The 72089-nt window shown below is 43.9% G+C and overlaps 2 protein-coding genes and 2 long non-coding RNA genes across 5 annotated transcripts; all 4 read right to left on the bottom strand.

The window, feature by feature from the left end:
• Positions 1 to 22009: 22009 nt before the first annotated feature.
• LOC124677996 lies at positions 22010 to 22414 on the bottom strand. Of its 2 annotated transcripts, XR_006994297.1 has the most exons (3): positions 22378 to 22414; positions 22189 to 22246; positions 22010 to 22079 (listed from the first exon to the last, which is right to left on the bottom strand). It is a non-coding gene; the product is annotated as an uncharacterized LOC124677996 (long non-coding RNA). The 2 variants fall into 2 exon arrangements; XR_006994296.1 differs by lacking the exon at positions 22010 to 22079 and having other exon boundaries at positions 22176 to 22246; positions 22378 to 22388.
• Positions 22415 to 22991: 577 nt separating this feature from the next.
• On the bottom strand, positions 22992 to 27464 carry LOC124649169 (the record flags this gene model as incomplete). Its single annotated transcript, XM_047188838.1, has 4 exons — positions 22992 to 23243; positions 23345 to 23475; positions 23564 to 23636; positions 27054 to 27464. Coding segments are annotated over 4 exons (867 nt in total), but the record flags the coding sequence as incomplete, so codon positions are not given.
• On the bottom strand, positions 25454 to 26680 carry LOC124698489. Its single transcript, XR_007000993.1, has 3 exons — positions 26459 to 26680; positions 25890 to 26024; positions 25454 to 25708 (listed from the first exon to the last, which is right to left on the bottom strand). It is a non-coding gene; the product is annotated as an uncharacterized LOC124698489 (long non-coding RNA).
• A 3371-nt stretch (positions 27465 to 30835) lies between the features above and the next one.
• Positions 30836 to 36055, bottom strand: LOC124698391 (glycosyltransferase BC10-like). Its single transcript, XM_047230906.1, has 11 exons — positions 35639 to 36055; positions 34597 to 35071; positions 33827 to 33925; positions 33344 to 33444; positions 33183 to 33254; positions 32906 to 32996; positions 32619 to 32699; positions 32016 to 32072; positions 31805 to 31927; positions 31663 to 31701; positions 30836 to 31383 (listed from the first exon to the last, which is right to left on the bottom strand). The coding sequence occupies exons 2-11, from the start codon at positions 34942 to 34944 to the stop codon at positions 31255 to 31257; spliced, it is 1140 nt and encodes a 379-aa protein (XP_047086862.1). The 5' UTR covers positions 34945 to 35071; positions 35639 to 36055; the 3' UTR covers positions 30836 to 31254.
• Between the last annotated feature and the right edge of the window lie 36034 nt (positions 36056 to 72089).

Here is a 72089-nt window from a genome sequence, read left to right as displayed (position 1 = left end):
GTGAAAAAAAACCAAGAAAATGAACTTTTATAGTACATAGAGGATGACATGCGGGTCCCATGAGCCTGCAGGGTTCCTCAACGTTTCAAACGTGGCATGAGATCGAAAGAAAAAGGTAAGTGACCAAATATGAGGTGCCAAAAATAATTCAAGAAAAGAAAGTTTTATAGTACATAGAGGATGACATGCGGGTCCCATTTAGCAGCAGCGGTATCAGGTGGCAGGGGATCGAAAGAAAAAGGCAAGTGACCAAATTTGAGGTGCCAAAAAAAACTCCAAGAAAAGAAAGTTTTATAGTACATAGAGGATGACATGCGGGTCCCATTTAGCAGCAGCGGTATCACCGTTTGAGAGGCGGCAGGGATCGAAAGAAAAAGGTAAGTGACCAAATATGAGGTGCCAAAAATAATTCAAGAAAAGAAAGTTTTATAGTACATAGAGGATGACATGCGGGTCCCATTTAGCAGACAGCGGTATCACCGTTTGAGAGGCGGCAGGGGATCGAAAGAAAAAGGAAAGTGACCAAATTTGAGGTGCCAAAAAAACTCCAAGAAAAGAAAGTTGATTGCACATAGAGGATGACATGCGGGTCCCATTTAGCGAGCAGCGGTCTCAACGTTTCCAAGGCGGCAAGGGATCAAAAGAAAAAGGAAGTAGCCGGAAATCGGGGGTCAAAAAAATCCAAGAATAGAAAGAATTTTGGTTCATAGAGGATGACATGCGGGACCCATGATCCCGCATCGTAAACGGCTCGATCGGAGAACGTTGAACGAGATGGCGCGATCGAGAAAAAAAACAATGCTAGAGAGGCTGCCATCCGGGCCCTACATCCCTGGGCGGTGCGGATTTGCGTTGACTCGGCCGGCGAACCCGAGATTTCGAGATGCACCACGTCCCGGGCCACCATACGCGACGTTTTGGCCGCTTTCGTCGGGCTAGGTGGCCTCAAAAACGAGAAAAAAAAAGTTTTGACATGCACCACGGAGGGACCAAAAATCGTCGGCCATGGTACACCAGCAACCACGGCGCGACTTCAACTTCGTCGGCCATGGCAACTTTTCTTGTAGTGTTAGGGTTAGGGTTAGGGTTTAGGGTTTAGGATTTAGTGTTTAGGGTTTAGGGTTTAGGGTCTAAGGTTTAGGGTTTATTGTTTAGGGTGTTTAGGGTGTACGTTTAGGGTATAATTAGGGATTAGGGATTAGGGTTTTAGGGTTTAAGGTTTAGGGATCATCGATCGAGTGCACACACACACATTATTAGAGGCACCAGCGCCAATTTGCACATAAAGTGCATGCGTATATATATATAAGTGTGTTTCTTGGCCACCAACGATATATAGATCTAGAGAGAGATTGAAATATATTTAGGGTTTAGGGTCGTTTAGGGTCTAGGGTTAGGGTTTAGTGTTTAGGGTTTAGGGTTTAGGGGGTTTAGGGTTTAATTAGTGTTTAGGGTGTTTAGGGTGTCCGTTTAGGGTATAATCAGGGATCAGGGATTAGGGTTTTAGGGTTTAAGGTTTAGGGATATCATCGATCGAGCTAGTGCACACACACATTATTAGAGGCACCCGCGCCTTTGCGCATAAAGTACATGCGTATATATAAGTGTGTTTCTTGGCCACCAACGATATATAGATCTAGAGAGAGATTGAAATATATTTAGGGTTTAGGGTTTAGGGTTTAGGGTCTAGGGTTTAGGGTTTAGTGTTTAGGGTTTAGGGTTTAGGGTTTAGGGTCTAGGGTTTAGGGTTTAGTGTTTAGGGTGTTTAGGGTGTACGTTTAGGGTATAATTAGGGATCAGGGATTAGGGTTTTAGGGTTTAAGGTTTAGGGATCATCGATCGAGCTAGTGCACACACACATTATTAGAGGCACCCGCGCCTTTGCGCATAAAGTGCATGCGTATATATATAATAAGTGTGTTTCTTGGCCACCAACGATATATATAGATCGAGAGAGAGATTGAAATATATATATATATATATATATCCCCAAGAATATGTTCAGATATATATTGAAATATATATATGCACGAATGATATGTGCATGGTATGCCATGCGTGCATGCACACTAATTGTACATATATTATGAGGCAACTTAATCAAATGTGTTTTCATTCGAGAGAACTTGTCAAGATTTAAGTTAATTAATTTATCAGCGCTAATTAGTTGGTCGCCTGCTTGATGCGCAATTAAGTGTCGTTGGCCTATATATATATGTAGTGTTTAATTAGGGTTTAGGGTTAGCTAGCTAGGGTTTTAGGGTTAGGGTTAGGGTTAATTAGGGTTTAGGGTCTAGGGTTTAGGGTTTAGGGTTTGGGGTTTAGTACGTGTTTAGGGTTTAGGGTCTAGGGTTTAGGGTTTAGTGTTTAGGGTTTAGGGTTTAGGGTCTAGGGTTTAGGGTTTAGTGTTTAGGGTGTTTAGGGTGTACGTTTAGGGTATAATTAGGGATTAGGGTTTTAGGGTTTAAGGTTTAGGGATCATCGATCGAGTGCACACACACATTAATTATTAGAGGCACCCATGCCTTTGCGCATAAAGTGGATGTGTATATATATAAGTGTGTTTCTTGGCCACCAACGATATATAGATCTAGAGAGAGATTGAAATATATTTAGGGTTTATGGTTTAGGGTTTAGAGTTTAGGGTCAAGGGTTGGGGTTTAGGGTTTAGGGTCTAGTGTTTAGGGTTTAGGGTTTAGGGAGTAGTGTTTAGGGTTTAGGGTCTAGGTTTAGTGTTTAGGGTGTTTAGGGTGTATGTTTAGGGTATAATTAGGGATTAGGGATTAGGGTTTTAGGGTTTAAGGTTTAGGGATCATCGATCGAGTGCACACACACATTATTAGAGGCACCCGCGCCTTTGCGCATAAAGTGCATGCGTATATATAAGTGTGTTTCTTGGCCACCAACGATATATAGATCGAGAGAGAGAGAGATTTAAATATATATATATCCCCAAGAATATGTTCAAATATATATTGAAATATACGCACGAATGATATGCAAGGTATGCCATGCGCGCATGCACACTAATTATATATATATTATGAGACAACTTAATCAAATGTGTTTTCATTCGAGATTGAGAACTTGTCAAAATTCAAGTTAATTAATTTATCAGCGCTAATTAGTTGGTCGCCTGCTTGATGCGCAATTAAGTGTCATTGGCCTATATATGTAGGGTTTAATTAGGGTTAGGGTTAGTGTTAATTAGGGTATAGGGTCTAGGGTTTAGGGTTTAGTGTTTAGGGTTTAGGATTTAGTGTTTATGTTTTAGGTTTTAGGGTTTAGTGTTTAGGGTTTAGGGTTTAGTGTTTATGGGTTAGGGTTTAGTGTTTAGGGTGTTTAGGGATTAGGATTAGGGTTTTAGGGTTTTATGGTTTAAGGTTTAGGGATCATCGATCGAGTGCGCACACACATTATTAGAGGCACCCGCGCCTTTGCGCATAAAGTGCATGCGTATATATATAAGTGTGTTTCTTGGCCACCAACGATATATAGATCGAGAGATAGAGATTGAAATCCCCAAAAATATGTTCAAATATACGCACACACATGAATTATTAGAGGCACCCGCGCCTTTGCGCATAAAGTGCCATGCATATGTGTGTTGTTCTGGCCACCAACGATAGATCGAGAGAGAGAGAGATTGAAATCCCCAAGAATTAGAGGACCCCCTTGCACAAGTGTTGGCCATCTATATATAATATGAATCCCAATAATGTTCATACATGATAGGGCATATGTGTGAAGCAATTTTTTTCGAGAACTTGTAAAGATTCAAATTTATCAGTGCTAATGGAAACTAGTGCACATTAGAGGACCCCCTTGCACACGTGTTGGCCATCTATGTATAGTTTGAATCCCAATAATGTTCATACATGATAGGCTATATGTGAATCAATTTTTTCTTCCAAGAACTTGTCAAGATTCAAATTTATCGGTGCTAATGGAAACTAGTGCGCACTAGACGAGCCCCTTGCGCAAGTGCTAGCCATTACATATAGTTTAAAACTCAAGCATGTTCATACATGATAGGCCATATGTGCAAAGGAATTTTTTCTCGTGAACTTGTCAAAATTCAAGTTTATCGGTGCAAATGGAAACTAGTCCAAAAAATTACATAGAGGTCCAAGAGAACTAGACAATAACTAATAGGACCTGCAACTTTACAAAAAGGACCCCAAAACATATAGAAGAAAATCAATCGAGTCCTTCTGGACCGCACATCAGATCTCTGCTCCGCATCCTTTCCAGCAACTCCGTCGCCGGGGACGCACCACTTGGGACGGTGTCGCCGGTAGTCGCCAGGACGAAGGAGAAGAAGGGCCTCAGCAACGGCATATTGGCTCTGAGAAGGGCCGCTGAAAGGCCAAGATGTTCACGGGCAAGACGGATGACGCCGTCGTATGCCCCGAGCTTGTGAACGTTAGCAGCTTGACTTCCCCATTGGCCAGATCTGAAGCACTGACCAAAGCAAGCCTCACCGTTAGCGCCATCACCTTGATGGCACCGGATCGGGGTTTGGCCGGCAAGATACGCCGGATCTGATCCGCCGGATTCACCATAGGCCGGATCCGAAGCCGATGACGAGATCCCCGACTCCATTGCGCCATTCTGCTCATGGGAAACACTGGATCTAAGCTTACAACAACATGAACTCCCTCGGATCCAAATTAACTGACTCAACTTTGCTTATCTAAATATGCATGTATCCACACATGTTTTTACTCGAGATACATACACGTCTAAGGAAAGTTGAATCAATTAATTTAGTTCGGAGGGTGTACGATATACAGAGAGAAGTCGGCCTCGTCTCCGGCCGGCGAGGCTGCCGGAGAGAAGGGGAGAGGAGCCAGGGGAGTAGGAGAGACTCGAGAGAGAAAGAGAAGATGAAGAAATGAGAGCTCCCTGGGGAAAAACATTATTTTTGTCGTTCTGCTCGTAGCTTGAAACTGAAAATTTCGGCCGCACGCCAAATCATCCCGCCGCATCCATTCGAAAATCGCATGACCAGTTTTACCCTTTTAACCCTGGTCCGGAAGCTACAACCCACCGACCATGGAGGGCTCATTCGGTAACAATGAAATATCTTGCCTAGATCCCGAACCCTCCCCACAGGCCCACACCCACCCACCAACCATTCGCCCCATTAGCTCAAAAATACTCTCACACGCCAAAGCTCTGACTCTCTACAGTACTAGATCTGCTTCGCCGCCGGCATACTCCTTGATACGTCTCCGACGTATCGATAATTTCTTATGTTCTATGCCATATTATTGATGATACCTACATGTTTTATGCACACTTTATGTCATATTCGTGCATTTTCTGGAACTAACCTATTAACAAGATGCCGAAGTGCCGGTTCTCGTTTTCTGCTGTTTTTGGTTTCAGAAATCCTAGTAACGAAATATTCTCGGAATTGGACGAAACGAAGACCCGGGTTCCTATTTTCACCGGAAGCCTCCGAACACCCGAGAGCCGCCGGAGGGGGCCCTGTGGGCCCCGGATGATAGGGTGGCGCGGCCCGGGCCCCGGCCGCGCCGGCCTATGGTGTGGCCACCCCTTCGACCCTCCTGCGCCGCCTCTTCGCCTATATAAAGCCTCCGTCGCGAAAACCCCGAGGCGAAAAACCACGATACGGAAAACCTTCCGGAGCCGCCGCCGTCGCGAAGCCAAGATCCGGGGGACAGGAGTCTCCGTTCCGGCACCCTGCCGGAGCGGGGAAGTGCCCCGGAAGGCTTCTCCATCGACACCGCTGCCATCTCCACCGCCATCTTCATCACCGCTACTCGCTCCCATGAGGAGGGAGTAGTTCTCCATCGAGGCTCGGGGCTGTACCGGTAGCTATGTGGTTCATCTCTCTCCTATGTACTTCAATACAATAATCTCATGAGCTGCCTTACATGATTGAGATTCATATGATGATGCTTGTAATCTAGATGTCATTATGCTAGTCAAGTGAGTTTTACTTATGTGATCTCCGGAGACTCCTTGTCCCACGTGTGTAAAGGTGACGAGTGTGTGCACCGTGTGGGTCTCTTAGGCTATATTTCACGAATACTTATTCACCGATAAATGGCATAGTGAGGTGCTTATTTATATCTCTTTATGATTGCAATGTGTTTGTATCACAATTTATCTATGTGCTACTCTAGCAAAGTTATTAAAGTAGTTCTATTCCTCCCGCACGTGTGTAAAGGTGACAGGTGTGTGCACCGTGTTAGTACTTGGTTTATGCTATGATTATGATCTCTTGTAGATTATGAAGTTAACTATTGCTATGATAATATTGATGTGATCTATTCCTCCTACATATGCATGAAGGTGACAAGTGTGCATGCTATGCTAGTACTTGGTTTAGTCTTTTGATCTATCTTACACTAAAGGTTACTAAAATATGAGCATTATTGTGGAGCTTGTTAACTCCGGCATTGAGGGTTCGTGTAATCCTACGCAATGTGTTCATCATCCAACAAGAGTGTAGAGTATGCATTTATCTATTCTGTTATGTGATCAATGTTGAGAGTGTCCACTAGTGAAAGTCTAATCCCTAGGCCTTGTTCCTAAATATCGCTATCGCTGCTTGTTTACTCGTTTCTATCGCGTTACTACTACTGCGTTACTACTGCTTGTTTACTCGTCCCGGGCAAAGCACTTTTCCGGTGCCGTTGCTACTACTTATTCATACCACCTGTATTTCACTATCTCTTCGCCGAACTAGTGCACCTATTGGGTGTGTTGGGGACACAAGAGACTTCTTGCTTTGTGGTTGCGGGGTTGCATGAGAGGGATATCTTTGACCTCTTCCTCCCCGAGTTCGATAAACCTTGGGTAATCCACTTAAGGGAAACTTGCTCGCTGTTCTACAAACCTCTGCTCTTGGAGGCCCAACACTGTCTACAAGAATAGAAGCTCCCGTAGACATCAAGCACTTTTCTGGCGCCGTTGCCGGGGAGGGAAGGTAAACGGCACTCACACATTGGCAAGCCCGGCAACTAAGCACTTTTCCTCCCTCGTCAACTACGCGTCAAGCACTTTTCTGGCGCCGTTGCCGGGGAGGAAAGGTAAAAAGGCACTCATACTCCGGTTCTAGGTAACAGTACTTTTCTGGCGCCATTGTGTTTGTGCTCGAAGCTATTTCCTTTAGATCCTGCAATTGCATCTTTTTGTTTCTTGTTTACACTAGTTTGGCATAATGGACAACAATGAGCTTCTTATTCTATTTCCTGATTTAAAATATGGATTGTTTGATGCGAAAATTAAAAAACCTATGAAATCTTATTTGCATGCTCGGTAGTAATATTAGTATGAACGCTTTGAACACCATTGTTGATAATAATATAGAAAGTTCTAAGCTTGGGGAAGCTGGTTTTCATGATCTTTTTAGTCCCCCAAGCATTGAGGAGAAAATTTTCTTTGATGATACTTTGCCTCCTAATTATGATAGTGGTCCTTTGATACAACTTACTGTGGAGAGTAAATTTTGTTGTGATTATACTATGCCTCCTACACTTGATGAGAATAATAATGATAGCTACTTTGTTGAATTTGCTCCCACTATTACTAATAAAATTGACTATGCCTATGTGGAGAGTAATAATTTTATGCATGAGACTCATGATAAGAATGCTTTATGTGATAGTTATATTGTTGAGTTTGCTCATGTTGCTACTGAAAGTTATTATGAGAGAGGAAAATATGGTTGTAGAAATTTTCATGTTACTAAAATGCCTCTCTATGTGCTGAAATTTTTGAAGCTACACTTGTTTTATCTTCCTATGCTTGTCACTTTGTTCTTCATGAATTCATTTGTGTACAAGATGCCTCTTCATAGGAAGCATGTTAGACTTAAATTTGTTTTGAATTTGCCTCTTGATGCTCTCTTTTGCTTCAAATACTATTTCTTGCGAGTGCATCATTAAAACTCGCTGAGCCCATCTTAATGGCTATAAAGAAAGAACTTCTTGGGAGATAACCCATGTGTTTATTTTGCTACAGTACTTTGTTTTATATTTGTGTCTTGGAAGTTGTTTACTACTGTAGCAACCTCTCCTTATCTTAGTTTTATGTTTTGTTGTGCCAAGTAAAGTCTTTGATAGTAAAGTAAATACTAGATTTGGATTAACTGCGCAGTTCCAGATTTCTTTGCTGTCACGAATCTGGGTCTAATTCTCTGTAGGTAACTCAGAAAATTATGCCAATTTACGTGAGTGATCCTCAGATATGTACGCAACTTTCATTCAATTTGGGCATTTTCATTTGAGAAAGTCTGGTGCCCTTTTAAAATTCGTCTTTACGGACTGTTCTGTTTTGACAGATTCTGCCTTTTATTTCGCATTGCTTCTTTCGCTGTGTTGGGTGGATTTCTTTGTTCCATTACCTTCCAGTAGCTTTGAGGAATGTCCAGAAGTGTTAAGAATGATTGTGTCACCTCTGAACATGTGAGTTTTTGATTATGCACTAACCCTCTAATGAGTTTGTTTCGAGTTTGGTGTGGAGGAAGTTTTCAAGGGTCAAGAGAGAAGGATGATATACTATGATCAAGAAGAGTGAAAACTCTAAGCTTGGGGATGCCCCGGTGGTTCACCCTGCATATTTCAAGAAGACTCAAGCGTCTAAGCTTGGGGATGCCCAAGGCATCCCCTTCTTCATCGACAAATTATCAGGTTCCTTCTCTTGAAACTATATTTTTATTCGGCCACATCTTATGTACTTTACTTGGAGCGTCTGTGTGCTTTTGTTTTTGTTTTTGTTTGAATAAATGCTTGTGTGGGAGAGAGACACGCTCCGCTGGTTCATATGAACACATGTGTTCTTAGCTTTTTAATTTTCATGGCGAAGTTTCTTCTTCGTTAATTTGTTATATGGTTGGAATTGGAAAATGATACATGTAGTAAATTGCTATAAGGTCTTGGATAATGTGATACTTGGCAATTGTTGTGCTCATGTTTAAGCTCTTGCATCATATACTTTGCACCCATTAATGAAGAAATACTTAGAGCTTGCTAATTTGGTTTGCATATTTGGTTTCTCTAGAGTCTAGATAACATCTAGTATTGAGTTTTCAACAACAAGGAAGACGGTATGGAGTCTTATAATGTTTACAATATGTCTTTTATGTGAGTTTTGCTGCACCGGTTCATCCTTGTGTTTGTTTCAAATAACCTTGCTAGCGTAAACCTTGTATCGAGAGGGAATACTTCTCATGCATCCAAAATACTTGAGCCAACCACTATGCCATTTGTGTCCACCATACCTACCTACTACATGGTATTTATCCGCCATTCCAAAGTAAATTGCTTGAGTGCTACCTTTAAATTTCCATCATTCACCTTTGCAATATATAGCTCATGGGACAAATAGCTTAAAAACTATTGTAGTATTGAATATGTACTTATGCACTTTATCTCTTATTAAGTTGCTTGTTGTGCGATAACCATGTTTCGGGGACGCCATCAACTATTCTTTGTTGGATATCATGTGAGTTGCTATGCATGTCCGTCTTGTCTGAAGCAAGAGAGATCTACCACCTTCATGGTTGGAGCATGCATATTGTTAGAGAAGAACTTTGGGCCGCTAACTAAAGCCAAGATTCATGGTGGAAGTTTCAGTTTGGACATATATCCTCAATCTCATATGAGAATAATAATTGTTGCCACATGCTTATGCATTAAAGAGGAGTCCATTATCTGTTGTCCATGTTGTCCCGGTATGGATGTCTAAGTTGAGAATAATCAAAAGCGAGAAATCCAAAATGCGAGCTTTCTCCTTAGACCTTTGTACGGGCGGCATGGAGGTACCCCATTGTGACACTTGGTCAAAACATGTGCATTGCAAAGATCCGGTAGTCCAAGTTAATTAGGACAAGGTGCGGGCACTATTAGTATACTATGCATGAGACTTGCAACTTGTAAGATATAATTTACATAACTCATATGCTTTATTACTACCGTTGACAAAATTGTTTCATGTTTTCAAAATAAAAGCTCTAGCACAAATATAGCAATCGATGCTTTCCTCTTTGAAGGACCATTCTTTTTACTTTTATGTTGAGTAAGTTCACCTATCTCTCTCCACCTCAAGAAGCAAACACTTGTGTGAACTGTGCATTGATTCCTACATACTTGCATATTGCACTTATTATATTGCTCTATGTTGACAATTATCCATGAGATATACATGTTGCAAGTTGAAAGCAACAGCTGAAACTTTATCTTCCATTGTGTTGCTTCAATATCTTTACTTTAAATTATTGCTTTATGAGTTAACTCTTATGCAAGACTTATTGATGCCTGTCTTGAAAGTGCTATTCATGAAAAGTCATTGCTTTATGATTCAGTTGTTTACTCATGTCATTACCATTGTTTTGATCGCTGCATTCATTACATATGTTTACAAATAGTATGATCAAGGTTATGATGGCATATCACTTCCGAAATTATCTTTGTTATCGTTTTACTCGCTCGGGACGAGCGAGAACTAAGCTTGGGGATGCTTGATACGTCTCCGACGTATCGATAATTTCTTATGTTCTATGCCATATTATTGATGATACCTGCATGTTTTATGCACACTTTATGTCATATTCGTGCATTTTCCGGAACTAACCTATTAACAAGATGCCGAAGTGCCGGTTCTCGTTTTCTGCTGTTTTTGGTTTCGAAATCCTAGTAACGAAATATTCTCGGAATTGGACGAAACGAAGACCCGGGTTCCTATTTTCACCGGAAGCCTCCGGAACACCCGAGAGCCGCCGGAGGGGGCCCTGTGGGCCCCGGATGATAGGGTGGCGCGGCTCGGGCCCTGGCCGCGCCAGCCTATGGTGTGGCCACCCCTTCGACCCTCCTGCGCCGCCTCTTCGCCTATATAAAGCCTCCGTCGCAAAAACCCTGAGGCGAAAAACCACGATACGGAAAACCTTCCAGAGCCGCCGCCGTCGCGAAGCCAAGATCTGGGGGACAGGAGTCTCTGTTCCGGCACCCTGCCGGAGCGGGGAAGTGCCCCCGGAAGGCTTCTCCATCGACACCGCTGCCATCTCCACCGCCATCTTCATCACCGCTGCTGCTCCCATGAGGAGGGAGTAGTTCTCCATCGAGGCTCGGGGCTGTACCGGTAGCTATGTGGTTCATCTCTCTCCTATGTACTTCAATACAATAATCTCATGAGCTGCCTTACATGATTGAGATTCATATGATGATGCTTGTAATCTAGATGTCATTATGCTAGTCAAGTGAGTTTTACTTATGTGATCTCCGGAGACTCCTTGTCCCACGTGTGTAAAGGTGACGAGTGTGTGCACCGTGTGGGTCTCTTAGGCTATATTTCACAGAATACTTATTCACCGATGAATGGCATAGTGAGGTGCTTATTTATATCTCTTTATGATTGCAATGTGTTTGTATCACAATTTATCTATGTGCTACTCTAGCAAAGTTATTAAAGTAGTTCTATTCATCCCGCACGTGTGTAAAGGTGACGAGTGTGTGCACCGTGTTAGTACTTGGTTTATGCTATGATTATGATCTCTTGTAGATTATGAAGTTAACTATTGCTATGATAATATTGATGTGATCTATTCCTCCTACATATGCATGAAGGTGACGAGTGTGCATGCTATGCTAGTACTTGGTTTAGTCTTTTGATCTATCTTACACTAAAGGTTACTAAAATATGAGCATTATTGTGGAGCTTGTTAACTCCGGCATTGAGGGTTCGTGTAATCCTACGCAATGTGTTCATCATCCAACAAGAGTGTAGAGTATGCATTTATCTATTGTGTTATGTGATCAATGTTGAGAGTGTCCACTAGTGAAAGTCTAATCCCTAGGCCTTGTTCCTAAATATCGCTATCGCTGCTTGTTTACTCGTTTCTACTGCGTTACTACTACTGCGTTACTACTGCTTGTTTACTCGTCCCGGGCAAAGCACTTTTCTGGTGCCGTTGCTACTACTTATTCATACCACCTGTATTTCACTATCTCTTCGCCGAACTAGTGCACCTATTGGGTGTGTTGGGGACACAAGAGACTTCTTGCTTTGTGGTTGTAGGGTTGCATGAGAGGGATATCTTTGACCTCTTCCTCCCTGAGTTCGATAAACCTTGGGTAATCCACTTAAGGGAAACTTGCTGTTGTTCTACAAACCTCTGCTCTTGGAGACCCAACACTGTCTACAAGAATAGAAGCTCCCGTAGACATCACTCCTCCACAGGCCCACACCCACAGGCCCACAGGCCTAGATCCCGAACCCTCCCCACAGGCCCACACCCACCCACCAACCATTCGCCCCATTAGCTCAAAAATACTCTCACACGCCAAAGCTCTGACTCTCTACAGTACTAGATCTGCTTCGCCGCCGGCATACTCCTCCACAGCCTAGCCTTGATCGTGTTGGCTGTCCACCCACCTGATCCGCCCCCCGCCGCCCTCGCCACCGACGGATCTGCTTCACCGCCGACCTCGCCACCGACGGATCTGCTTCACCGCCGACCTCGCCACCGACGGATCTGCTTCACCGCCGACCTCATCCACAGCGTAGCAATCAACGCCTTTCCTGTCGACGCACCGGATCCTCTCCAACGGAACCGTGTCTACTTCACCGCGGCCCCCCTCCACAGAAGCCGATCTATTCCACCGACTACCTCGGCGCAGCGGCTGTATCAACTTCACCGAATCCCTTGCCAGCCAACCAGATCTGCTTCACTAACGCCCGCTTCTACTGAAACAGGGTCGACTCATCGTCTCCCGCGTTCGCCGCCGCTGGAATGCAAGTTGCCGCCCCCGTCCACCCCGCCGCAGCTTGGTTAGTACGCTGGCCCGTTAGATCGCGGTGTTTCTTTAGCCATGTTTTGTGTAGTTATTTGCAGATCTCATATGCCATTAAATTTCTTGATGTGTTACTTCGCATAAAGTTCGTTTAAATATTGTACAGTACCAAAGCATTATCCGGTCGCTACCATCATGTTCATTCTACTGACACCTGTGTGCATCCACATATTTATAGCCTTATACCCATTCATTTGCTGCCAACTGTTTTTGTACTGCATGCTATTCCTTTTATAGTCATGCTATGGGCATTTCCAATCTGGTTGTTCTTATACCACGTCATTAGCTCACCGCTAGCCGCTAGCTGTTTTTTCGTGTCTGCTATTCTCACACTGCTTTTATATTCATGCTATGTGCATTTCCAATCTGCTTGCTCTTATACCTCGTCTTTAGCTTATAGCTATTTTTTCCATGAATGCTCCTGTCGCACAGCTTGTATAGTTATTGCTGCGTGCATGTCTGGTCTTTGTATTATCGTAGACTAACTTGTCAATGTTATTTTTCCTAGGGATTGATCATGCGAACCACTTATTAGAATATCCAACATTAACAGCGGGGACGCTAGGGAAGGTTGGAATCTGAGTTCTTGGTTGGTAACTTTGGCAGTTTACTTCCGTTATTATCTATAACCTATATGCATTGTTCCTTATGCAAGAGATTAACACTTGGAACCCTGCCATAGCAATTCCATCCATGCTTTACTATGTTTCTGCCTATTTGATATGCTTGTCTTGGAGCAACTGCGAAGGTGATTTGAACTCGACATTTGGTCATTCTTAATGCCAGTTTACTTTATGTGGAAAACCTTGGCATTACCCTACTCTAAATCTGAATGTCCGAAATTCGTATCTCATGCAAAGCAACATCTAGTTGGTTTTAATCGATATCTGGTAAATATTGGCTTATTCATTTGGCAGCTCAAGTTTTTTGTTATTTGAAACCAGCTGACTTGGTCTTAAATGTGATATCTAAACACAGATTAAGGACAATGGAGCAGGAGGATTAGCATTTCACTTGATGGCTGAACCTAAAATGACAGGCATGTCGACCACGTCTAGTGCACGCAAGAGAAGGACCTGCAGCGAGCCAGTATGTTGTGCTACATGCTGTTATCTGATCTCTACATTGCGTAATACATGTTTGAATAGTTATTAGTTGTAACTATTTTTAAAATATTACCAGAATGCATTTTTAGTGAAGCAGTCATCATTAGAAGATAGTCGCCAAAGCGACCCTGTGCAACATTATGATGTAAGTATGCTTAGTACAAGTTCCATACATTGTCTTATTTATGCAACTTGTTATTATCTTATATCTACATTGCATAATAAATGTTTGAATAGTTCACTGTTGTAACTATGTTTGCAATGTTACTAGAATGCAATTGTAATGAAGAAGTCCTTAGTAGAAGATAGAGCGCAAAAAAGGTTCCGGGGTGAGCCTATGCAACGATATAATGTAAGTTTACGCTTAGTACTTGTGACTATCTCATATCGACAATGCTTAATACATGTTTGCATAGTTCATCGTTTAACTCTTTTTGCATTATTATCAGAATGCAGTTCTGATGAAGCAATCTTCATTAGAAGAGAGGCCCACAAAAAGTTCTGATCTTTCTTCTGATGCATCCTCTCATAGCCATCAACCTAGACCATTCCTTTCATCAAACAATAAACATCTCAAGGCTGTACTTTATAAAAGACATGGTATTGCTGCTTTAAGGTCTGTAGGCGATATGTTGACCAAGAGTACACAAGATTCAATCAAGGCGATTGCCAAATGTCAACGTGTTATTGATGATGCTAATAGAAGTCCTCAATGATTCTATGTAATTTTTTTATTTGGGCACATTAATTGCCTTGTAATTTTCCTAGTTATTTTATTTGTGTATGTAATTGTGTGTATCATTGATATCGGATTTTAGGCTCATGAAATTTAATGCAAGTTGACTAGTCAAACAACCAGGGCCCTATAACAGATTGGGCCGGCCCATTAACAGTAGTGTGGGACCCACTTTCATTTTGGGCCGGCTCACTTACTTATTGGGCCGGCCCGTTAACACGACAGTGGGCCCACCTGCTTATTGGGCCGGCCCACTATCTTGTTGGGCCAGCCCACTTGCTATATGGTGGACCCCACATACTCAGCGGGCCTGTCCTTTAACAGGCAAATGGGACCCACCTGTGTTTTGGCCCGGCCCACTATCTTGTTGGGCCGGCCCACTTGCTATATGGTGGACCCCACATACTAAATGGGCCGGTCCTTTAACAGGAAAGTGGGACCCACCTGTGTTTTTGGCCCGGCCCACTTTCTTGTTGGGCCAGCCCACTTGCTATATGGTGGACCCCACATACTAAATGGGCCGGCCCTTTAACAGGAAAGTGGGACCCACCTGCGTTTTTGGCCCGGCCCAATATCTTGTTGGGCCGGCCCACTTGCTATATGGTGGACCCCACATACTAAATGGGCCGGCCCTTTAACAGGAATGTGGGACCCACTTGTGTTTTTGGCCCGGCCCACTGGGTTGTTGGGCCGGCCCATTTGATCTATTGTGGACCCCACGTACAAAATGGGCCGGCCCGATAGCAGGAAAGTGGGACCCACATGCTAATTGGGCCGGCCCAATAAATTTTTGGGCCGGCCCACTTGCTTTAAGGTGGACCCAACTTGGTAAATGGGCCGGCCCGATAACAGGAAAGTGGGTCCCGCATGTCTTGTGGGCCGGCCCTTTTCCCTGTTGACCGGTCAAACGAGTGCTTTCGGCCCGGCCCACATGCTTAGTGGGCCGGCCCATTTTAGTTTTGACCAGTCAACCTTAGAGGTTAGGCCCGGCCCACGTAACTAATGGACCAGCCCAGCTATATAGTTGACCGGTCAAACTAAGTCAGCTGGCCCGGCCCGCAAACTTAATGGGCCGGCCCGCTTAAGACGTGGCGGGCCTCGTGTGGGCCTACCATCTACCACGGGGTTTCAGCCGGTTAACGCCGTTAACTGCCAGTTAACGGCGTCTGCCACGTGTCAGTTTGCATGACGTCAGCAGTCAACGGGCTCCCGGAAACATTTCTGCAACGGTCCGATTTTCCGTGGCGGAAGGGCGCCCAAGCGCGACGGACCGAAAAAATCGTCGTAGGACTTTGCCTGACGCACTTTAGACAACATAACCCATATCGTCGGGTTAGGCCCATAGGCAACGAAAAATACCCCTTAGCGAACGATTTTGGGACGTTGTCTATCAGAACTTTTCTTGTAGTGTTGCGAGAGGAACATCATCATCATCAGAGCTACTTAAGAAGAGTAGATAATTAGCATACAAAACAACAGAGGATAAGTCACAAAGGGGTATAGATGCTCACAGGTCCAGGTCATCTTCGGCAGCGAAAAAGCCTGTCGAACCTTTCTTAGCAGGAGAAGGCGGAGCAGTTCCAACGGCATCATTATCTTGTCCGCTAGGACTTGATTCAGCCGTTGTAGTAAAATCTTCGTTTATCTGCTTACGTCGCCTGCTCCTGATGAAGGCATCATCCTCGGCAGCCTCATCCTCTTGGACATCGCTGTCCTCAAGGACATGTTGGACGTCCTCGATCTCCTTGGAGTCATCATCGTCATCCTCTGGTTCCACACCGCTTTCGGGCGTAGGAGGATAGCATTGAGCAACGACGGAGTCCTATCGAGAGAAGAAAGTTTGTAGAGCACAACGAAGAAAGAAACAACAACAGCAAGCAAGAAACAACAAGAATTACCTCAGTCGGAAGATGGTCTAGATCATAAGGGGGACGAGCCGATGTCAAGACAATATTGTCCTTCATACTGAGGCACGTCAAACGGCGGACTTCATCTCGGAGTTCATCAGCCGACAGGTCGGCAGAGCTGACCCTAGACTTGTCGTCCTTGCCAGTATAAAGCCACAATTGGTGGGGTAGAGACATTAGCGGCTGCACTCGACGTTGTAAGAACACTGAGACTACCTCAGTGCCACACATCGTCAAGCCTCCCGTATTCTTCAGGACGACGACCTGGTCAAACAGCCTGTCAGCTATCGCCCTCTCTTCGGGAGAAAGGGCGTTTCGCCAGGACTTCTTCGGCTGAGCTATCAGGACATCTTCAAAAGGAGGGAGATTCGAGCGCCGTCCAGGCACCGAGGGGTCTCGCAGACAAAACCATTTGCTGCGCCAGCCCTGGACGGATTCCTTCATCGGGTAGTCGAAGTAATCGACCTCCTTCCTGACAACAAAGCCAACGCCACCGACGACGGGGGGGCCATTGCTGTCGTTATGACGCTTCACATAGAAAATCTTCTTCCAAAGACCCCAGTGGGGGTCAATGCCGAGGAAGGCTTCACAGACAGTGATGAAGATAGAAAGGTGGAGAATGGAGTTTGGGGTCAGCTGCCAGAGCTGAATCCCGTAGAAGAAAAGAAGGGAACGGAGAAACTCGTGGGCAGGAAGAGAGAGACCACGGAATAAGAAAGCAGCGAACATAACAGTGAAGCCCTTCGGAGGCCTTGGGCGAGAAACGGCACCTGGAAGACGGATGTCATCGTCAGATGAGGAGATAAGGCCGAGGGCTCGCAGCCTGTTCACGTTGCGATTGGAAATGGCGGAGGCGCTCCAGTCGCGGCTGACTTTGGTCGCGTCTGAGGCGCTGGTGCTCTTCTTCTTGCCCATGGCGCGTGAAGCTCTTGAGGAAAGAACAGAGGTGACAGGAAAGGATGGGCGAGAAGATGAGCAGTAGGAGGCGTAAAAAGTAAAAGCAAGAAGGCCCTCTATTTATGCCGTAAAAATTGATGCAAGATCGTGGCCATAACTTCACAGGCATCATGGGAGGTGGATCAGATCTGGCTGTACACGTGACGTCTAAGAGAAGAACGGAACCGGCGGCCCATTATTCCCACGACGTGCGAAAATCGAGGAGACGCCTCGGTCGGTGTGCGTGCACTGGTCACTTCCTAAAAACTGCCCGCGCAGAACTAGGGTGGGCCCGTCAGGTCAAGTCTTGTCAGTCAAACCACAGCAGCGATACGTCATCAGTGACGTCGTGAAGACTGTCGTGAGCAGTCGAAGGAAAACGAAGAATCATCGGATGGTCACGCTTGAGTCTGCACCCGGTCACAAGCACTCGTGTCCAGACTCGGGGGCTACTCCCATTGGGAGCGCTGGACGCGCACCCGATAAAATGAGAACTCGAAGATATTCCTATGAAGAAACGTTTGAAGAAAAGGATGGAATGCTCAGCTCGAGTCTGCACCCGGTTGCAGGCGCTCGTGTCCAGACTCGGGGGCTACTCCCATCGGGAGCGCTGGACGCGCACCCGATAGAACTTTTTTGCATTCCAGGATCATGCCCGGGGACTTGATTCTGTGTAGAGTGACGTTGTTTTGCCATCGGCAATTAACCAGCAAAAGTTGGGCACGTTACTCATTATCCCTTACGCGCGGAAAACTTATCGAAGAATACAAGCCCTAGTGCAAATATATCGGATGACCCATGAAAACCTGCAGAAAAACTTCGGCAGAGCAAAACGTTCGAGTGGTACAACTTAAGTCTACGCACGGATTGCAAGCGTCCGTACCTAGACTCTGGGGCTACTCCCATCGGGAGAGCTGGACGCGCACCCGTAGAAGAAGATGATGCTGATACAAGATGGGCAAAAACAATCAAAGAGAAGAACATTAGGTGGAGGCATGCTTTAGTCTCTACCCGAACTATCTTCGGCTAGACACTCGGGGGCTACTGACGTGAGCATTACCCTTCGGGTAACTGACATTGCCCTATCCTGTACGATCTAACTGGAGGCCCATGAAGGTACTCGATGGCAAGGCGGGCCACTTGGATGGCGCAGCGGAAGATTCCTTGGCGGGCAAGACAAGGAAAGAGCCGAACAAGGAAAGTTTAGAGCTAAGACTACTGTAAACCTAGTCGTACTCGGTTAGACCTCTTGAGACCTGGCCTCCTATATAAAGGTCAGGAGAGGGGCTGCCGAGGGACATAATCAATCTTAGCAATTTTAGCCACCAAAAGTTTAGAGCTAGGTCGCCGCTGCACTTAGCCTCTCGACGAGATCTCAGCCGAACCCTTCGGCACCCCATTGTAACCCAATATTCTCATAATCAAGATCAGACAGGCAGGACGTAAGGGTTTTACCTCATCGAGGGTCCCGAACCTGGGTAAATCGCTCTCCCCGCTTGTCTGTGAACCGATGTCTCGTGTCAGCCTACAGGCTTCCATCAACCCTAAGCCCCAATCGGATGGCATTGCCGAGGAGTACCCTCGACACCACCTCCAGCACCGCCGGCACGCCCGACGTACGCTCCCCCGGTTTCCAACTGGCCGTGGACGGTACCGGGACTCATCGTGCTCGACAGCGACGACGAGCAGCAGTAGGCGCATGCTTTTAGGGTTTATTTTCACTAGATGACCCGTTGCGCTATCGCGCAATGACGGAGGCTAACCATAGGGTTTCGCTTATTTTAGTACCGAAGGTTGGAGCAGAGATCTTCCATCGAGTACAATAGTATCCGACGTGCGTGTTATCGCATTGCTCGACGACCCTTGTACTTTCATGTGGGTAATGCTCTCGATATCTCTTCCACTTTCCTTTGCGTAATCCACTTGCTATCACGGGAATATTATGGTTAAGTGGCTGCGATTTCTTATTTCATCACTTGCACATTTGTCTTTCATCGCAATGTTTAAGTGTACCTATGCACGGCGTTTTAATAACTTTCAAATAATACCCGTTGCGCTATCGCGCAAATGGCGGAGGCTAACCATAGGGTTTGGCTTATTTTTTGTACCGAGGGTTGGAGCAGAGCTCTTGCATCGAGTACAATAGTATCCGACGGGGCGTGTTACCGCGTTGCTCATCGTAACCGTTGGTTTATTTCAATACTGGAGGCTTGGGAGCGTGTAGCTCTTTCGATGGCCGTCCCATGGTGAGCTATAGTAGTATTCAGCGTGTTTCGTTGGAGGAAACGCCCTCGACGGCCCTTGTACTCTCATTTGGGTAATGCTCTCGGTGTCTCTTCCACTTTCCTTTGGGCAATGCGAGTTGCCATCACCGGAAAGTGGCTGCGATTTCTTATTTCGTTACTTGCACATTTGTCTCTCATCGCAATGTTTAAGTGTACCTATGCACGGCGTTTTAATAAGTTTGAAATAATTTCTAGAAAGACGCCGCTTTAACAAGTTGCCCAACTAATAAGTTGCCCACGTACTCTCGGAAAAAAAATTCGCTTACGCGCACGCAGTTTGGTGTCACTATTCACTCCCTCTAGATAGATAACGGTTCCGAGTTCCTTAACAAGACTGTTGATAATCTCCTCACCACCCACGGCACCGCCTCGCGACTATTATGCCCATGCACTTCCCAGCAGAACGGTAAAGCCGAGCGTGCCATTCGTACCATTAATGATACTATGCACACCATTATGTTCCGGGCTCACATTCCAGCTCCTCTCCGGGCCGACGCTCGGCTACTCGCCACATACCTGCTTAATCGTTGTCCTAGTACAACCATAAAGTCCCAGGTTCCGTACACATGCCTCCACGGTCGTCCTCCCTCATACATTGATCTTCGTGTCTTCGGTTGTCTTTGTTATCCTAAAATCGCGTCCACCGCTCCACATAAGCTTAGTGCTCGTTCCATGGCATGTGTCTTTCTTGGGTATCCCTCTAACCATCGAGTTACCGCTGCTTTAACCCTGTCACCGGAAGAATACTCGTCTCGCGACATGCTGTCTTCGATGAGAAGGTTTTTCCTGTTCAGCATGCAGCTTCGTCATCCGCGCTTGCGCCTCCTGCGCCGCGCGGACTCGACGACCTCTTCGGCACGCCGCCCGTGCCGCCAACGCGAGGTCTTGCACCGGCCCCGCGCACCCTAGCGCCAGCCCAAGTGCGCCCGCCCCGGCCTCGAGCGCCCCCGCCTCAACACCGCCTCGCCCAGCCGGGTCCTCTACCACGGCAGAGAATTCGGCGTTTTCTCTGCCGCGGCAGGCTGCCACGGCAGGAATTCCGGCAGTTTGTCTGCCGCGGCAGGCAGCCACAACAGGAACTCCTGTCGCACCTCGCGCTCGGCCCTCCGCCGCATGCCCTGCCCCTGCCAGAGCAATTTTGAACTGGTAGTAGTTACACCGGATCGGTTCAACTGACCAACCAACACATAATTGGAATGTAACGTACAGTGAGACTCACACTCACAGGGCACCAAAATGTTGTGAAGGCCATGAAAGATCTCTTACAATATTATATGCATGGTGTGGATTAATGAGCTTGAGTGGTTACTGGGATGACATGCATATGATAATCACTTTACCTTACGGGTTATAGTTTCGATGGCGAAAAACCACGGAAGTGTATCTCATACCTCTTCGGGACACCGAAAACTACTATATATTCCCTTAATTGTGCACCCTAGAGGTGCTAATTAAGTTCTAACAACAAATTGGAGCAGCAGCCACTGCTGTCCAAAATGTAAGGCCAAGACAGCATGATTTATCACAATTACCACAGAAGACAAAATAAGCAATATCACGACTGCGAAGGAGAAACAGACGGAAAGTGTATCAACAAAAATTCTTCCCGGGCAACAGTTCGTGTCATGCATAGGAGTAGTTAAAGAGCATATAAAGCTAAGCCCGTATTCTCAACATAGGGTCTGGATGAAGGATTGTCTTACAAGCCTCCCAATCAGCCGAGAGGATGTACTGCACTTACACAAAATAACTTTTACATAGCCCTATCTACGTAGCTACCACAGCAGGTCAATGCCGCAGCATAGAAGACACATCCAGCGGAAGCATATAGGCAAATAATAAGGGCATCACATTAGCTTGATGCTGTCAAGGCGGTGAGCCCATCTCGCTAGCTTGATGATGTATGGAAGTCGCACCAAGTACCAGTGGACGCCGAGGTAGTGAGCATTACTAACATATACTGATGAGCTCTCACCTAGCCCCTGCAGCCGAGCCCGTCATGAAGATATGGCTGTACAGAACATGACCTGGTAAACAGAGAAAAGAACAAAGAACAAAGAACCATTATAGTGTACTCGGTACTCGGAAGCAAAAGAGTCCCGTGAAAAAAGGAACGACATAGAAACAGAACTATTTCGGGATAGCAGTATCAAAGATCATAAAAGTGTATACACAAAGTAAGTAGGTTCTACCTTATACACATACAACATTTGCGGATACATCGGACCAACTTCTGGTTTGGTTTGTTGCCCGTTCCACATGAGCTAGCAGCAGTGTCGGTCCTAAGACATAAGAATGAGTGCACGATAAGGAATTTTTTCAACCTAGGCGACACATCGGGAAGAACCAAATAAGCCAAGAAAGTTCAATAAGAGAAATAGAAGTGTTCACCCTAACTTTGGCCTAGCTTCATATATTCTCTTCCTTATCAAGTATGGCAAACTCATGCCTACATTTTCACAATAGTAACATAAGAAAGCAGACACAACCTTGACTCTTTTTATGATTATCATCATTTGCTGAAACAGCTTTAACATCTAATATTGACTCAATATCTCTCGAAAGAACTCGCGTCCCTACCTCGTGCTTTCGGTGGACCATTCTTTGTTTCCTTCGGGTGATTCGGAATATCAGCCACCAATTTTTCCGATTCCTCAACCGAATGTTGTTCTGTCTTCATGCTTCTAGGTAAGAGGACTGAACCCGCATCATCCGACATATCCAATGAATCGAGGCATAGTCCCCTTATTCACAATTGTTGAATCATTATGTCCGCATTGTGAATTCTTGATATTTGGGAGGTGATCTTTCTTTTCAACATACTTATTTTTATTTGACACCTTATTTTTGTTATCTCCTGCAGCGGAGGTCGTGGGACACCGAGTCTCGTTCGGTTCGCTTTGTCATAATCAAATTCAGGTGCTTCATGTTCCTTTGTTACGTGATGCTGTCTTTTTTCTCAGCGCCATAATATTATCTGCAAGTGGTGAAAGCAAGAGTCCTCCAGGAATAGGATGGCAGGTCATTATCTGTTCAAACAACACAGTGGATAACTCTTTTAAATCAATCATCTACTATTTTTTCACCAAGATTAAATTTATTAATGGAGCAAAATGTAACCCTGTAAAATGGTATGCGGAGATGCATCCGGTAAATTTTTGGGCTCGGGATCTCCAGCGCTCCCACCAAGGCTGTCATCCATAGAGGATGAAGGAGAAATGTCGAGGCCCGGACCATCTGTAGACAGCAGCAGTATTTCTTGCCAAACTTCTACTGCTGTTCACCTTGATACGTATTTTAGGTGCCTTTTGCTCGGGACCATTGACTGCTCTGTTCAAAATCTGTTGATGAGGATTACCATTGATCCCATTCGATGTTCTTCGACAATAATCATCTTTTCCCCTGCTATCTAATTCAGTCTTGACAAAATGACTCTTCCGTGCACTCTGGAAGTACATAATAAAATTTCATACGGTGCTAGTATATAGGCAGTACAGCATGGATCCTATTAAGTCAACATATAAAGGTGAAATCTGCAGAAGTATACCTCCACTGGAACATAAGGTGATCTAGAGGCATTGCCATGGTTTGGAGGAACTGCAGGACTTCTAGATTGAGATATAACAGACAGAGAACGCTGGGGGTACAAGAATGAACCATAACCTCCCATTTGTGACCCTATGTAGTGAAAAGATTTTTCAGATACAGCAATCCAAGAACAGTACCTCTACAGAGCAGGCAGGGTGGCAGCTTTGTTTCCTCTTACCCGAGTTCTCAGCACATACTCCACCTTCATAGTCCTTCTGGAAATGACCCAACAATTTTTGAAGTTTTTCATCCTGTAGAGATATATTTCGCTTAAAAGGTAAGCTTCAATAAAGAGAAAAATGCTTGCTTAAGAATTCATACAAAAGACAAGGAGCATATGTGAAAGAAAAAAAAAACACTATTTAAGAGCACGCACAGCAACTCAATTACTCAAAATGAAGACCTGGTTTCTACAGCTCATTAACAACAGTTAAATATGTCCACCAAGAAAGGTCCATGCCGTAAAAATGCTGAAATTCAAATATTCAGAATATCCATCTCACTTATTCAAACAAACCCATATGAGTTATGTGATCCATATGCCAGAAGTAGCATCAGCACATGCCTCACTTTTAGTAATGAAAGTAGGATCCAGAATGCAGACCGTGAATAGCTCTATACTTGATATATGCATCTATGGGATATGGTATTATTGGTATGTCATTTTAGACCATTGCACCAATAGGTCTGCAAAGACACAGGCATATCAAGCAACAAAAATAAAGTGACAATTATCCACCTGAAAACCATTTTGGATACTGAATCAAATTTCTAATATACAACGAAAATCTCATAGGATACTGCATTCCTAATCCATAAACTATTCAGCTCTTATCTCTGCAAGGTTCTAAAAATTTGGTAATCGGTATCCGTTTGATCACCCGCCTAACAGCGAGTATGTGACCTAACCAGCCCATTTGTGCGACATAAGTAGCGCTTATACGGTACAGGTAGGGGAGCCTGTCCCATGTACAGGGGCTCGTAGATCTGTGTATAGAACACTCTACTTTTGCCAAAAGCAGAACTTTCTGTAAGCAACCTGGTACTCAAACTCCTGATGCACAAAATCAGTGCTCATATTTCTACCAACCCTACCAGCACACATATTCACAGGTGGAATAAATAAGGAATGGTAAAGTGTATGATTACAAACATAGCAATCAAAAAAGCTGTCAGCTAATGTTTGAAGCAGGAGTCATGTGAATGCACAATGTTGTCAGCTAACGCACGATAAAATACAGGTTTACCCATTTATTTGGCATCAATCTGAAGCTTCTAACAGATCATTTTATTCTTCGCGGGCTTATAAAAAACATAATTCAACCAAAAAAAATAACAGTTATGTTTTAGCAGGTTTACTTTGCTTCTAGGTTAGAAGCTGAAGGGCAAGCTTATCAGAAGCAACTACGAGACAACAGTAAATGGTTTTGCTTGACCGGTAGACCTTCTTTTATGCGTGTTGACAAATGTGGATAGTGACCTACAGAATCTAACATTCAAAAGATAAATACGCTATCTTACACGAATTTGGCACAACAACGTATACGGCTCCAGTGCCACGTGACCACGTCAACTCCCACACCAATTACTCCATTCTACTTATACACAACAAGTGACCGCCTTGCACACTTCTCACCAATAGAAAATGTAACCGAAACCATCATAGTTTCATCATGGGCTGAAACGATGCAGGCGACAAAAACAAGTATTTGCGGCTTAAAATTATAAAAGCTCCTGAACTCGCCTACAAGATGTGCCAGAAGTCAATGCAAACTAACATAGGAGCACACAGTAGAATTTTGAAAAACTAATTTGACAATTACTTACTCCACACATGATTCCCAGGAAATCAGCTGAGGCCAACACATTGGCTGCATTTTCATATGACCGCAGCGGCAGGCGATTGCCCCGAATTTGCAAAACCCCAGCCAATGGTAAATACGTTAAATAGATTTAGAGAAACAGCCATGCTGATCAGTAATCGCGTCATCAGGAGATACATCAAAATATTATTTGATTTCTGCTTAGTTCGAAATCTTCCTAGACAATTCATGTGTTGAAATTTGGAAATGCTAGAGCCTCAAGGTTTAAATAAGATATGCTTATTAGGACTTTAGAGCCTCAAGGTTTAAATAAGATATGCATGTCAATGCCTGTAAACAAAACACACTTACAATTTCCCACTATTATCGTCCCCTGCAGGTTTTCATTGGAAAATAAAAAGATAACAAGAAGACTATTACCAGGCCATGGTTGAGAGCTATGGTAAATGACTTACCAACTTCCAAACTTTCCCCTTGCTTCCCATGGTCTCTTCCCCTAGCTACAAAAATAACAATGAAGTGTCTTAGGGATGTATGCTTGCTCAATTGCATCCTACTCCTACAGGAAGAAGTCATATGAATAGGTAACAATTGTGACATGACCTACCTGATGTTAGGTAAAAATTAATGGATCAAAACTATGTGGTTCTTCATATCAAACAAAAGATGGGCAAAACATACGTGAAATCCTCATGGTAGATCATTAGCAAGATGACCGTCGCTGCTCAAATGCACCCTCGGGAATGCGCCGGCGTCCACGCCGACATTCAGTTGAGGAGCGCAGACAGCAGGGATGACGAGATGTCTGTACCAAGCCTGCAAGAGCAACAACAACATCTAGTATTAGACTCATCAGCGGACTGAATCGGCAAGATCATCATCACTGCTCAAAAACACCCTTGAGATACACCACACATAAATAATTGTAGACCCATTATGCGCAAAAGTCAAATGAACATTCATCAATCATATTCAATTCAGCTATGACCTCACATAAAAGAATGCCCTCTTCATGAGACCATGCACCTTTGTTTCCTTCCGTGCTCAAATAATTGTGCCCTTCACAGCAAACCAAAATCTTTGGTGATCAAATAATTACCCAAGATGCCCCATTCAAACCATGTCACCCGGTACCCAAATAGCAGCCATATTCAGCCTAGGAACACCCTCACCAGTCTCATATTTGAGGCAACACAAATAAGCCTAGAAAGTAAGAAACAAAATAATAAATATCGAGAAGAGAGGAATACCAGTAGCAGCAGCGCCGTCAAGACCATCCTGGGCATGTACAGCTCCAGATCGAGAGCTTAAAAAGAACACAACTTAGTTGATGTGGTAATCAACCCAGAACAACAATAATCGACCCGAAAAATTGTCCCTTCCTTCTTGCTCCCTTCCACACTGGACTCCGTCTGGTCCTTCTGCCGAGGCCACGCCGCCTCCCACACCAGGGCCGCCCTTACATCCAAGTTCCTGAGGTAGAAAACTTCGCCTCAGTACCAACATTGCTTAAAATTTTGAATCAGTAAATGATACAAATCTTCAACAAACCATGCAATTGTGCTTTTCACGTCTGAAATGACCTAATAACCCTCAGATTTTCATACATTGCAAATGAGTTGAGCCACGCACGCACGCACCTTCATTTCGTAGCCCATCGCCTCTAGCACGGATGCGACGCTGACCATCTGAAGCTGCATTGCACCGGGAGCGAGATTGGCGAACACCTACTCGGGCGGAGCGCAAACGAACGGAAATAAGGAACAAATTAAAACCAAAAAAATCGCGAGAAAACGGAGCTAGCCCCCAATCACCACGCCACCCACGAGCTCAACAACAACTCACCAACGCGAGGCGCGGCTTCCGTGCCCCGGCCCTCTTCACGGGCATCCCGAGGTCCGCCAGGCTCTCGGCCTCCTCCCTCCGCTCCCTCGCCCACCTCTCCCGCAGCCTGGTCGGCTCGAACGCGAGGCCCTCGCCGCTGTCCAGCCCGGGAGGCGGCAAGGGGTGGGTCCTGCCCGCGCCAGCGCTGGCGCGCCTGGAGGGGAGCGGCATGGCGGGGATGTCGAGGACGAGCGATCCGGGGAGGAAGGCGACGACGAGGATGGTGACGAAGAAGAAGGCCGCGGCGGTGCCGATCCACTGGAGGTAGTCCACCTTGTCGACGAGCAGGACGCGCGCGAGCCTGGATCTTAGTCCCGGCCTCCGCGCCGCGGCCGAGGCCCGGCGCCTCCAGTCGAAGCCGCCGCGGTTCCGTCACGCGCCGGACCGTCTCCGGCCGCGCCCGACGCCTCCGTTCGCCGCTGCCGAGGATCCGCCTCGCGCCAGGGACCTCGTCCGCCGCGCGATTGGGGAGGAGGAGAGGATGCGGAGATTTGGCAGGAGGAGAGGATGTCGGCCGTCCGGCGAGCTCCAGCACTGCCCTCAGGAGCGGACGAATTGGGGGAGGAGGAGAGGAGGCGGCGGCTGAGTAAGGCGGATTGGGGGACGAGAGGCGGTCTGGAACCAATCGTGGTAGTCTAGGTTTTCACTGTATTGGAAAAAACGAGCAACGCGAATCATTTGCCCTCTTCTCTTAGCCACGGGACCCCATTCACAAGAGGGCCCAATCGTCATAGACTCATCCAGAGAAGCAACTGGTGAGAAAAATTTCACCACATCGGACGGCTGAGGAAGAAAGTGGGAGGTGGGTTTCACAAACGTGCGGCCAGGATTGATGTGCCCCTCTCAGGTGCCTTGGATGGCTGGGTAGTCTAGGGACATTTATAGAAGAAATGTGTTGAACTATGTAAATTATTTTTTCATGTTAAAAAAATGATTCGGCCAAAAAAATGCGTCGTGCCGCTGGAGCCACCCCCAACGCAAACGGACGCGCGGTCAATTTTGACCATTTTAGCCGTGCAAATGGACGCACGCGAACATTTCCGAATTCTAAAATGCGTCACACCGCTGAAGATACCCTAAGAAAAGCTCGTTTCGGCATGGGCGGATGGGTCAGAATTGCTGCACAGAGAGATGGTGGGAACAGTTTTTTACATGGTACATGTCAGTACATGACGTATTTTTCTGTGTATAGTTTACTGTCTTTCCTCAAAACTGATTTTGGCTCAGATCAAGGAGCTCCATCGAATCGAATGGTAGAGATAAGAGCATTTCCAGTCGGTCCCTAAACCGTCCCTTAAATAGTGTGGATTGAGCGTTTGGGGAATGTGTTTTGTTCGTGCCGTGTTTGGGGATGTCGCTCCCCAGCCGCGTCCCCCAACTGCCCCCAAACTTTTTATAAAGAGTTTTTAAAAGTACAACCATTTATTAATTATAGCATACAAATAAATATGTTTGCGGAGATTGTTTCAAATTAAAATACAACAAACAATAAAACAACTAAACAACTAAACAAATCTAATAAATAGGGCTAGATCAAGGTGTCGCGGCATTTGTTCATAATCCTATGATCCTCCACATATGCTCAACGAGATCAGCTTGAAGTTGATCGTGAACATTGTTGTCATGGATCTCTGCGTGCATGGCGAGGAAATCAGCAAAATCTGCGGGCAACTCATGATCAACCGCCGCAAGAGGGCCCTGACACTCATAGGGACCAACATGTGTCCTGGCATGATTCTTGTTGTCATCCTCGATGATCATGTTGTGCATGATCACATAAGCCTGCATCACCTCTCACATTTGGTCGTGGGACCAGCTTAGAGCAGGGTACCGGACAATTGCAAATTTAGCTTGAAGCACACCAAATGCCCGCTCGACATCATTCCTGTAAGCCTCCTATCGCGTAGCAAAGTGTGAATTCTTCTGACTTGATGGAGCCGAGATTATTTTGACAAAAGTGACCCAATTTGGATATATACAATCGGCTAGATAATAGTCTTTGGTATATTTGTGGCCATTGATCTCATAGTTGCATGGTGGAGCATGCCCTTCCTCTAGTTTGCTGAACACCGGAGATTGCTGCAACACGTTGATGTCATTGTGTGATCCCGCCATGCCAAAGAAAGAATGCCAAATCCACACGTCATAATCTGCCACAGCTTTAAGCACCACACTCCAATATCCATGACGGCCTTTGTATATACATTGCCAGGCACACAGGCAGTTCTTCCATGACCAGTGCATGCAATCGATGCTTCCAAGCATTACAGGGAATCCTCTAGCAGCATTTTGTGCCATGATCATTGCAGTCTCTTCCTCAGTTGGCCTCTCAAATACTATTTACCAAACTTTCCCACCATAGCTCGGCAAAACTTGTACATGCACTCAATGATAGTAGACTCACTCATGCGAACATAGTCGTCATGTGTATCGGCAGGTGCTCCGTATGCAAGCATCCTCATGGCGGCGGTGCACTTCTGAATCGACGAGAACCAGACAACGCCTACAGCGTCGTGCTTGAGCTTGAAGTAGGGGTCGAATTCTCGAACGCCGTGGAGGATATTCATGAACAAACCCTTGCTCATCCTATACCGGCGCCGAAAATTGTCGGCCTGTGTTGCATCATCTGCGAAGTAGTCGTTGTGCAGCATGGTATGCCCCTCCATCCTATGCCACGGCTTCGACTTCTTTCTTCCCGGCCTTGATCCTCCGCGGCGCAGCCTCTTCCTCTTCTCAGCCTCGACGTCAAGCATGTTCTAGAAGGACGTGATGATCAGCAAATGCTCCCGGAGGTCATCGTCGAAGGCTTGCTCGTCCTCCAACAGCCGGACAAAGCATCTCGTCGTGCTATCCAAGTCTGAAGCAAAATCAATGGTTAAAATTGCGCCGCGGCAGACGAGGCAACGAACAGCGGCCAATCGCGCCTATCTGGCAAGTCGTCGAACACCTTGTGTGCGCGGAGGTGGGGCGGATTTGACGCCATGTTCTGGGATGCGTTGGCGAAGCGGCGACAGCAAAACGTCCGGCGAGAGTGCCAGTCGTGACGACGGTGCTGACTCTCAGAAGAGATCATCCGTCGAAACGGTCGGTAAATCCAGCGGCGGCGGAGGGGTGGGAGGCGCGGGAGGGAAGGTGCGACGAGAAAAAAGGCGCGAACCAACGGTTTATGTAAATAGTCCGATAGGTGGGAACCTGCCTCGTTTTTCGTTGTGTTCAGCGTGCCCGAACTGTCCCCTGTGGGGCGGGGACAGGCTCGGGGCGCCGGACACCGTATCGGATCGCGCCGGATAAAAAGAGGCTTTGGTAGACACGGCTGAGAAACTTTTTTATCTGACGCGCTCCAAATCCTTTCGGGGGACGCGACTGGAGATGCGGAGCCTTTGAGCTCGAGACCCAAAACGGTGAAAACGCCATGTCCGAAGATGGGCAGTTTCAGTTCGATCCCCCTTCACTTGGCTGCTCCCTCGTATATACCTGGTACGACTGTGACACTGGTTGTTATAGATATGAACTGGGCCCATGTTTTTCAAATTTCCCACATGGTGAGTTGTCATGTCAGGCATTTAGGAAATATTATCTGCTTATACAATCCACTAACTTTGCTAATAAAGTTTGCCATCCTCAGAAGATCAGAACATATGCACACCATCATGAAAAAACGAACATTTAGTAGACCGAAAGCAACAGAGATGCACCGTTCACTCAGTAAGCAAAAGCAATTACACGATTATAAAGATATCTGGTAGTCCAAAAACAATTAGAAGGCTATAAAGATATGTGGTACTTTCAGTTATCTCTTTGTGTCTACAAAAGAATGGATCATATAATAACAACATATTGACAAAAAAAATGATCTCAAGGTGCCAGGAACTAATGAGGCTAAGATAGAGTAAAAGGGCGTGAAGGGGACTGATAAGAACATACAGAAAGCACAATAGATTACAACCGAGGGCAGTATCATTGCTATCAATATCACCACATCCCTACCCATGGAGTGAACACTACAGGTTTGTCGCAGTCGCTGCAGCAGTAACCTGCCTCTCAAGGCCCAAATCCGCGTTGCGAGGCTTCAGTATTGATTGACTTCACAATTTTTACATGGAGGGAGAGAGCGTGCCCATGTAGTTGAACCATGTGTTGAGGGCAAAGAATCAGGTTGAAGTCAAACAGACGTATAACTGGTGAATATCTTCAATAAGCTGTCGAGAGTTTCGGGGTAAAATTTTCTAGCAAAAAGGTAGCATGGACTCTTTGATCCGTTCCACAAACAAGGCTTCTGTGTCATAAGTTTCTGAAAATAGGACAAAACTAGAAATAAGTATATCAAATAGTTGAGAAGGCATGATAGGATCATATGTACGGTTGTTCAAAGTTGCAAATTTCATTACTTCATGTAAAAGTCGTGGTGACAATTACGATTTTTGTTAAACGGAAAGTACCACAAAAGAAATCATTTTAAATGTGTAAAGTGGCAGATAACCCACAAAAAAGTAAACATGCAAGATGTAGAATGTAAAATTTATTTGTTGTTCTTTGATAATTCAAATATTGATCAGAGTGTTAGCCATACCTTGTCATCACTTGTTACATGGAAGTTCTCATCAACAGACTGCATAATACATCAGAATACATCAATGTAAGGATTATGCAACTAAACAGAAAAACATGTAAAGATTATCTCAGGAAAAAAGTCAAGCAAGGCAAAAACATACTGTTATATTCTTCAAGAGATCATAGCTGACATCAGCAGCTGCATATGACCTTGGATGCCATTTCCCCTCAGACCAATCCACATGTGTAACCGACCAATTAGCTATTCCACCTGGATCTACCATCTGATGTTTCATAAAAGGACTTAGCAGTTAGCAAGTAACTCGGAGGAAAAAAATCTAAGTGCAACTTCTATAGGTTGTAAATACTGACATTGAATAGGGTTGGCAAATAATGCTCGTCAGCAATACAGTTGCGCCCATCAGCTGGCTGCAAATCACACAATATAGATGCATTACTTCCAAAAAATTGACTTGCCAGAAAAATGTCAGATAAAACTAGAAAAGTGAGAGTTCGTTCAGACTTGATAACTAGAGCAGTTACAGTTGCTCAAATGCATCTCAGTAGGTAATGTATTCCACAGAAGGACTATATGAAGTCCCGATATTAAGCTTATTAGAATACGTTACCTTTTGCTAAGGGAAAAAAGACAACTTTGCAACGGGGTTTGCACATAATTTGTTTATGTTTATGATAGTGGTTATCAAAACCATACTTCAGTTCATTAAGGCCTATTTGCGAGGCAGTTGGAGGGGCATGAAAGAACATTTTGCCAATTAGAGAAAATTACTGAAATCTATACAACAGTTTTATTATAACAACTCTGGACTTTATATTAAAAAGATATATACAGATTTCACAGTCAACCTTACAGTGCAACAAAGTAGAAATACAGTTAACATCATGAGCAAATTTCCTATTGAAATACCTGGTATATGTCCACAAAAGATTGCAACTCTAGAAAAGAATACACACCTTGCAATATAGCTTGAACTTCTTGTAGTAAAGATTGTCGGCCAGAATCATTAAAGCATGCCTCCGCGTGATTGCAAACCACTATAATAAGAGCAACAATTACACAAGAAAGCATATGAGATAAGAGTCTAATACTCAATAATCAACTTCTGAACATGTCAGGTTTGTATCATGAAAAAACTGATAACTAGTATACAACTGAAATGACAGAAGTTGGGCCCGCAAGTATTATATATAATACTAATCACTACCAGCAATAAAAAGAACTACTTCAGAAAACTCTGTACCTGAGCACCCTTTCTGAAGTCTCTCTCCTCAATTTCAGGAAGCATCTCAAGAGAATACCTTCCATTTCCATGTGGACCAGGATCCTGGAAGCTACAAATGATAATAAAGACAGAAAAAAATCAAAACACTCAGACATGGACATCTGCAAGCGATAACACGGTGTAAAAACTAATCAACGACGCCCTGGTGGTACTGGCCAACACCACTTGTTTCACTATTCCCCTTTACTTCCTATATTCCAAAACGGTAAAGGAATACAAGTTTTGGTGTTCTTACCAATCAACAAAACTAATGTTTGTTCCCATCAGGTAATTAAAGACATAGTCAAATGAATGCAGCGGAACACAGCTGTGACACAAAGAAAAGAGTGGTTTCAGTATGGTGAAATAATTGGTTAAAATCCAAAAAGGAAGTAATCCATAATCAGGAATACAAACCTATCAGAAAGCAGGACAAAAAATTGATTATCAGCGTCTTCCAGTGCATTTGCTAATAATCTCTTCTCCGCATCTATCATTGAAATCTTTCCCCATACAACCTGCATACCAATTACATACTCTATTCAAATTCAACAGCGAACATGCAACACAGTATGATAATCATTAGAAGAGAAACCTGAAAAGATACATGCATTGTAAGAAGCCCTTTGATTTACAAACTTAGTACATTCAGAATTTTAGGCATCCCAATCCAAACAGCTAATAGTGGTCTTTAAGTCTGAAGAACTGTACCTCATGATACTAGTACTGGCCTCGAGGATACAAGTAATGCAACACAAAAGTTACAGAAATAACTTTCTTCTAGGCATAAGCTTTGAAAACATAGAGGACAGATTTTACTTCACAATCTCTTCAAGACAAGAAAGTTTAGACAAAACAACCATGACAACCTCTGAAAGATTGAAGTGTGAGAATTATTACCGCGTCACTATGAATATCTCGGCCAGCAAAGAGAGAACTGGAATGCACAGGCTTCTGACGCGACGCGTGCACATAGATGGAGTATCTCCCCTCATGACCCTGTGTAAAGTCAAAGTGATTTTGTTTAAGTTCACATGCCACATAAACAATAAAGAATATCACATTATGTAGACATGCAGAGAGGTTACTAGCAAGGAGGGAGGAGATTATAGTTGACAAGTGCATGCTAGCAAGATAGTATTATAGGCTTGGTCAAGAGGATCGGTTTAATTTATCTATGCAGACAAGGAATCCCTCAACGTTCCACTGCTCAAAGATAAATGCTTACACTAAGCTAATATTGTCAGCAGCATGCATTCATTATTGAAATAATGGTAAGTATCAACTTCTATCTTGTTATTAAAAACATAAAAACATTGATGATGCATTGGCAATAATGAAAACCCAAAGAAACCTTAAATGATCTATACTCCTAAAATTGCACAATGACAGCAGGTGAAATCAGGCAAGAGGATCGGTTTAATTTATCTATGCAGACAAGGAATCCCTCAACGTTCCACTGCTCAAAGATAAATGCTTACAGTAAGCTAATCCTGTCAATAAATGGCAATTATCAACTGCTATATTGAGCAGAATAAATGATAAGTATCAACTGCTATCTTGTTATTAAAAACATGAAAACATTGATGATGCATTGGCAATAATGAAAACCCAATAAATGATCTATACTCGTTAAATTGCACAATGACAGCAGGTGAAATCAGGCAAACCTGCAAAAACTTCTCCCACAATTTCTCGAAGGGCAATGAACCGGGCGTCAAGAACATAAGAGCGATCTTGGGAGTCTTGGACACAGGCATGGGCATTGCGAGGATATCCCTGATAACCGCGGCGGAAATGATCTCCTCATCAGTTTTCTCCCGGCGGCCGTACGAAGGGAGCCAATCTTTGAAAGGTGTGCAGACACTAGAAGAGGAGAGGTAGCACTGCGAGTAGTGGTGGGGCGGGTAGACGTACGCCCCGATCAACACAACGCAGACGAGGCAGAGGAGAACGATGATCCACATGGGCTTCTTGGCCGCAGCCCGCTGGCGAGATACAGGCGGCATGACAGTCATGTCCTTGCTGCTGCCCCACCGTGACACTGTAGGCACTTTCAGCTCCTCACCATCTCGGGATCATCAAGCTCCGGCTGATTTGATGCGAAGGCTACCACACCAGGGTTCAACTGGCACCTTCCTTCCCCTGCATTTGCCAGAGTACGAGGTTAAGCGCAACATTTTTAGATCAAAAGGTAACCACGGCATTAATTCGAGAGATCATGATAAATCAGCAATCAAGCAAGCATGCTCCCAATCATTAGCTTCTCAAGTAAGCTGGCATTCTATGGCGATCTACCAAGATTTGGTCCTACAGAGTACAGACCAGCAGCGCCCCAGCCAACTGGCGGCTGTTCTAGCACAGATTCCGATGCGATTCAGATATGGAAAGTCCTAAAACAAGCCAGTTAGGCTAAAGCAAAACACAGCAGCACCAAAGCCTACCCAACTTCTCGGAATAAGCTGGTCGTGGAACTGGTTCGCGGTAGGTGATCTACACGTCCCAATCAGGCGAATTCCTCCAAAAAGAAAGAAAGGCAGCTCGGAAAGAGTCCACGGCGGCGGCTCGAAAAAAAGTCAAACTCTGACCAAATCGCCACCTGGTTCCGCTCGCCGCATTCCGAGCTGGATCCAATCCCGAGCACCCGGGCGCACCAAGGGAAACCGAAACCAGCAGAATTCAGTTGGAAGCCCAAGCTACGTACGTACGCACCTTGAGTCCCGGAGCAGCAGGTGAAACGAACGCGCCGAATCGCGCGCAGGGAACCCGCCCAGCTGCTAACCCGGCCCAATGCGAGGAGCAGCGGAGCAGGGGAGGCGGCCTCCGAACTGGGTTCGAATGGAAGAGCTAGGGGTCCGGAGAGCGGGGGTCACCGTGCTGGAGCTCGGCGGCGGGCTGCGGTGGTGGATCTGGAGCTCGGTGGCGGCGATGGGATGAGGTTGAGGTGGATCTGGAGCTCGGTGGCGGCGATGGGATCGGATTGGCCCGCAGGCAGCCAGCGGAGGTGGAGGTGGAGATGAGGAGGGAGGAGAGAGAGAGATATAAACAAACAAAAGGAATTGATTAACTAAGCTAGAAGCGGCACTAATTGGGACTTAAAACCCGGAGCTTCCACTTGCTTTCCAAATGGACGCAACGCAGGGAGAAGAGAAGAGGAATGATATTTGGGCCGACTGTGTCTTCTTACACTTTTGTCCCTTGCATTTTTGTTTTTTTCTCCACGTTTAGTTAGAGTTTGACTCTTTCTGAGCCGCCGTCATGGACTCTATCCGACCTGCCTTTCTTTTCTTTGGAGGAATTCGCCTGATTGGGACGTGTAGAATGCCAGTTACTAGAGAAGCTAATAGTTGGGAGCTTTCTTCATTTCTTGAATTAATGATGTGGTTACATGTCATAGTGCTGCAATTTTATCGCCCACAAAAATATTCCTTAAGTGCTGCGATATTATAGGCCACCGAATTGCAAACAAAGAGCGGAGAAAATGCAAAGAATGAGCAGGATATGCTACTACCTTGACAGAGAGGGAGCTCGAGCTGGTTCAGTTGGGAGGAATGTTGCTGCTATGGTCTGATGAGGCCACATGCGGTAGAGAGGGAGGTGACGGCCGTCGGAGGAGGAGGAGGAGGAGGCCGGTGCACCTGCGGGGTAGAGTGAGGGCCAGCTCAACCTTCACAGACGAGTGGATCGATCTGGATCTCAAGAGCGTCCAAAGACGAGCAACATGAGGTAGAGAGGAGTTCGCGGCCAAGCAGAGGCACCCACGAGGTCTCGGGGGAGGCGGCGAGCTTCGCGGCGATGGAGCGGGGACGATGCAGAAGGAAGAGAGATGGTGGTCTATGTGGGCTAGAAATGGGGTGTCAGTGTCACGATCCCAATCTCCCTTAAGTAAGTAGCTACTCACACTTAAGAACACACAGGATTCAGAGAGATTGGATATGATGGGTTCGTTGCATTGAAAATAAAAAAATATATCATACGGTTGCAACAACAAAACCACAAATAGCATATCTACGAGATACTAGTAACAGTTAAACTGTAGTGGAGATAAACTCACCGTAAGGGTATTTTACCATTATCCATTATTTTGGTAACAATAAGTATTTGGTCTATACATGTCTATGAGATTATTCCCAGGTATTAGCCAAATAGGTATAATGGAGTATCAATGCAACAAGAAGGTAAAGGGAGACCCCCCACTTCCACAAAAATGAAGAAGGTCTCCTCAGCACCTGGTCGGTCACAGGCCCTGTCAGATCGGCCGTGGCACCGGCTGGCTCGGCGCCGATCGGCCCCTGGACCGGTGCACACCGGGCACAATCCAGGGGACTTTTCCCCTTCGCCCGACGGTGGCCCAGCCTGGCACCCGGTTTGGACCGAACTGGTCCAGTCTCTCTCCCGGTCGAACCGGGCTGTGGACCGGACGCCCCGGCGCCAACCGGCTCCTGCTCCGGTGGTATCCGGAGGCCATGTACTGCACACAACAATTCCAGCCCCGGTCACGGCCCGACACCTGGCCCGGTCAGGACCGGATGATCCGGCATGTGGCCCAGTTGGACCGGCCCCTGCGCCGGGTGGCCCGGCCCCAGGCCCGGTCGACCGGGTTCCTTGAAGAAATGCTGAGGTGGACAAGTTGCAACGGCCAGATTTCTAGTGACACTATAAATACCTCATCTCCTACCTCTAAACAGTCAGGCACTATACTACAAACTGTTCTTGAGCTCTCTCTCATACTCCATTGATAGAAACACCAAAAGCCTCAGATCTCCCTCCTCCTCCACCCAAACTCGAATCCCTCTGGGGAAAAGATAGAGGAGGCCCTGATCTATAGTTCAACTGAGCCAAATCTTGTTCCCACTTGTATTCATCGAGATACTTGCTCTCTAGGGTTGCTTGGAAACCCTAGGTGGGAAAAAGAGGTCTGGAAGCATCCGGGCAGTGGATTTGCTCCTGACAAGATTGTGAAGATTTGGAGGCTGCCTCAAAGTCTACCACAAGTGAGTGAGCTATTCCTTTGTGGGATAGGCTCCGGAGAATAGGGTGAGCCTTCGTGGCGTTGCAGAATCCTTCGTGGGACCTCCACCCCTCCAAACGTGACGTTCCTTCTTGCAAAGGAAGGGAACACGGGAATAAACCCTCGTCTCCACGTGCTATCGGTTATCTCTAACCGAACTCCTTACTTGTGATATAACTGCCTGTGAGAGCCTTCATGCTCGAGCTACTTGTATCATCATTTTGGGTTCCTCACCTAGTTTGCATTAGGCTCACCTTTATATTCCGCAAAGCCTAATATTGCTAAGAAAGAATTAAAATTTGTGGAAACCTATTCACCCCCCTCTAGGTTTACCATCTCTGAACTTTCAATTGGTATCAGAGTCTGGACTCTTTCTAAGGGCTTTACAGCCTTAAGAGTGAGATGGATAAACTATTTGAGGGTATGGATGAAGATTCTAACCTTTCGGTTAAGGAGATGAAATCCAGATTCTTAGCATATGAGGCTGAGAAAAAGGAGAAAGAGGATGAAGTACAAAGTCAAATGGCACAAATGACTGCCATGCTTAAGAACTTGACTAGTGGGACTTCAGTCCCTCCGGAAGGTTTCCATGAAGTCAATCATGACTATCCCAAAAACACTTCACCCATGCCTCATATAAACCATAGTGGGAATGTTCCCCATTTTGATGGAACTCACTTTTCTTTTTGGAAATCCTCTATGGAGTCTCCTATTCGCACCTGCAGTGTGGAGTTTTGGGAGATCATCTTGAATGGTTATCAGAAGCGACAAGATCCCATTAGGCTAACCTCCACTGAGTTCTACAACCGCCAACTCAATGCCTATGCATGTGACAAGATTAGAAGTGGAATCAACCGTAAGCTCCTTGATCAAGTCAATGACAATGACTCCGCTAAAGAGCTGTGGGATCGGATTGTAATACTCCAAGAGGGAACCAATCTGATCCAAGCAGCTCTCTATGAGTCAGCAAAGACAGAGGCAACTATGTTCATGATTAGAGAATTAGAATCCTTGGCCAATGCCTATGGAAGGCTTGGTGCTCTTAGAGTAAAGGTCAAGGGCCTTGGATGTGAAAAGTACAATGATGGTTTTGAAATGAATGAAGAATTCATAAAGTCCAAGGTCATTGCCATGATTGCCGTCAAACAAAAGGACACCAACCTTGCACTCAACTTGCAAATCCTTACCAAGCAAGCTGATCCGAAGGCAGATGATCTAGTCTCCTATGTGGCAGCCAATGACAACATGGCCAAGACAGGAGAAAGGCTCATGGCGATGAACCGTGTCGATGAATCCTCACACAACCTTGCTGTGAAGGCTAGGGCTGACCAAAAAAGAGAAGAAGCCTATGAAATCAAAGAAGATGAAGAGATGGATTCAACTAGTGACATCGCGATAGACTTTGCCTTCTTTGCCAAGAAGTACAAGAAGAAGTTCCCAATATCCTTCAATGAGAAGAACAAGAGAACGTGCTACAACTGTGATGAAGATAGTCACTTTGCAAATGAGTGCCCTTATGAGAAAAGGGTGGACAAGTCGAAGTTTGTCAATGGGGTCAAGCCAAGATTGAAGCCAAACCCAATCAATGAACGATACAAGAAGAACAAGGGAAGAGCCTTTGTTGGGGCTGAGTACACTTCCGATGAAGAGGAAGAAGATGAGGAGAAGGAGGTCGGAGTGGCTGGTTTGGCCTTCTCCAAACCCGGATCACTCTTCACATATGACTACTCCAAGGATTACTCCACAAGAATGATATTGGTTCTTCCTTCATGGCAAGAACAACTCATGATGATGACTCTGATGACTCTCCCTCCTCTACGATCATTGTCTCTTGGCAAGGGAAACAAAGGTAATGGAATCCCCACCTTCTCTATCTAGTGTTCTTGATGATGAAACTGAAAATCAAGATGAGGTAGCTATGCTTAAGGAACTTTACAAAGTTAGATGCACTCTTCATGGTGAGGCTCTTGTCAAGTTTGATTTCTTGATGGACTCCCTCAAAGAAAGGGACGAGTCTATTGAGAAATTAGAATATCATTTGAATGATAAAGAACGCAGATTCAATCTCCTCAGACAAGAGCTAAAAATCGAAAGGTGCATATCTCAAGGCCTTAAGCAACAAATTGAAACTTCTGAACTAGATAAAGTTAAGGACCTTGAAACTATTGAAAGGGCTCAACTATTGGTCCAAGAGCTCGATGCTTCAAAGAAGGAGCTTGAAGTTGCTCATGCTTCTCTCACTAGGGATCTTGACCACCTTGAAAAAGCTAACAAGCTTGTTAAGGATGAGCTCAAGAAACTTAGATAGAACCATGACCTACTCCAAGAAACCTACAAGAATGCTCTTGGATCAATGAATGATCCCATTATTACTGAAAATGTTGCTAGTTCCTCCACCTCATTTACTTGTGAGCAAGCCAAACTTGTTGGAACATGTTCGCTTACAAGAGGAACTATCTTTGCATGTTGAGACCAATACATATCTTGAATCCTTGGTGACCAAATATGGTCTCAACTATCATCCTAATGAATCGGCTTGTGAGCAAGCAACTATTCTTGAGGAAAATGCTAGGTTGACAAAGGAACTAGCCAAGTTCACCACCGCCAAGAATAAGATGGGATTGGATGACCTTTTGAGTAAGCAAAGGTCAAACAATCAAAAGTATGGACTTGGGTATGCTCCCAAGCCCTACAAGAAGAACAACCACAAGAAGGAGAAACCCACTCAAGAGAAGAACAAGAAGGTCACTAATGTTGGCAAAGCCTCAAAGGGCAAAGTCACTAGTGGTGACCGCACGAGACCTAACAATCACTATGATCTATTTGTTGATTATTATGGTGATGTTTATGCCAAATATGTTGGCCCTTGTAATGGATATGCTTATAGATGGTACTTAATTTGGGTACCAAAAGATCTTGTTGCCATTACAAAGGAATCCATTAATCGATGGGTTCCTAAAACCTCTACTTCATTTTATAGGGGTATTTCTCCGGTGGTCCAAAATGGGTGTTTGATAGTGGGATGCACCAATCATATGACCGGAGGAAGAGGTGTGCTTGACCAATTCATAGAGGATGTTAACAAGAAGTCAAGCATCACCTTTGGTGACAATTCAAAGGGAAAGGTACTTGGGTACGGAAAGGTGGAAATCTCTAAGGACTTGTGGCTTGAGACGGTCATGCTTGTTGAATCCCTTGACTATAATTTGCTTTCTATATATCACCTTGCAGATGCCGGCTACAATTCATATTTTACTAATTATTGTGTGAAAGTCTTTAGGAGTGATAACCTCAAATTGGTCCTTGTTGGATATGTGGAGAACAACCTTTACGTGGTTGACCTCTCGAAAGAGAGCCCCTCTCTCTCCATATGTCTAATGGTTGCCAAACATGACGAAGGATGGTTGTGGCATCGCCGCCTTGGTCATGTCAATATGATAAATCTTAAACAACTCCTAAAGGGTGAGCACATTGTTGGACAAACCGGCATTTCTTTTGAGAAAGATCGTGTATGCAGTGCATGTGTAGCTGGAAAGCAACTCAAGAAGAGACATCCTATCAAGAGTATCGTCACCACGTTTAGGACTTTGGAGCTCCCTCACTTGGATCTCTTTGGTCCATCACATTATGATACTCTTGGTGGGAGCAAATACGGACTGGTCATTGTTGATGATTACTCAAAATACTCTTGGGTCTTTCTCCTTAAGTCTAAGGATGAAACCTATAGAGAGTCATTATCTTCGCCAAGAAGGCTCAACATATGTATGAATCTGATATCAAGGCGATAAGGACCGACAATGGCACCGAGTTCAAGAACTACACTATGCAAGAGTTTGTTGATGATGAGGGCATCAAGCATGAGTTTTCAGCTCCATACACCCCTCAACAAAATGGTGTTGTTGAAAGGAAGAACCGGACTATTATTGAGATGACAAGAATTATGTTGAGTGAATTCAATTCACCCCATAACTTTTGGGGAGAAGCCATCTCTACAGCTGTCCACTACTCCAGTTGGCTCTTCCTCCGCCCCCTACATAATAAAACTCCATACGAGCTTCTCACAGATAACAAGCCTAATGTCATGTACGTTCGTGTCAAAGTGATGGAATAGAAGTATCAAGTTTAGCCCAAGTCGAGCCTAGCTCAACTCAAGCTGAACCATCAAGTGCAGCTCAAGATTTATCCTCTACTCAAGATGAGTCACATTCCGAAGAACAAGAAGAAAGCCCTCAACCCACTGAGCAAGAACATGATGCTGATCAAGAAACATCCTCAACTCATGATCAAGCTCAAGTTGTCCCTCATGATCAAGTACTAGCAAGAGATGAATTTATTGATCATGAAGGAACCATCCGGAAGATCAAGGTTGCTACAAAGGCAAGTGACATGAAAGTAGATCAAGTCCTTGGTAGCATCTCAAGAGGAGTGGTAACTCGTAGACACCATTCTTTTGTGTCTAGTTTTGAGCCACTTGATACGTCTCCAACGTATCTATAATTTCTGATGTTCCATGCTTGTTTTATGACAATACCTACATGTTTTGTTCACACTTTATATCGTTTTTATGTGTTTTCCGGAACTAACCTATTGACGAGATGCCGAAGGGCCAGTTGCTGTTTTCTGTTGTTTTTGGTTTCAGAAATCCTAGTAAGGAAATATTTTCGGAATCGGACGAAATCAACACCGAAGATCTTAAAATTCCCGGAAGCTTCCGGAGCACCGGAGAAAGGCCGGAGGGGAGCCAGGGGGCCCCACCCCACGAGGCGGCGCGGCCAAGGGGGGCGCCCCCTAGTGTGTGGGTCCCCCGTGGCCCCTCCGACTCCGCCTCTTCGCCTATTTAGTCGTCCACGACCTAAAACCTCGACCCCGTTCGACGAAACCAGAGAAAACCTTCCGAGCCGCCGCCATCGCGAAACTCCAATTCGGGGGACGAAGTCTCGTTCCGGCACGCCGCCGGGACGGGGAATTGCCCCCGGAGTCATCTCCACTGCCGTCTCCACCGCCACCTTCACCGCCATCGCTGTTTCCATGATGAGGAGGGAGTAATCCACCCCCGGGGCTGAGGGCTTCGTTGTAGCTATGTGGTTCATCTCTCTCTCTTTGTGATCAAGTTGAATATTATCTATGTGCTACTCTAGTGATGTTATTAAAGTACTCTATTCCTCCTGCACGGTGTAAAGGTGACAGTGTGTGCATCGTGTAGTACTTGGCGTAGGCTATGATTGTAATCTCTCGTAGATTATGAAGTTAACTATTGCTATGATAGTATTGATGTGATCTATGCCTCCTTCATAGTGTGATGGTGACAGTGTGCATGCTATGTTAGTTCTCGGTGTAATTGTGTTGATCTATCTTGCACTCTAAGGTTATTTAAACATGAATATCGAATATTGTGGAGCTTGTTAACTCCGGCATTGAGGGTTCGTGTAATCCTACACAATTAGTGGTGTTCATCATCCAACAACGAGTGTAGAGTGGTTCTATTATGTGATCATTGTTGAGAGTGTCCACTAGTGAAAGCAGGATCCCTGGGCCTTGCTTCCAAGCATCGAATCTCCGTTTGTTTACTTGTTTTGTTGCATGTTTACTCGCTGCCATATTTTATTCAGATTGCTATTACCACTCATACTCATCCATATTACTTGCATCTCACTATCTCTTCGCCGAACTAGTGCACCTATACATCCGACAAGTGTATTAGGTGTGTTGGGGACACAAGAGACTTCTTGCATTGTGATCGCAGGGTTGCTTGAGAGGGATATCTTTGACCTCTTCCTCCCCGAGTTCGATAAACCTTGGGTGATCCACTTAAGGGAAACTTGCTCGCTGTTCTACAAACCTCTGCTCTTGGAGGCCCAACACTTGTCTACAAGAATAGAAGCATCCGTAGACATCAAGCACTTTTCCGGCGCCGTTGCCGGGAGGAAAGGTAAAAGGTACTCACACTCCGGATCTCGGCTACTAAGCTATTTTCGCCGTTGTAAGTACTCGAAGCTATTTCCTTTAGATCCTGCAATTGCATCTTTTTGTTTCTTGTTTTACACTAGTAGGGCATAATGGAATATAACTATGAGCTTTTTAATTTATTTCCTAATTTAAGACATGAATTGTGTGATGCGAAAATTAAAGAACCTATGGAGCCTCAATTGCATGCTAGTAGCAATGTTATTAGTATGAACGCAATCACTGCTAATGCTATGGATAAGTCTAAGCTTGGGGAAGCTAGTTTTTGTGATCTTTTTAGTTTCCCATCTTTAGGGGAGAAATTTTTTTCTGATAATGTTTTATCTCCCATATGCGATAACTCTAATGATGCTTGTCCACCAACTGCAAGTACTGCTTTCAAGATACCTATGAAAATTATTGAACGTGTTATTGATAACCGCTATGAAGGGGATGGAACTGTCCATCCTGGAGATCATTTACTGTTTTTGCATGGATTATGCGGGTTATTCAAGTGTGCAGGTATCTCTATGGATGAAGTGAGGAAGAAGCTATTCTCTTTTTCGTTGTCCGGTAAAGCGGCACATTGGTATAAATTGTTGAAGAATAGTCATTCTCTTGGTTGGGAGGAAATTGTACCTCTCTTTTATTCTAAATTTTATCCTCCTCATGAAGTGCATATTGATAGGAATTATATTTATAACTTTTATCCTCGTGATGGAGAGAGTATTTCTCAAGCATGGGGGAGATTGAAGTCACTAATGCTCAAATGTCCCATTCATGAGCTTCCCAGTAATGTTATTGTTAACAATTTTTATGCGAGGCTTTCAGGACAACACAAGGACTATCCGGATGCCTGTTCGGAGGGATCTTTCACAAGCAAGGAGGTTGAAGCTAGGTGGGATCTTCTTGATCGGATTGAGGAGAATGCTTGAAGGATGGGAGAACAACAAAGGTGAAGAGTCAGGTATAAATTATGATTATGAATGCATTGAAGCTTTTATGGATACTGATAAATTTTGAGATATGAGTGCTACTTATGGTCTTGACTCTCAAGTTGCTGCAAATCTTTATAAAGCCTTTGCTTCTCATTTTGAATTGCCTAAAAAGAATTTTGATAAGTATCATGAACCTTTTAAAGAGGCTTGCATGAAGGATGAAATTGTTGTTAATGATTGCAATAAGCATGCTCAAACTCCTAAGAATGCTATTTCCTATAAGCATGTTAATTTTTGTGGAATGCATAGACCTTGTGGAATTAATCAAATCAAAGATGAATATTGTATCCATCATATTAATGAAAAAACTAGAAAGTGGGCTAGGGCTCTAGATGATCTTGGTAAAAAGTTTGTGCCCTCTATCCTTTTATTTGTGAAGTTTGCCATGAAGTGGGTCATTTTAATTTTCAATGCTCCACCAATGATAATTTGAACCCAATGAGTGCTTGCAAATTTGTATTGTGATGATGAAATTACTCCTAATCAGCATGATGAACTCACTTTATTTTTGTGGTGTGAAGAGTTATCAAGGAAAATTTCTTTGTTAGATATTAATGATCTTGATATTGATGATGTCCTGCATGGGTGTTTTTCTTATTGCTTTGATAATAGCCATACAAATACTTACATACAAAATATTTTAGAAGATGACACCTTGCCAAAATATGATAGGACCGCTGTGTGTTTTGAACTAATTAATGAAAAGGAGGAATCCTCCCAAGTTTCTTCTATTGTTTCTGAAAGTAAATCAGGTTATGCGGACAAGCCACCCTTCAAGCCTCTTCCTCCTAAAGAAGGGAACAAGGAGAAGGAGGAGAAGAAGAAGAAGGGAACGAAGAAGAAGAAGAAGAAGAAGAAGGAGAATAAAGAGAAAGAGGTAACGACATATCCCCGTGTGAATGAGATAACGCTAGGTAACCGTAAGTATGTTGCTCCTAATGATTATTATGATAATGAATCTGAATACAATGATCTTCCTATGCCCTTTACATACATTAGTGATCATGATTTGAATGAGCACACTACTTTTGATATTGCAAATCTCTGGGAAACTAATTCTGAAAATGATGATGATAATAATTGCCATAGTATCAGTGCTATCTGATGGCGTGTAACTCACACGTTCGTTGGGAACCCCAAGAGGAAGGTGCGATGCGCACAGCAGCAAGTTTTCCCTCAGAAAGAAACCAAGGTTTATCGAACCAGGAGGAGCCAAGAAGCACGTTGAAGGTTGATGGCGGCGGGATGTAGTGCGGCGCAACACCAGAGATTCCGGCGCCAACGTGGAACCTGCACAACACAACCAAAGTACTTTGCCCCAACGAAACGGCGAGGTTGTCAATCTCACCGGCTTGCTCGTAACAAAGGATTAGATGTATAGTGTGGATGATGATTGTTTGCAAGAACAGTAAAGAACAAGTATTGCAGCAGATTTGTATTTCAGATATAAAGAATGGACCGGGGTCCACAGTTCACTAGAGGTGTCTCTCCCATAAGATAAATAGCATGTTCGGTGAACAAATTACAGTCGGGCAATTGACAAATAGAGAGGGCATAACAATGCACATACATGACATGATGAATATTGTGAGATTTAATTGGGCATTACGACAAAGTACATAGACCGCTATCCAGCATGCATCTATGCCTAAAAAGTCCACCTTCGAGGTTATCATCCGAACCCCTTCCGGTATTAAGTTGTAAAACAACGAGACAATTGCATTAAGTATGGTGCGTAATGTAATCAATAACTACATCCTCGGACATAGCATCAATGTTTTATCCCTAGTGGCAACAGCACATCCACAACCTTAGAACTTTATGTCACTGTCCCAGATTTAATGGAGGCATGAACCCACTATCGAGCATAAATACTCCCTCTTGGAGTTAAGAGCAAAAACTTGGCCGAGCCTCTACTAATAACGGAGAGCATGCAAGATCATAAACAACACATAGGTAATAGATTGATAATCAAAATAACATAGTATTCTCTATCCATCGGATCCCGACAAACACAACATATAGAATTACGGATAGATGATCTTGATCATGTTAGGCAGCTCACAAGATCCGACAATGAAGCACATGAGGAGAAGACAACCATCTAGCTACTGCTATGGACCCATAGTCCAGGGGTGAACTACTCACTCATCACTCCGGAGGCGACCATGGCGGTGAAGAGTCCTCCGGGAGATGAATCCCCTCTCCGGCAGGGTGCCGGAGGTGATCTCCGAATCCCCCGAGATGGGATTGGCGGCGGCGGCGTCACGGTAAGGTTTTCCGTATCGTGGCTCTCGGTGCGGGGGTTTCGCGACGAAGGCTATTTGTAGGCGGAAGGGCAGGTAAAGGGGCGTCACGAGGGGCCCACACCACAGGCCGGTGCGGCCAGGGCCTAGGCCGCGCCGCCCTGGTGTGTCGCCACCTCGTGGCCCCACTTCGACTCTCCTTCGGTCTTCTGGAAGCTTCGTGGCAAAATAGGACCACGGGCGTTGATTTCGTCCAATTCCGAGAATATTTCTTTACTAGGATTTCGAAACCAAAAACAGCAGAAAACGAGCAAGCGGCTCTTCGGCATCTCGTTAATAGGTTAGTGCTGGAAAATGCATAAATACGACATATAATGTGTATAAAACATGTAGATATCATCAATAATGTGGCATGGAACATAAGAAATTATCGATACGTCGGAGACGTATCAGCATCCCCAAGCTTAGTTCTCGCTCGTCCCGAGCAGGTAAACGATAACACGGATAATTTCGGAGTGACATGCCATCATAACCTTGATCATACTATTGTAAACATATGTAATGAATGCAGCGATCAAAACAATGGTAATGACATGAGTAAACAAGCTGAATCATAAAGCAAAGACTTTTCATGAATAGTACTTAAAGACAAGCATCAATAAGTCTTGCATAAGAGTTAACTCATAAAGCAATAAATCAAAGTAAAGGTATTGAAGCAACACAAAGGAAGATTAAGTTTCAGCGGTTGCTTTCAACTTGTAACATGTATATCTCATGGATAATTGTCAACATAGAGTAATATAACAAGTGCAATATGCAAGTATGTAGGAATCAATGCACAGTTCACACAAGTGTTTGCTTCTTGAGGTGGAGAGAAATAGGTGAACTGACTCAACATAAAAGTAAAAGAAAGGTCCTTCAAAGAGGAAAAGCATCGATTGCTATATTTGTGCTAGAGCTTTTATTTTGAAAACATGAAACAATTTTGTCAACGGTAGTAATAAAGCATATGTATCATGTAAATTATATCTTAGAAGTTGCAAGCCTCATGCATAGTATACTAATAGTGCCCGCACCTTGTCCTAATTAGCTTGGACTACCGGATCATCGCAATACACATGTTTTAACAAAGTGTCACAAAGGGGTACCTCCATGCCGCCTGTACAAAGGTCTAAGGAGAAAGCTCGCATTTTGGATTTCTCGCTTTTGATTATTCCGAACTTAGACATCCATACCGGGACAACATGGACAACGGATAATGGACTCCTCTTTAATGCATAAGCATGTAGCAACAATTAGTGTTCTCATATGAGATTGAGGATATATGTCCAAAACTGAAACTTCCACCATGATTCATGGCTTTAGTTAGCGGCCCAATGTTCTTCTCTAACAATATGCATGCTCCAACCATTAAGGTGGTAGATCTCTCTTATTTCAGACAAGACGGACATGCATAGCAACTCACATGATATTCAACAAAGAATAGTTGATGGCGTCCCCAGAAGCATGGTTATCGCACAACAATCAACTTAATAAGAGATAAAGTGCATAAGTACATATTCAATACCACAATAGTTTTTAGGCTATTTGTCCCACGAGCTATATATTGCAAAGGTGAATGATGGAAATTTTAAAGGTAGCACTCAAGCAATTTACTTTGGAATGGCGGAGAAATACCATGTAGTAGGTAGGTATGGTGGACACAAATGGCGTAGTGGTTGGCTCAAGGATTTTGGATGCATGAGAAGTATTCCCTCTCGATACAAGGTTTAGGCTAGCAAGGTTATTTGAAACAAACACAAGGATGAACCGGTGCAGCAAAACTCACATAAAAGACATATTGTAAACATTATAAGACTCTACACCGTCTTCCTTGTTGTTCAAAACTCAATACTAGAAATTATCTAGACTTTAGAGAGACCAAATATGCAAACCAAATTTAGCAAGGTCTAGGTGTTTCTTCATTAATGGGTGCAAAGTATATGATGCAAGAGCTTAAACATGAGCACAACAATTGCCAAGTATCAAATTATTCAAGACATTTTAGAATTACTACATGTAGCATTTCCCAATTCCAACCATATAACAATTTAACGAAGAAGATTCAACCTTCGCCATGAATACTATGAGTAAAGCCTAAGGACATACTTGTCCATATGCAACAGCGGAGCGTGTCTCTCTCCCACACAATGAATGCTAGGATCCATTTTATTCAAACAAAAACAAAAACAAAAACAAACCGACGCTCCAAGCAAAGTACATAAGATGTGACGGAATAAAAATATAGTTTCAGGGGAGGAACCTGATAATGTTGTCGATGAAGAAGGGGATGCCTTGGGCATCCCCAAGCTTAGACGCTTGAATCTTCTTAAAATATGCAGGGGTGAACCACCGGGGCATCCCCAAGCTTAGAGCTTTCACTCTCCTTGATCATATTGCATCATTCTCCTCTCTTGATCCTTGAAAACTTCCTCCACGCCAAACTCGAAACAACTCATTAGAGGGTTAGTGTACAATAAAAATTAACATGTTCAGAGGTGACAAAATCATTCTTAACACTTCTGGACATTGCATAAAGCTACTGGACATTAATGGATCAAATAAATTCATCCAACATAGCAAAAGAGGCAATGCGAAATAAAAGGCAGAATCTGTCAAAACAGAACAGTCCGTAAAGATGGATTTTATTGAGGCACCAGACTTGCTCAAATGAAAATGCCCAAATTTAATGAAAGTTGCGTACATATCTGAGGATCACGCACGTAAATTGGCATAATTTTCTGAGCTACCTACAGAGAGGCAGGTCGGAATTCGTGACAGCAAAGAAATCTGTAACTGCGCAGTAATCCAAATCTAGTATTCACTTTACTATCAAAGACTTTACTTGGCACAACAATGCACAAAACTAAGATAAGGAGAGGTTGCTACAGTAGTAAACAACTTCCAAGACTCAAATATAAAATAAAAATACTGTAGTAAAAACATGGGTTGTCTCCCATAAGCGCTTTTCTTTAACGCCTTTCAGCTAGGCGCAGAAAGTGTATATCAAGTGTTATCAAGTGACGAAGTATCAACATTATAATTTGTTCTAATAATAGAATCAAAAGGTAACTTCATTCTCTTTCTAGGGAAGTGTTCCATACCTTTCTTGAGAGGAAATTGATATTTAATATTACCTTCCTTCATATCAATGGTAGCACCAACAGTTCGAAGAAAAGGTCTTCCCAATATGATGGGACAAGATGCATTGCATTCAATATCCAAGACAACAAAATCAACGGGGACAAGGTTATTGTTAACGGTAATGCAAACATTATCAACTCTCCCCAAAGGTTTCTTTATAGCATTATCAACAAGATTAACATCCAAATAACAATTCTTCAATGGTGGCAAGTCAAGCATATTATAAATTTTCTTAGGCATAACGGAAATACTTGCACCAAGATCACATAAAGCATTACAATCAAAGTTATTGACCTTCATCTTAATGATGGGCTCCCAACCATCCTCTAACTTTCTAGGAATAGAATTTTCAAGTTTTAGTTTCTCTTCTCTAGCTTTTATGAGAGCATTTGTAATATGTTTTGTGAAAGCCAAGTTTATAGCACTAGCATTGGGACTCTTAGCAAGTTTTTGTAAGAACTTTATAACTTCAGAGATGTGGCAATCATCAAAATCCAAACCATTACAATCTAAAGCAATGGGATCATCATCCCCAATGTTGGAAAAAAATTCAGCAGTTTTATCACGAGCGGTTTCAGCAGTTTTAGCGGTTTCGGGCGGTTTGCGGGCTTTGCACTAGGAGTAGTAACATCGCCAACACCAATTATTTTATTATTGATAATAGGAGGTGCAGCAACATGTGAATCATTAACATTACTAGTGGTGGTAATAGTCCAAACTTTAGCTACATTATTCTCTTTAGCTAGTTTTTCATTTTCTTCTCTTTCCCACCTAGCATGCAATTCAGCCATCAATCTTATATTCTCATTAATTCTAACTTGGATGGCATTTGCTGTAGTAACAATTTTACTTTCAATATCCTTATTAGGCATAACTTTCGATTTCAAAAGATCAACATCAGAGGCAAGACTATTAACCTTAGAAGCGAGAATATCAATTTTATTGAGCTTTTCCTCAACAGATTTGTTAAAAGCAGTTTGTGTACTAATAAATTCTTTAAGCATAGCTTCAAGTCCAGGGGGTGTGTTCCTATTATTGTTGTAAGAATTCCTGTCAACACCCGGATTTTTTTAAGTCCAGATGCCTATTATGCCATACATCGCAATCCCAGGAATATTGTTGTTGCGAGACATAATAGTTGAATATCATAGAGTCATCATTTATTACAACACATAATCGTCTTACAAAGGTAGATCACATGATCCAAAATTACAATAGTAGTTGATCTATCGATCAACGAACATCACAAATAGCGGAAGCGAAGTAGTAGTGGCTATCTAATCCACGGGCCAACGCTTGACGTCGGGAGCGGTCCTAGTTGTCGTAGACGTCCTGCTGTCCATCTTCCTCGTACTCGTTGTTCACCTTCATAGTCTGGCCATTTGAATAGCCAGGGACAAAGCCATGAGTACTTTTAAAGTACTCGCAAAGTAATACTAGTGTAAGCACTATCAACTATAGTAAGGGGGTGCTAAGCTCTAAGTTTATTTGCATAAAGCCAAGTTTATTTCATAAACATTTAGAAAAGACTCTTCATTTGCTAAATTAACTCAAGTGGGAACATTAGTGTCATTCCCACAACTCTGTTGTGATTCAATTCAAAATCACCATCCACCTTTCAAATTCAAGTCCCAAGTCATATGTCACAGTTTTGAAAATGGTCTGATGACGGAACAGTATGGCCTTCCCAACCGTCCATAACCGTGGACACGGCTATTCGAATAGTTCTACACTCTGCAGAGGTCGTACACTTGTGCCACAATATTTGCAATAATCCGTCGGGGTTAAGCGGCCCTGATTTACCATACTCCGTATGCGGACTACCAACCATAACCTTTCACTTACATACTCTAGTATAGGCACCTCTCCCCATGAGCTTGGCCTCCCGGTGAAAACCGCGGTCAACCCGGAAGCGCACAGGGCTTGGGCCGGACATTCACCTCATTCCACGTCATATCGCATCGTTTTGTTTGTTGTGGAGGCAGCCCTCGGCCTAACCCCGATGACGCTTGTTCAGAGGGAACCCATACTAAAGCACATAAATTTCTAGCTAAGCCCTTACCCATATTGGGTATTGTGGGGGTACTTTCAAAATTGGAATGGTATCGCATCCGAACCCAACCATCGAGTTTTTGTAAAATTCACCAAGTCATTCACCAGTCATATTCACCTTCAAAATCTTTCAATAGAATGAATCATCATTCCAAGGTTTTCAAAGTCATTTCATTTCACATGATCCCATCTAGAGTAGTCAATTTTATTTATTTAGCAATAGCAACTAGTCATGAGGGGTGCTAACTAGCTTGTCTTGCTCTAGGCTAACTTTGATACTCTTGTTCTACTCTATATCTAAACCAAGTGAAACATGAATCAAAAAGGTAAACTTTGATAAACAAAATTTAGGAAAACTTGTAAAGTAAAAACTTGGGATAGGAGCATTAAGCATAAAGTAAAAATATTGGTGCCTTGCTCTTGTAGAGCTTTGCACAAGGGAACCTTGCAAGAGTGTTAGCTTGCAAGAATATTAGCATGCATTAGTCTAGCTTGCAAGAGTATTAGCTTGCAAGAATATTAGCTTGCCTTGATTGGTGTATTGATCAAAGTTTTCTGGTTCTTCCTCCTGGTAGAATACCTCCTCCTCTTGATAGTCTCCGGTACTAGCGTCTAAAAACGAATACGAGGATACAATCACCAAACAATACTTAAGTACTCTTAATTAGCCTTAATGGCTCACTCAAATGATTTAGGATCACTACTTAACATTTATTCACAAATTATGCTAGGGTTTCTTTATTTAATATTAGGAAAATAATTTCCTCTCATTGAAAGTTGAAATTTGGGGTTTCTCTTGGTTTGGAGAAATAATTTTCTCTCATTGAATCTTCTTAAGATTTAATCTTCTCAAATAACCAGGGATGATCCCATGTTGACCAAGGTCAACACTTCACACTTATTATTTGAGAAAAGGGATTTAAATGAGATTGATCATCTCATGTGATTTAACTAACTAATGCAATTTCAATACTATGTTGATTTAAAATCTACAAGTGAACAGGTATGAGCCTAAGCATTGTAAAGGTCAACCCATTACTTCATATCACTTGTGAGAATGATTTAAATGAGGTGCTACACCTCATTGGTTTAAATTCCTAAAATTTGAAATAGTTTGAATGGGCTAGTATTGACTACATAGCCAATATTTTGATTCTAGCCCATGATCATGTACAGAACCCATATTATATTTCTGCATAGTAAATTAGGGTTTGTTAAAAGTGAATTATTGCAATTGGATTCACTTCAAAATTCAAATTGGTTGATTTTTAAGATTTATTTGAATACTGAAAAGTCTCTGTTTTGTCATTTTTTCTATTCAAAATTTACACCACATATGAGGTTGAATCCAGTGGGGTTGGTTAGGGAAAAACATAAGCTTTCTGAATATATAAAATTTACTAAATTTGGTTCAGTAGATTTTAAACTATTCAAGTTTGAATTCAGCATCAGCGAGGAATTTGAATTAACATGAAATTTGGTTTTTGAATTATTGGGCTTGGCGGGAACGCGAAATGGGCTACACGGGAAATAACGGACCGGGCCGGCCCGGCAGTGTGACTCGCACACGCGGGCCGCCGACGGCGTGGGCTCCACCGGTCGGGGACCCTTTAAGCGCCGAAACGGTATGCTCGGCACGGGCGCCGTTAGATTAGAGTTGAATCGGGCGGTGGAGGTTCGTCGTCCACGTCGGGGGAGGAGGCTTGCTGCGCCGGCGAGGTAGGGGGTCGGAGGGCGCGCTAGGTCGCCGGCGGTCGAGGGAGGGGGTCGAGGCGTCGTTGGCGAGGGTGAATAGGCGCCGGTACGGTGGCGGAGCTTGGGGCGGCGTGGATCAACGGATTGATCTGCGGTGGGCTTGCGGGTCTCCGGCGAGAAATTGGAGCTCAGCGTGGAGTAATCCGTGGGGAGAAGCGGTGGAGGAGATCGAGGAGAGGGAGTGGAGCGAGGAATGGTGTGGGAAAGGAAGGGCGAGGTGGTCTCTATTTATAGGACGGGAGGTGACGCGTGAGGTGCTTGTGGAGGTCGACGGTGGCGCCGGCGATTCGGGACGCGAAGGGGCAAGGCGATGGGGGCGTCGTGTAGGCGTCGGCTAGGGGAAGCTATCGCGCGTGAAGGGACGGCCGGGGGAGGACGGGGGCGTGCGGTATCATCGCCGTCCTTGCGGTACCGGCGCGGCAGAGGTGCGATCATGGCGACGGCTAGGGCTCTCCCGCGTGCCAATAGGGTTGTCCGGGAGCTAGCTGGTAGTGTAGGGATGGCGCGTGCAAGAGGGCAAAGCGAGGGGAGGACGAGAGGCTCCGGGCGACGACGTGTACTTGCGGCGTCCGGAGTGTCGTCGGGGCGTGCTCACCGCGTGCGGCGGCACGGTTCTGGCGCGTCTGGGCGCGCGCGTTCTGGACACATGTGTGTGTTTCTTTGCGTAGGGCTGGTACGGGCGTGTTTAGGGGAGTACCTAGAGGCTTGATGACAAGGTGAAAGAGAGAGGGGAAGGCCGGAGAGAGGAGTGGCATGCATGACCGGCATGGTGCACGGCATTGCCAAAGTTGATCATTTATCTCCTTCACCGGTGGTTGCAAAGTCGGGGCTTGATCCGGAGGAGGTACCAGGACCACCATGATCACAATTGGAAAGGGGTTGAGGCAAGAGTCGATGGATATTAGCATGTATGCACAAGGTGAAAAGTGGCACTGCCAAGTGCTCGATGAAATGGCCGCAAGAACATTTTATTCAAATTTTGGATTGCTTTTTGGTGGAGCTCAAAGATATAATTAAAGAGAAAGAATGGTGGTGGTGGTGGTGGATTTGGTTAAGTTTTGTGAGATTTCAAAATTGGTATCATCTTCTCTTTAATTTAAAGTCCTCTCTTGTCAATCTTATTCTGGTCAACCTGGTCAACATTTGCAGAGATGGTCAACATGAAAGTTGTTGACCTTGACTTGGTCTTGGATGACATGGTCATAGTTGACTAAGTTTGGTTGAGGAAGATTCAAATGCGGGGGGTAAAGTAGTGAAGATTTTATAAAAGGGGCATATGACCATTATCACATGTGTGTCAAATTTGAAAATTTCCTTGATTTGAATCTGGTTTCTTTTATGCATTTGTGTTTGTTTTTGTTATATAAGAGTTTTAGAATCCATAGGGCAAGCAATGGTGGCCTCATATGAAGATTTGCAAAATTGCCCTTAGTGTATGTGATTGAAAATTGGGGAATTTCTCACTATGTGATTTCTCTCCATTTAAATTGAATTTGGTTGACTCTAAGGTGATTCTTATTAGTTTAGAAACATATTCAAACCATTGAAACCATTTCAAAAGGTCTTGGTCAAAGATTTGCAAAAATGGCCATAACACATAAGAGGTGATGTGTTAAATTTTTACTAAATTTGTAAATGGGGAATCTTGCTTTACTTGGACATGGGTTAGGGTCAATTTAGTGTTATATTAGGTTGAGAGAAGGTTTCACAACATTTAATCAAGGTTTAGAGTCATAGGTCAATATTTAGTGAATTGGCTATGTGTCACATAGGCTTCTATGCATATGTTGCATTTTATTTGTAATTTGACTTGGTTTGACCCAATTGGTGTGGTTGAGTGTTGAAATGGTATATAGGAGTGATCCCTCCATTCATAACATGTATTAGGGTCAAGATTCTTAAAATCACAATTTGCTATTTTGCTCTCATATGCCTCTATGGCATTTTTAGTTCCTTTTTAATTTTCTTGGAAACCACTTGAAATTGGTTTGATGGGTACTAGGTATGGTGTATGAAGGTTTTCCAAATCTCTAAACAAAGTGGAAAGTTCTAGGGTAAAGTTTTATAATTATAGCCATAGGCACATATGCCTTTTTCTTATTTAACTTCCTTTCATTTTATTTTAACTAGGATGATGAAAAGAGGGGTGGGGTTTAGGGTTTAAGATTATTTCAAATACTAATAACAAGCAATCATGGCAATAGAACAAGAATTAAGCAAGATCACTATGTATCAAACTTAATTTAATAAAAGTTTTTGTTGGTTCCAAAATTTGGAACTAGGGAAATTCATTTGTTTCCTTTTGAATTTTTGGGATGTTACAAACCCTTCCCCCTTAAACAAATCTCGTCCCGAGATTTTAAGAAAAGTTAGGTTCCTAAGAGAGATTGAGCATTTTATTAACAGGAAGACATACTTGGCATGGTCTGTGGTGCTTCACGAGCTTCGATGGCGATCATGTGGTAGAGGCGGCCGTTGTTGTTGTTCGGTTCCTTCTTACGGCGAAGCGGCGCTGTTGTTGAGCAGGTGCTGCGGTGTTGGCGGCAATCTTGGCAAGCTTCTTGGGGCACTCATTGGAGTAGTGGCCCACAACTCCACATTCATAGCGAGTTGATTGTGGACTTGTCCTTGGGGTTGACGGGAACGGTGTTGCTTCCAGTCCTCGGGCCAGTGTTGGTGTTGTTGTTGTTCCCGTTGTTGCTGTTGTTGGGGTGGTTGTTGTTGTTGTTGCCGTTGTTGTTGTTGTTGCCTCCGGTCTTCGGGGGTCCTCCGTTGTTGTTGGGGTAGTTGGGGCGATAATTCTGAGCAGGGGGCTTGTTGTATCTTGGGGTGAATCCTCCAGAGGAGTTATTGCGGTACTTCTGGGTATGGTGGGGTCCATTACGGTTCATCATTCTGCGCTTGCGGTTCTCATTGGCCTGATGCAGCTTTCCTTCCATCGCGTATGGCTGAGTCTACGAGGGCTTCGAGGTCGGCGAACGGAATGTTCACTAACACGGTTGCATCTCGTCATGCGGTCCGTTCAGAAATCTTTCCTTTCTCTTCTCATTGGTGTCGGTCTCATCCGGGCGTACCTTGACGAGTGAGAAACCTGTCGCGGTATTCTACCACGCGACATCCTTCCTTGTTTGAGTTCACGGAACTCGTCTCTCATCTTCTTGATCAGTCCTTGGGGCACATGGTATTTGCTAAACTTCAGCTTGAAGTCTTCCCATGTCATCATCTGTCCCGCATTCATTGCGCGGGCGCTTGTCCACCAGGCTCTGGCAGGTCCTGACAGGTAGTGGGTGGCAAACAGTACTTTTTCTGCGGCTTCAACTCCCGCAACTTCTAGGTTGTTTTCCATAGTCTGGAGCCAGTCATCAGCATCGAGGGGTTCTTCAGTCTTGTTGAACATCGGAGGGTTGGTGTGCTGAAAGTTCTTCAGCTTTGATCCAGGGTGATCATGGTTTCCATGGCCTTGGTTGTTCTGAGCTATCTGTTGCAGTGCAGCAATGTTTGCTTGGCGTTCAGCTCTCTCGACTTCTCGGTCTGCCATCATCGTCTGCAGCGGTTGCATCATGGCATCTTGGGTGGTGTTGCGGGTTGGTGGGGCCATCTGAACATTGAGGTAGATGATAAGATAAGAGGGAAATTTCTATGGTTTGTTTTGTTAAAGTTTAAAAAGTTCATAATATTGAAAACTTGAGTAGTGTTGCGGGGGTAAAAACCAACAACACTTTTTTCATTCATACCAAGCATCATACATTACAAAGCTAACACACCGTTGGTTTGAAGAACCATTCATCGCTCTACGATACAAGGGGATCCTGATACAAACTCTTGCGTAGGTGTGAGTTCTACTAAAGTGATCAAGTGTGCAAAATTTTAGGTAGAATTTCAAGGAAAAGTAGAGCATGGACTTCTCCTTTTGAAAAGATTTCAAGGGTAAGAGTGAGAATAAGTTTTCATAAATATTCACTTCATTGGTTTTGAAACTAAGTTTTTCAGACGTCCATTCTAACTAGGGTCTCCTAAGGTCAAACAATGGCTCGATACCAACTTGTCAACACCCGGATTTTTAAGTCCGGATGCCTATTATGCCATACATCGCAATCCCGGGAATATTGTTGTTGCGAGACATAATAGTTGAATATCATAGAGTCATCATTTATTACAACACATAATCGTCTTACAAAGGTAGATCACATGATCCAAAATTACAATAGTAGTTGATCTATCGATCAACGAACATCACAAATAGCGGAAGCGAAGTAGTAGTGGCTATCTAATCCACGGGCCAACGCTTGACGTCGGGAGCGGTCCTAGTTGTCGTAGACGTCCTGCTGTCCATCTTCCTCGTCTTCGTTGTTCACCTTCATAGTCCGGCCATTTGAATAGCCGGGGACAAAGCCATGAGTACTTTTAAAGTACTCGCAAACTAATACTAGTGTAAGCACTATCAACTATAGTAAGGGGGTGCTAAGCTCTAAGTTTATTTGCATAAAGCCAAGTTTATTTCATAAACATTTAGAAAAGACTCTTCATTTGCTAAATTAACTCAAGTGGGAACATTAGTGTCATTCCCACAACTCTGTTGTGATTCAATTCAAAATCACCATCCACCTTTCAAATTCAAGTCCCAAGTCATATGTCACAGTTTTGAAAATGGTCTGATGACGGAACGAGTATGGCCTTCCCAACCGTCCATAACCGTGGACACGGCTATTCGAATAGTTCTACACTCTGCAGAGGTCGTACACTTGTGCCACAATATTTGCAATAATCCGTCGGGGTTAAGCGGCCCTGATTTACCATACTCCGTATGCGGACTACCAACCATAACCTTTCACTTACATACTCTAGTATAGGCACCTCTCCCCATGAGCTTGGCCTCCCGGTGAAAACCGCAGATCAACCCGGGAACCGCACGGGGCTTGGGCCGGACATTCACCTCATTCCACGTCATATCGCATCGTTTTGTTTGTTGTGGAGGCAGCCCTCGGCCTAACCCCGATGACGCTTGTTCAGAGGGAACCCATACTAAAGCACATAAATTTCTAGCTAAGCCCTTACCCATATTGGGTATTGTGGGGGTACTTTCAAAATTGGAATGGTATCGCATCCGAACCCAACCATCAGTTTTTGTAAAATTCACCAAGTCATTCACCAGTCATATTCACCTTCAAAATCTTTCAATAGAATGAATCATCATTCCAAGGTTTTCAAAGTCATTTCATTTCACATGATCCCATCTAGAGTAGTCAATTTTATTTATTTAGCAATAGCAACTAGTCATGAGGGGTGCTAACTAGCTTGTCTTGCTCTAGGCTAACTTTGATACTCTTGTTCTACTCTATATCTAAACCAAGTGAAACATGAATCAAAAAGGTAAACTTTGATAAACAAAATTTAGGAAAACTTGTAAAGTAAAAACTTGGGATAGGAGCATTAAGCATAAAGTAAAAATATTGGTGCCTTGCTCTTGTAGAGCTTTGCACAAGGGAACCTTGCAAGAGTGTTAGCTTGCAAGAATATTAGCATGCATTAGTCTAGCTTGCAAGAGTATTAGCTTGCAAGAATATTAGCTTGCCTTGATTGGTGTATTGATCAAAGTTTTCTGGTTCTTCCTCCTGGTAGAATACCTCCTCCTCTTGATAGTCTCCGGTACTAGCGTCTAAAAACGAATACGAGGATACAATCACCAAACAATACTTAAGTACTCTTAATTAGCCTTAATGGCTCACTCAAATGATTTAGGATCACTACTTAACATTTATTCACAAATTATGCTAGGGTTTCTTTATTTAATATTAGGAAAATAATTTCCTCTCATTGAAAGTTGAAATTTGGGGTTTCTCTTGGTTTGGAGAAATAATTTTCTCTCATTGAATCTTCTTAAGATTTAATCTTCTCAAATAACCAGGGATGATCCCATGTTGACCAAGGTCAACACTTCACACTTATTATTTGAGAAAAGGGATTTAAATGAGATTGATCATCTCATGTGATTTAACTAACTAATGGCAATTTCAATACTATGTTGATTTAAAATCTACAAGTGAGCAAGTATGAGCCTAAGCATTGTAAAGGTCAACCCATTACTTCATATCACTTGTGAGAATGATTTAAATGAGGTGCTACACCTCATTGGTTTAAATTCCTAAAATTTGAAATAGTTTGAATGGGCTAGTATTGACTACATAGCCAATATTTTGATTCTAGCCCATGATCATGTACAGAACCCATATTATATTTCTGCATAGTAAATTAGGGTTTGTTAAAAGTGAATTATTGCAATTGGATTCACTTCAAAATTCAAATTGGTTGATTTTTAAGATTTATTTGAATACTGAAAAGTCTCTGTTTTGTCATTTTTTCTATTCAAAATTTACACCACATATGAGGTTGAATCCGAGTGGGGTTGGTTAGGGAAAAACATAAGCTTTCTGAATATATAAAATTTACTAAATTTGGTTCAGTAGATTTTAAACTATTCAAGTTTGAATTCAGCATCGGCGGGAATTTGAATTAACGGAAATTTGGTTTTTGAATTATTGGGCTTGGCGGGAACGCGAAATGGGCTACACGGGAAATAACGGATCGGGCCGGCCCAGCGAGTGTGACTCGCACACGCGGGCCGCCCGACGGCGTGGGCTCCACCGGTCGGGGACCCTTTAAACGCCGAAACGGTACCTGGCACGGGCGCCGTTAGATTAGAGTTGAATCGGGCGGTGGAGGTTCGTCGTCCACGTCGGGGGAGGAGGCTTGCTGCGCCGGCGAGGTAGGGGGTCGGAGGGCGCGCTAGGTCGCCGGCGGTCGAGGGAGGGGGTCGAGGCGTCGTTGGCGAGGGTGAATAGGCGCCTGGTACAGTGGCGGAGCTTGGGGCGGCGTGGATCAACGGATTGATCTGCGGTGGGCTTGCGGGTCTCCGGCGAGAAATTGGAGCTCACCGTGGAGTAATCCGTGGGGAGAAGCGGTGGAGGAGATCGAGGAGAGGGAGTGGAGCGAGGAATGGTGTGGGAAAGGAAGGGCGAGGTGGTCTCTATTTATAGGACGGGAGGTGACCGTGAGGTGCTTCGTGGAGGTCGACGGTGGCGCCGGCGATTCGGGACGCGAAGGGGCAAGGCGATGGGGGCGTCGTGTAGGCGTCGGCTAGGGGAAGCTATCGCGCGTGAAGGGACGGCCGGGGAGGACAGGGGCGTGCGGTATCATCGCCGTCCTTGCGGTACCGGCGCGGCGGAGGTGCGATCATGGCGACGGCTAGGGCTCTCCCGCGTGCCAATAGGGTTGTCCGGGAGCTAGGCTGGTAGTGTAGGGATGGCGCGTGCAAGAGGGCAAAGCGAGGGGAGGACGAGAGGCTCCGGGCGACGACGTGTACTTGCGGCGTCCCGAGTGTCGTCGGGGCGTGCTCACCGCGTGCGGCTGGCACGGTTCTGGCACGTCTGGGCGCGCGCGTTCTGGACACATGTGTGTGTTTCTTTGCGTAGGGATGGTACAGGCGTGTTTAGGGGAGTACCTAGAGGCTTGATGACAAGGTGAAAGAGAGAGGGGAAGGCCAGAGAGAGGAGTGGCATGCATGACCGGCATGGTGCACGGCATTGCCAAAGTTGATCATTTATCTCCTTCACCAGTGGTTGCAAAGTCGGGGCTTGATCCGGAGGAGGTACCGGGACCACCATGATCACAATTGGAAAGGGGTTGAGGCAAGAGTCCGATGGATATTAGCATGTATGCACAAGGTGAAAAGTGGCACTGCCAAGTGCTCGATGAAATGGCCGCAAGAACATTTTATTCAAATTTTGGATTGCTTTTTGGTGGAGCTCAAAGATATAATTAAAGAGAAAGAATGGTGGTGGTGGTGGTGGATTTGGTTAAGTTTTGTGAGATTTCAAAATTGGTATCATCTTCTCTTTAATTTAAAGTCCTCTCTTGTCAATCTTATTCTGGTCAACCTGGTCAACATTTGCAGAGATGGTCAACATGAAAGTTGTTGACCTTGACTTGGTCTTGGATGACATGGTCATAGTTGACTAAGTTTGGTTGAGGAAGATTCAAATGCAGGGGGGTAAAGTAGTGAAGATTTTATAAAAGGGGCATATGACCATTATCACATGTGTGTCAAATTTGAAAATTTCCTTGATTTGAATCTGGTTTCTTTTATGCATTTGTGTTTGTTTTTGTTATATAAGAGTTTTAGAATCCATAGGGCAAGCAATGGTGGCCTCATATGAAGATTTGCAAAATTGCCCTTAGTGTATGTGATTGAAAATTGGGGAATTTCTCACTATGTGATTTCTCTCCATTTAAATTGAATTTGGTTGACTCTAAGGTGATTCTTATTAGTTTAGAAACATATTCAAACCATTGAAACCATTTCAAAAGGTCTTGGTCAAAGATTTGCAAAAATGGCCATAACACATAAGAGGTGATGTGTTAAATTTTTACTAAATTTGTAAATGGGGAATCTTGCTTTACTTGGACATGGGTTAGGGTCAATTTAGTGTTATATTAGGTTGAGAGAAGGTTTCACAACATTTAATCAAGGTTTAGAGTCATAGGTCAATATTTAGTGAATTGGCTATGTGTCACATAGGCTTCTATGCATATGTTGCATTTTATTTGTAATTTGACTTGGTTTGACCCAATTGGTGTGGTTGAGTGTTGAAATGGTATATAGGAGTGATCCCTCCATTCATAACATGTATTAGGGTCAAGATTCTTAAAATCACAATTTGCTATTTTGCTCTCATATGCCTCTATGGCATTTTTAGTTCCTTTTTAATTTTCTTGGAAACCACTTGAAATTGGTTTGATGGGTACTAGGTATGGTGTATGAAGGTTTTCCAAATCTCTAAACAAAGTGGAAAGTTCTAGGGTAAAGTTTTATAATTATAGCCATAGGCACATATGCCTTTTTCTTATTTAACTTCCTTTCATTTTATTTTAACTAGGATGATGAAAAGAGGGGTGGGGTTTAGGGTTTAAGATTATTTCAAATACTAATAACAAGCAATCATGGCAATAGAACAAGAATTAAGCAAGATCACTATGTATCAAACTTAATTTAATAAAAGTTTTTGTTGGTTCCAAAATTTGGAACTAGGGAAATTCATTTGTTTCCTTTTGAATTTTTGGGATGTTACAATTCCCATAAGAATTAGCATAACCGTTACCATTATTATAAGGATATGGCCTATAGTTATTACTAGAATTGTTCTGATAAGCATTGTTGTTGAAATTATTATTTTTAATGAAGTTCACATCAACATGTTCTTCTTGGGCAACCAATGAAGCTAACGGAACATTATTAGGATCAACATTAGTCCTATCATTCACAAGCATAGACATAATAGCATCAATCTTATCACTCAAGGAGGAGGTTTCTTCGACGAGAATTTACCTTCTTACCTTGTGGAGCTCTTTCCGTGTGCCATTCGGAGTAATTAATCATCATATTATCAAGGAGCTTTGTTGCTTCACCAAGAGTGATGGACATAAAGGTACCTCCAGAGCTGAATCCAATAAGTTCCGCGAAGAAAAGTTCGAGTCCTGCATAAAAGGTTTGGATGATCATCCAAGTAGTCGAGTCCATGGGTTGGGCAATTTTTAACCAAAGATTTCATTCTTTCCCAAGCTTGAGCAACATGTTCATTATCTAATTGTTTAAAATTCATTATGCTACTTCTCAAAGATATAATTTTAGCAGGGGGATAATATCTACCAATAAAAGCATCCTTGCATTTAGTCCATGAATCAATACTATTCTTAGGCGAGAGATAGCAACCAATCTTTAGCTCTTCCTCTTAATGAGAAAGGAAACAATTTTAATTTTATAATGTCACCATCTACATCTTTATACTTTTGCATTTCACACAATTCAACAAAATTATTGAGATGGGCAGCAGCATCATCGGAACTAAGACCGAGAAAATTGCTCTCGCATAACAAGATTCGATAAAGCGAGGTTTAATTTCAAAGAATTCTGCTGTAGTAGCGAGTGGAGCAATAGGTGTGCATAAGAAATCATTATTATTTGTGGTTGTGAAGTCACACAACTTAGTATTTTCAGGAGTGGCCATTTTAGCAGTAGTAAATAAAGCAAACTAGATAAAGTAAATGCAAGTAACTAATTTTTTTGTGTTTTTAATATAGAGTGCAAGACAATAAATAAAGTAAAGCTAGCAACTAATTTTTTTGTGTTTTGATATAATGCAGCAAACAAAGTAGTAAATAAAATAAAGCAAGACAAAAACAAAGTAAAGAGATTGGATTGTGGAGACTCCCCTTGCAGCGTGTCTTGATCTCCCCGGCAACGGCGCCAGAAAAAGAGCTTGATGGCGTGTAACTCACACGTTCGTTGGGAACCCCAAGAGGAAGGTATGATGCGCACAGCAGCAAGTTTTCCCTCAGAAAGAAACCAAGGTTTATCGAACCAGGAGGAGCCAAGAAGCACGTTGAAGGTTGATGGCGGCGGGATGTAGTGCGGCGCAACACCAGAGATTCCGACGCCAACGTGGAACCTGCACAACACAACCAAAGTACTTTGCCCCAACGAAACAACGAGGTTGTCAATCTCACCGGCTTGCTGTAACAAAGGATTAGATGTATAGTGTGGATGATGATTGTTTGCAAGAACAGTAAAGAACAATTATTGCAGCAGATTTGTATTTCAGATATAAAGAATGGACCGGGGATCACAGTTCAGTAGAGGTGTCTCTCCCATAAGATAAATAGCATGTTGGGTGAACAAATTACAGTTGGGCAATTGACAAATAGAGAGGGCATAACAATGCACATACATGACATGATGAATATTGTGAGATTTAATTGGGCATTACGACAAAGTACATAGACCGCTATCCAGCATGCATATATGCCTAAAAAGTCCACCTTCGAGGTTATCATCCGAACCCCTTCCGGTATTAAGTTGTAAAACAACGAGACAATTGCATTAAGTATGGTGCGTAATGTAATCAATAACTACATCCTCGGACATAGCATCAATGTTTTATCCCTAGTGGCAACGAGCACATCCACAACCTTAGAACTTTCCGTCACTCGTCCCGGATTTAATGGAGGCATGAACCCACTATCGAGCATAAATACTCCCTCTTGGAGTTAAGAGCAAAAACTTGGCCGAGCCTCTACTTATAACGGAGAGCATGCAAGATCATAAACAACACATAGGTAATAGATTGATAATCAAAATAACATAGTATTCTCTATCCATCGGATCCCGACAAACACAACATATAGAATTACGGATAGATGATCTTGATCATGTTAGGCAGCTCACAAGATCCGACAATGAAGCACATGAGGAGAAGACAACCATCTAGCTACTGCTATGGACCCATAGTCCGGGGGTGAACTACTCACTCATCACTCCGGAGGCGACCATGGCGGTGAAGAGTCCTCCGGGAGATGAATCCCCTCTCCGGCAGGGTGCCGGAGGTGATCTCCAGAATCCCCCGAGATGGGATTGGCGGCGGTGGCGTCACAGTAAGGTTTTCCGTATCGTGGCTCTCGGTACTGGGGGTTTCGCGATGAAGGCTATTTGTAGGCGGAAGGGCAGGTAAAGGGGCGTCACGAGGGGCCCACACCACAGGCCGGCGCGGCCGGGGCACGGGCCGCGCCGCCCTGGTGCGTCGCCACCTTGTGGCCCCACTTCGACTCTCCTTCGGTCTTCCGGAAGCTTCGTGGCAAAATAGGACCACGGGCGTTGATTTCGTCCAATTCCGAGAATATTTCTTTACTAGGATTTCGAAACCAAAAACAGCGAGAAAACAACAAGCTGGCTCTTCGGCATCTCGTTAATAGGTTAGTGCCGGAAAATGCATAAATACGACATATAATGTGTATAAAACATGTAGATATCATCAATAATGTGGCATGGAACATAAGAAATTATCGATACGTCGGAGACGTATCACTATCCATGCTTCCTCCCATAATGATATAGAAAGCTCTAAGCTTGGGGAAGAGGTGTTTGAAAATCCTTTTGCTACTGATCATTATGTGTTTGATACATCTCCTTCTAATAACAATGATGGTATGGTCACAGATAAACCGACTGTGAAAGATAACTATTCTATTTCTTATGATGACATTGTGCCTCCGACCTTTAATGATTATTATAAAGAATGCTATGATATAGGTTATAACTATCCTTATGAAACTTGTCATAGTTATGATTGGATTGCCAAAAACAATTCCCTTAATATGCAACTTGTTTACCATGTTCAAATTCTTGATAATAGTCCTGCTCCAATTACTATTAATGAGAAGAATTCTTCTTATGCCAAAATTAATGATACTTCTATGCATATGAACCATGATAAGAATGTTTTAAGTGATGGGTATATTGTGGATTTCATCAATGATGCTACTGAAAGTTATTATGAGAGAGGGAAACATGGGTATATGCATCTTAATAATATTAAGTTTCCCCTCTTTATGTTGAGAATCTTGAAGTTACTCGTGTTTTATCCTCTTATGCTTGTCACTTTGTTGTTCATGAATTCATTTGTGTACAAGATTCCTTTTCATAGGAAGCATGTTAGGCTTAAATTTGTTTTGAATTTGCCTCTTGATGCTCTCTTTTGCTTCAAATACTATTTCTTGCGAGTGCATCATTAAAGCTGTTGAGCCCATCTTAATGGCTATAAAGAAAGAACTTCTTGGGAGATAACCCATGTGTTTATTTTGCTACAGTACTTTTATTTTGTATTTGAGTCTTGGAAGTTGTTACTACTGTAGCAACCTCTCCTTATCTTATTTTATTGCATTGTTGTGCCAAGTAAAGTCTTTGATAGAAAGGTTGATACTAGATTTGGATTACTCGCGAGAAACAGATTTCATGCTGTCACGAATCTGTGCTGAATTCTCTGTAGGTAACTCAGAAAATTATGCCAATTTACGTGAGTGATCCTCAGATATGTACGCAACTTTCTTCAATTTGAGCATTTTAATTTGAGCAAGTCTGGTGCCTCTTTAAAATTCGTCTTTACGGACTGTTCTGTTTTGACAGATTCTGCCTTTTATTTCGCATTGCCTCTTTTGCTATGTGGGATGGATTTCTTTGTTCCATTAACTTCCAGTAGCTTTGAGAAATGTCCAGAAGTGTTAAGAATGATTGTGTCACCTCTGAACATGTGAATTTTTGATTATGCACTAACCCTCTAATGAGTTTGTTTCGAGTTTGGTGTGAAGGAAGTTTTCAAGGGTCAAGAGAGGAGGATGATACAATATGATCAAGAAGAGTGAAAAGTCTAAGCTTGGGGATGCCCCCATGGTTCATCCGTGCATATTTCAAGAAGACTCAAGCATCTAAGCTTGGGGATGCCCAAGGCATCCCCTTCTTCATCGACAAATTATCAGGTTCCTTCTCTTGAAACTATATTTTTATTCGGTCACATCATATGTACTTTACTTGGAGCGTCTGTTTGTTTTTGTCTTTTGTTTTTGTTTGAATAAATGCTTGTGTGGGAGAGAGACACGCTCCACTGGTTCATATGAACATATATGTTCTTAGTTTTTTTAATTTTCATGGCGAAGGTTGAAACTGCTTCGTTAATTGTTATATGGTTGGAAACGGGAAATGCTACATGTAGTAATTGGTATGATGTCTTAAATAATGTGATACTTGGCAATTGTTGTGCTCATGTTTAAGCTCTTGCATCATATACCTTGCACCTATTAGTGAAGAAATACATAGAGCTTGCTAAAATTTGGTTTGCATGATTGGTCTCTCTAAGGTCTAGATATTTTCTAGTAAGGGTTTGAACAACAAGGAAGACGGTGTAGAGTCTTATAATGCTTGCAATATGTCTTTTTATGTGAGTTTTGCTGTACCGGTTCATACTGTGTTTGCTCTAAACAACCTTGCTAGCCTAAACCTTGTATTGAGTGGGAATACTTCTCATGCATCCAAAATCCTTGAGCCAACCACTATGCCATTTGTGTCCACCATACCTACCTACTACATGGTATTTCTCCGCCATTCCAAAGTAAATTGCTTGAGTGCTACCTTTAAATTTCTATCCTCTACCTTTACAATATACAGCTCATGGGACAAATAGCCTAAAAACTATTGTGGTATTGAATATGTACTTATGCACTTTATTTCTTATTAAGTTGCTTGTTGTGCGATAACCATGTTCCTGGGGACGCCATCAACTCTCTTTGTTGAATATCATGTGAGTTGCTATGCATGTCCGTCTTGTCTGAAGTAAGGGAGCTTTACCACTTATTTAATGGTTAGAGCATGCATAATGTTAGAGAAGAACATTGGGCCGCTAACTAAAGCCATGATTCATGGTGGAAGTTTCAGTTTTGGACAAATATCCTCAATCTCATATGAGAACATTAATTGTTGCTAAATGCTTATGCATTAAAGAGGAGTCCATTATCTGTTGTCTATGTTGTCCCGGTATGGATGTCTAAGTTGAGAATAATCAAAAGCGAGAAATCTAATGCGAGCTTTCTCCTTAGACCTTTGTACAGGCGGCGTAGAGGTACCCCTTTGTGACACTTGGTTAAAACATATGTATTGCGATGATAATCCCGTAGTCCGAGCTAATTAGGACAAGGTGCGGGCACTATTAGTATACTATGCATGAGGCTTGCAACTTGTAGGATATAATTTACATGATACATATGCTTTATTACTACCGTTGACAAAATTGTTTCTTGCTTTCAAAACCAAAGCTCTAGCACAAATATAGCAATCAATGCTTCCCTCTGCGAAGGGCCATTCTTCTACTTTTATGTTGAGTCGGTTTACCCATTTCTCTCTATCTTGGAAGCAAACACTTGTGTTAACTGTGCATTGATTCTTACATACTTGCTTATTGCACTTGTTATATTGCTTTGCATTGACAACTATCCATGAGATATACATGTTACAAGTTGAAAGCGACCGCTGAAACTTAATCTTCAATTGTGTTGCTTCAATGTCTTTACTTTGAATTTATTGCTTTATGAGTTAACTCTTATGCAAGACTTATCACTACAAGAAAAGTTCTGATAGACAACGTCTCAAAATCGTCCGCTAAGGGGTATTTTTCGTCGCCTATGGGCCTAACCCGACGATATGGGTTCTGTTGTGGAAACTGCGTCAGGCAAAGTCCAACGATGTTTTTTTCGGTCCGTCGCGCTTGGGCGCCCTTCCGCCACGGAAAATCGGACCGTTGCGCAAGTGTTTCAGGAGCCCGTTGACTGCCGACGTCATGCAAGCCGACACGTGGCAGACGCCGTTAACTGGCAGTTAACGGCGTTAACCGGCTGAAACCCCGTGGTAGATGGTAGGCCCACACGAGGCCTGCCACGTCTTAAGCGGGCCGGGCCAGCTGACATAGTTTGACCGGTCAACTATATAGCTTGGCTGGTCCATTAGTTACGTGGGCCGGGCCTAACCTCTAAGGTTGACTGGTCAAAACTTAAATGGGCCGGCCCATTTAACATGTGGGGTCCACCTTACAGCAACTGGGCCGGCCCAAGAAGCAAGTGGGCCGGGCCAAAACACAGGGGGTCCCCCTTTCTGTTAAAGGGCCGGCCCATTTAGTGTGTGGGGTCCACCGTATAGCAAGTGGGCCGGGCCAAAAACACAGGTGGGTCCCACTTTCCCGTTAAAGGGTCGGCCCATTTAGTATGTGGGGTCCACCATATAGCAAGTGGGCCGGCCCAACAAGATAGTGGGCCGGGCCAAAAACACGAGTGGGTCCCACTTTCCTGTTAAAGGGCCGGCCCATTTGGTGTGTGGGGTCCACCATATAGCAAGTGGGCCGGCCCAACAAGATAGTGGGCCGGGCCAAAAGCACAGGTGGGTCCCACCTTCCTGTTAAAAGGCCGGCCCATTTAGTATGTGGGGTCCACCATATAGCAAGTGGGTCGGGCCAAAAACACAGGTGGGTGCCACTTTCCAGTTAAAAGGCCGGCCCATTTAGTATGTGGGGTCCACCATATAGCAAGTGGGCCGGCCCAACAAGATAGTGGGCCGGGCCAAAAACACATGTGGGTCCCACCTTCCTGTTAAAGGGCCGGTGAAAGGATTGTATGCCGCACCTAGAGGGGGGGGGGTGAATAGGTGCTAACCAATTTTTAGTTCTTTTTCAAATTAGGCTTGACACGAAAGGTAAATTCTCTAGATATGCAACTAAGTGAATTTACCTATATGACAAGGATATCAACTAAGCAAGGTATAGCTACGCAATAGTAGATAGAGTGGGATAGAGGTAACCGAGAGTGTAGCACGCGATGACACGGAGATTATTCCCGTAGTTCCCTTCCTTTGCAAGAAGGTACGTCTACGTTTGGAGGAGTGTGGTTGCTACACAAGCCAAACCAACAGCCACGAAGGCTTCACTCAGATCTCCTGTGAGCAACGCCACGAAGGCCTAGCCCACTTCCACTAAGGGATTTCCTCGAGGCGGAAACCGGGCCTTTACAAAGTTCTTGGGGCACACATCCACAACCAAATTGGAGGCTCCCAAATCTGTAACAATACAACAATCAACAACAACACATCAACAACAAATCAACTAGGGAACCAAATAGGAACACTAGCATGAGATCCCTCAAACAAGAGAGGGGTAAATGAAGAACGCTTCGGTGAGGATGTAGATCGGTGTCTTCTCCTTCGAATCCCCAAAGATCAAGAGCTTTGGTTGGGGGAGGAAGGAGATCTTGCAAATCTTGAGTTTCTTGAGGTGGCTCTAATGGAGGTGGCTTGGCAGATTTCTTGTGTAATGATTGAGCAAGCAACCAAGGTAGAAGAAGGGGGTATTTATACCCCCTCCCAAAATTGAGCCGTTGCTGCTTCCGGGGGGCCGGATAATCCGGTCTAAGTAGGGGCCGGATAATCCGCCCCCGGATAATCCCCGGATAATCCGGCCTTCGAGACAAAAGCGTGACATTGTCCGGCCAATTATCCGGCCCATGTACTGATTCACATTTCTTCCGAGTCCTTAGCCAAAATCGAGGGGCCGGATATTTCCAAAATATCCGGCCCGGATAATCCGGCCCCGGTACAATACCGGGACATTATCCGGGCAAATGTCCGGCCCCCTCTTGCGCTGCATTCGCTCGAAGACTTAGCCAAAAACAGGGGGCCGGATATTTCAAGAATATCCGGCCCGGATTATCCGGCCTGGCCATACTTTTCCTGTTAACTTTTGACAGACCGACCAAATCCAACACACGCAAATATGAAACTATGTAATCCCTGTACCACTTAATCAAACATTAGTGTATCACATATATTGACATCAAACACACAAAACATAATGCAAGAGATGTTCTTTCAATCTCCCCCTTTTTGGTGTTTGATGACAATATACGGATTTGCCAAGGAATCACAAAAGAGACAAGCATGATGGCGAGACATAGAGGCACTCCCCCTACATGTGTGCATATAAGTAATTTGCATTTGAATACAAATACACAACACATAGGAGTATAGTGCCTCAACACAAGAGATATCCAACATGAGCTCTAACAAAAGACATTGACACATATGAAGTTGAGATAGGAAGCAAGAAATCATACCCATGTGTAGATATATAATGCGGAGATATAGCATCACACACAATGTAATATCCTTGATCTCAACAAATAGAAATCCGAAAGCCATAACAATGTCTCACACCACATAGCACATAGTTTTGAACGGCACACAAACAAACCAAATAGTTCAACTAAAAGGGGAACACAAGCAATATAAGAATGATAAACGCATATGCTTGTGCCCAAACCATGCAAATCCCCGAGAATCCTAATAGAACACTTCTCCCCTTTGGCATCGAGACGCCAAAAAGGGGACAAGCGCGATGCTACACGTCCCATGAGGATCACTCGGAGGCATCATCATCATCGGACTCGTAAGGCACTTCCTCTTCTTCTTCTTCCTCATCAGTGTCAGGTGCATCCGGAGAGCGGCGAGAGGTGTTGGACCTTTGAAGGCAATCATCAAGATCACTCCATGGAACCTGTGC

Source organism: Lolium rigidum, chromosome 1 (genome assembly GCF_022539505.1).
Source record: "Lolium rigidum isolate FL_2022 chromosome 1, APGP_CSIRO_Lrig_0.1, whole genome shotgun sequence".
Lineage (NCBI taxonomy): Eukaryota > Viridiplantae > Streptophyta > Magnoliopsida > Poales > Poaceae > Lolium > Lolium rigidum.
This window is presented reverse-complemented; position numbering and strand designations above follow the sequence as displayed.

Coding starts and splice junctions, on each gene's coding strand:
- LOC124698391 (XM_047230906.1), bottom strand. CDS start 34,944: ATGACTGTCATGCCGCCTGTATCTCGCCAGCGGGCTGCGGCCAAGAAG. Junction 33,255..33,343: donor TTTGTCCTGCTTTCTGATAG/GTTTGTATTCCT, acceptor TTTGTGTCACAG/CTGTGTTCCGCTGCATTCAT. Junction 31,384..31,662: donor ATGTAACAAGTGATGACAAG/GTATGGCTAACA, acceptor TCCTATTTTCAG/AAACTTATGACACAGAAGCC.